The sequence below is a fragment of the Drosophila willistoni genome, unplaced genomic scaffold (genome assembly GCF_018902025.1).
Source record: "Drosophila willistoni isolate 14030-0811.24 unplaced genomic scaffold, UCI_dwil_1.1 Seg149, whole genome shotgun sequence".
Lineage (NCBI taxonomy): Eukaryota > Metazoa > Arthropoda > Insecta > Diptera > Drosophilidae > Drosophila > Drosophila willistoni.
The window spans coordinates 60601-132689 of NW_025814106.1; the positions used below are offsets into that span (position 1 = coordinate 60601).

The window sequence follows — 72089 nt, forward strand, 5'->3', positions numbered from 1 at the left end:
TGTTTACTATACAACAAAAAGTATGAAAAAAAGGAGTGCATATGTATTAACTGCCACGAAATCGATACGATATCAACATGGTAGCCAATTGGAAGGTATACTGTCTCTCTCATCACCTACTTCAACTTGATTCCTTTATTCGATGGATGTGCTCTACTGGAGGATGTGCTCAAATACATATTGTAGTTGTGGAAAGGGGCGGAGGGATTGCTCTGTGTGTGTGCCACAATGCGATACAATTTAGATTTAGATGCTTTGTCTGATTTATTTGTATTGAACGTGTGGGCGTGTTGCCGACGTCTAAGTCGTAATTGTCAACGTGTCTTAATCTGAGTCCTAATGCTGTCTGCCAAAAGGTGCTTCAAAATTCGATAATCTCTTTGGCAGCAGCAGCGTCTTTAAGTTGTCGTTGCCTTTAATAGGCATTAGTTTCCATCAAATAAACTCAAATTATATATACATATATGTGAGTTGAGTGGTCTTACTCAACTAAGTTTATTTATTAATTTAATTTAATGTAGTTTTGAAAAGTTACAAATATTTAAGTCTTAATCGGCTGCTTCGGTTCGCTTGCTTTTTTCTCTCACTGCTGTCTGCTGGACCCGGCAACTTCAACTGTCTCTCTCTCGTGTTCTTCTCTTCTGCTGTTTGCTGTATTCTCTGTTGCTCTCCTGCTAAACTCTGCTGTTAAAGATCATCTGTCCGCTTGCTGCTGTTAAGCCTCTGTAACTCTCCATCGTACCTTACATTCGGCCATTCCTGATCATTCATCTGTCCCAGATGATAAATCGCAACTGGTAGAAGTATTTGTCACATCCGCTGCTTTCCTTACGTCGTATCTACCATTCCTCTTTACCTGCGTCACCTCATAAGGACCTAAATATTCGCTGGACAGTTTTTTTCCTGCGACAAACTGCGTCCTGCGTATGGCGACTAAGTCTCCAACCTGATATCCGGCCTCTGGCTTTCTTTTACTGTCAAAGTGCTTCTTATAAGACTTCTGCGCTTGTATAATTTCAGCTTTCGCGTTCTGCCTCATTAGTTGGCGTTCTTCATCAAAGCGTTGGTACATCTCTTCTTCAAGTAGCTGTATTAAACGATCTGCTGGTTTGTTGTTCATCTTCACACAAAACATGAGCTCGAACGGCGATTTTTTTGTCGTTGTATGCGTCTGAGAATTTACCGCTCTCTGTACTTCTGGAACTGCCTTAAACCACTTGGTTGGATCGCTTTCGGAAATCTTTGCAATAACCGACAAAATTGTTCGATTTACTCTCTCCACCTGTCCATTTCCACGAGGAACATGCTCCATGGTCCATACATGCTCTATGACATTCGTTTTCATATGCTCCACAAACAAGTTGGCCGTAAATGCTGAGCCTCTGTCGGAAACTATACGCACAGGATTTCCGAAGATTTGTGACCATATATATATTTTTTTTAGCGCTTCCTCGCAGCTTGTAGTTTTGGTCGGAAACAGCCAAATAAACTTTGTAAAAGCATCAACCATCGCCAAGATGTATTTATACTGCTTCGTAGTGGCGTCCATGGGGCCTAAGTGGTCAATATGCAACGTATGAAGTGGTTGGTCTCCTTTATCAACATAATTTAGGAAACCCTCTTTCTTGCCCAGTTTTTTGTTAAAAATTATACATTTCACACAGTTATTTACAATCTGCTGAACCTTTTGTTCGAGATGGGGAATCCAATAAGATTGATACACAGCATGAAGGGTTTTTTGCACGGCGAAGTGACCAACATTAAGAGCGTCCATAATCACCTCCTTTTCCATCTGCTTCGGAACAACAAGGAGATCGTTACCGTTTTCTTCCCTGTAAAGAAGTCCACCTTTCATCTTGTATCCCTCAAATGGACGGCTGCCTAAAATCTCCACAAAGGCTTTAATAGTATCATCTTTAGCTTCTGCTGCTTTTATACGTGCTGTAATCTCCAGAGAAGCCACCATTATACAAGGATTGCGACTTAGGCAGTCAACATGCTTTAGCCTTTCCCCTGGTCGATGTTCTACTTCGTAGTCAAAGTCTTGAAGATATATTATACACTGTGTTACTGATCTCGGTACATCCACCTTCTTCAGCGTTTGTTTGAATGCAGAGCAATCCGTTACCAACTTAAATGGCAAGCCCAGAAGGGCTTGCCTGAATTTCTTTACTGCTAAATATATGGCCTTCGCTTCAAGAATATAACTGTGTTGCCGTGACTCTGATTCAGACGATTTTTGGCTCCAGAAGTGAACTGGATGCAGTTTGCCTTCTGACCATTGCAAGAGTGCCGCTCCGTATCCATCCTTTGATGCATCCGTATGTAACTCAGTCTTAGCTCCTCTGACGTATAGCTTCAGCACAGGCTCTGTAGTCAATGCATTCTTGAGTAATTGAAATGCTTTCATCTGAGAATCGCCCATTTTGAAGCTAACATTCTTCCGCAAAAGGTCGGTTAATGGGCGTGCGATTTGGGAATAATTTAAGATAAATTTCCTGAAAAATCCAGTTAATCCCAAAAATCCTTTCACTGCCCTGACGTTTTTTGGCATCGAAAACCTGCTGACGGCCGCCGTTTTTTCTTGTCCAGGCCACACAATTCCATTTTCTATGTTGTGACCCAAGAAGTATATCTTAGTCTGCATAAAGTGACATTTCCGCCATTTAATCTTCAATCCAAATGATCCAGCCTTCTCCAAAACGCGTGACATTTTGTCAAAGCACTTTTTTGGAGTCTCAGCGTGAATAATTATGTCGTCCATATATAAATCGAGAACATCATTGTTTACCAATTCTTGAAATATATGATTTACATAGCGAATAAAAACGGCTGGCGAATTGCGGAATCCGAACGGGGCTCTGTTGAATTCGTACAGACCCGTTTTCGTGATAAGAGCAGTGTATTTTTTACTCTCCTCTTCAATGGGGACATGGAAGAAGCCGTTCTCCAAATCCATCACCGTAAACAACTTGGCGTTCTGCAATTTATCCAGCACATCATCGATCACCAGAACAGGAAAACAGTCCTTTAAGACCATTAGGTTCAGCTTACGAAAATCAACGCAGATACGCCGCGTACCATCCTTCTTGTTTACTAGTACCAGGCGACTAGCGTAGTTCGATGAAGACGGACGTATGATTCCGGCTGCTAACCATTCATCGATCTGCTTCTCTACATCGATTTCTTCAGCAATTGCCAATCGGCTTGGAGACTGGCGAAAAGGAGTTATTTCTCCATCGAGAAATAACCAGGGATACATCGGCTCCCGTATCCACCAAGCATTCCACATCGACTCCATTGACAGCTATCCTCTTCACACGTGTAGCATCACGAACAACATGAATGTTTGCAGCTGAACCAGGACAATTTTTCGCCATATGTCCCTCTTTATTGCACCGAAAGCATTTCGTTGCAGCATCGCAATCTTTACGAAAATGCTCAACGGATCCACAATTAAAGCAGTGCTTCTGCTTATTTGGGACATGAGGCAATCTCTTCTTATTCGTCTCGTTGGCCAAAAAACGTCTCGCCGATCTTTCGGCAACGCGCTCATACACAGCATACTGCTCCTGCAGCTCTTGAAAGGATTTGCAACCATATAGAGTATACATAAAGTCGCTTTTCAACTGCAAGCCGTCGACAATGTAGCGGATTACGGACTGCACATCAACGTCACCGATCGCTGCCAGCTTTCTCATCTGAAGAAGATACTCGTGAAATGACTCCTGATTGTGCTTTTTCCGATCCCGTAGCTCTGCGTGAATCTCGGCGCTGCATTTGCAGCTCGTTGACCAAATTCATTCTCCAGCGTCATCCGTAGCTCCGAATATTGGCACACCTGTATGGCCTCCAAAAACAGCTTTGCCGTTTTGGTCATTTTGGCACGTGCTTGTACTTACATCTGCTTTATATTTAGGCCATATGCCTCAGCATTTAATTCGAAATTCCGAAACCAATGTTTTACCGGAATCGTTTCGCCATCAAAATCAGGGATGATTTTTTCAAAGCTTTCCGCTGCGATGGTACCACTGTTTCTATTCTGCTCGTCTGCTCCCACTTTCAAAGCGAGCAACTGCACCAGTTCCTGCAGAATTTTGGTGTTATCAGCCATGGCCTGAATTCCAGTAGCACTAACTTCGCCTCCAGATGCAACTTCATCCAGCTTCAACACGCCACCAGCTTCGTCTGCCATTCTCTGAACTGCCTCCTTTGCTTTCGATCTGGTGTAGTATGGTTGCCTCACTGTCACTATTGGTATTCTAGAACGCTTTGTTTGTACTTCCGTCCCTCTCATCAGCGTCACTCAGCAAATTCGCGGCAAAACTTTATTGGTAGTTCTTGTCTCCCTCTCTCCAGAGCGCTGTGTTTGTAGTGCCGTCCCTCTCAACAGCGTCATTCAGCAAATTCGCGGCAAAATTTTTGAGACTCCTCTGGCCAAATTTGAGTCACCTCCGGACAACTCCAAATAACTTGCACTTTCCAAATTAGGCCGAGCCCCCAAATGTGAGTTGAGTGGGCTTACTCAACTAAGTTTATTTATTAATTTAATTTAATGTAGTTTTGAAAAGTTACAAATATTTAAGTCTTAATCGGCTGCTTCGGTTCGCTTTTTTTTTCTCTCACTGCTGTCTGCTGTATACTAATTTTTTTGTTTAAAATCTTAATTCTCATATAAATTGTCTTAAAATAAAAAGCCTTTACTAATTGGTCTACCAGCACATTTTGTGCAGCCAATATTAATTGTTGTTTAACATTTTGTGTTAAATAAAAATTATTTTTTTATAGAATTTAAAAATATTGCCTCAAGCTGTGTTATACTATTTTTAAACTCCACAGACGGTTTTATTAGATCGCCATGTGATACCTCATCCACGTAGGTGAATGTGCAACGATCTGTGCTACAATTAGACAGCCTTAATTTTTTTATTACATAGCCCGCAAGGGGCTATGTGTTCGAATGCATCTTCTGTTAACTCATACATCTCGGTATCTTCAGGTATGCTGTTGGGAATGACTACATCAAACTCGAAATGCGATAGCTGAAGTCAATGTTCAGCCAATCATCATCATTCTCATTATCAACGTTTCCGTTATTAGAATTCTGTGTTCTTTGCTGAAGAAAATAAAATCTTATTAAAATATACATAATAACAAATGAAGAAACAGACATAGCACAAAAGCCATTCACGGACAAAACGTTTCTGAAATAAAAAGCTAAACATTTAATTAGTTTTTAATTTTGTCATACCTGTTAAGTACTTTCTTAATCTATACTTAAATTGAAGCGGAGTTGGATGGTCATATTGTCCACCCCGCGACCGCATGGCGCCAAAAAAATTCTCCAAAATGTCTTGATTCGGACGACTTGTTATGATATATTCCATTTTATACTTTTGCTTTAAGTATATATATAATGCATCAAGGAACGCATTACTAACTAAAAAGCCTTTCTGAAAGGGAAGTGTGTGTAATTTTCCAACAATATCACTGCTCATCAGGTTTGAAACTTCCAGTAAAACTTTCCTTTGAGTCTCAATTTGCTTTCCATAAGGCTGTGTTGTCTCAATGGAATTAGCCGTGCAAAGTTTTGTATTGAAAATGTCGAACCAATCGTTAATAAGTTTAAAGAAATCGGCAGTTTCACAAGCATTCTCTACTTCATACCCTAGAGCATAGCATCGTCTGATGGAGCTGGCAGTTGTATTGGAAAACAACTGAGTTTCCAATTTAACTTTTTATTTAGCGAGCGAACGCACATTAATGTGGTTATCAGTAATTTTGAACATTATTGACACATCAGACTTAGAACAGTGAGTCAATGCTTGCTGAATTGTAGTCTTATTCAATTGCTTTCCGTTTATTTTTAATCCAGTTTCCAAGTAGTGGTTACGGACTTACTTTATAAGATGAGGGGCATCCGAAAAAACAAAAATCTTCAGTTTATCATCCTCTGGATGGCTAAACCAGGTTTTTTCTAAAAACATACGAAAAACAATTAAAACTTATCTCTGATTATAATTCTTGTAATACACTTACTTTCTGAAATACCAAGCTCTGTCCATAGTCGTTGGTTTCCGGCGCCCAAATCGGACACAATTGCTACTACTGGATATCCTCTACGGTGCAGCTTCCTTAAAATGGTGTTAAGTGTGTTCATGTCCATTCGGGTGTTGTAATCAAAATAAACTGGCTGCTTCCATGATTTTCGTAAACCGCGCACAATTGCCAGTTGCACTAAGTTGCTTGCCTTGTACACGACGTCCGCTGAGCTGTCATATTCGTAAGCAGCTGTAACCTTCATCTCGTCGAAGGCCAATACGCAAAGCTTATCGACATCCAGGGTACCAGTCTTTATATCGACTTCTGATAACCATCTGTATAAGGTGACACGACTCGGTAAAGGGAATCCCTTTTTATACCCTTGCAAAAAGGGTATATTAATTTTGGTCAAAAGTGTGCAACGCATAGAAGGAAGCATCTCCGACCATATAAAGTATATATATTCTTGATCAGCACGAAGAGACGAGTTCAAATCGCCATGTCCGTCCGTCCGTCCTTCCGTCCGTCTGGATCAACGCAAACTCCTCCTAGACCGTAAGAGCTAAAGAGCTGAAATTTTGCATGTAGGCTTGTATATACTGCAGGTGTTGTATATCTCGGATTCAGCCGGATCGGATCACTATATCATATAGCTCCCATACAAATGGCGAAGTCACGAACAGTGACTTTTCTTAATAACTTCGTTATTTTCTAAGCTATTGTCATGAAATTTAATATTGTTGAGTTTATTATACATATAAACGACTATGCCAAATTTTATCAAGATCGGGTAACTATATCATATAGCTCTCAGGAACGATAGGTCGAAAACAGTGACTTTTTTCAATAACTTCGTTACTTTTGACGCGATTGCTTTCAAATTAAAGTTAGTTTAGTATATCTGTTAATGACTGTGCCAAATTTGATAAGGATCGGGTAACTATATCATATAGCTTCTATAAGAACGATCGGTGGAAAACAGTGACTTTGATCAATATCGTCGTTATTTGCTATGCTAAGATTGTAGGCCGTTGTTTCGGAAACAGCTTTTTTAGATAAACCGTTTTTCCACCTTGATGGCTATAGGTAAGGAAAAATTTACCAAAAAAGTTGCAAGGGTATACAAACTTTGACGCGGTCGAAGTTAGCCCCGGCCCTCTGGTTATATAGATGATTGTACGCCCGAGGGCCTGCGGTATGGAGGCAAATAACAGCAAACATATCATCTGGATTGAATAAAGTTCGTTTGCCACCATTTTTCAATATTTTTATCTGGGTTTCTGTAAATATTTTGCCCAGAGACTCTTCCAGTTGTTTGTGTGCTCGAATTAATATAGCCTTCTTTAATAATGTTTGATTGAGCCTCTTCTCGTTTGGGAACGGCATCTTCATTAAGGCGCCTCCTTTTATAAATTTGGCCGTTTTTAGATGCAAGCGTGAATTGAGAAGCATCAAAATGTGTGTCGCAAATTCTGGAGTTTTCACCAAGGCTGCACCCAAGGCTTTCCTCCCACAACTTCCTCTTAACAATACATTTTGGTGCGTGAATGGTTTTCACACCCGGCACACTTTTGCGACAAAAATAGCAATAACTCATTGTTCTTTTTTTTTGGTCACACAAGGGTTAACAACTTTTAATAAATTCGCCCGCAGACAACCTTTTCATATGACAAGCACGAACGCACTGAAGCTAAGACATATAAACGACGAGCCTCTGCTGACGACGAGACTATCTTATGTTATTGTATCATGAGCCGTACTCAGTGAGTTTGAAAGAATCATCGCATTTTTGGGTTGCCGCACATTAATCTTATCTTCCACACACATATGTCTCGTCTCTGCTTGTCTCACTCTCTCGCCTTCTCTCTCTCTCTTTCACTGCTCTCAGTTCTCGCCCTCATCGTTTGTCGGTGCCTGCTGTCAACACCAGAGACATTGGAGGCCATGTTCCCCTCTCTTTGTCCCTCCAATATTGTCTTTGCTGAGATTTCTCCACCAAAACCACTCAACAGTTAACAATCGCCTCGGTTCGCTCGTTTAAATCTCATATAAAAATTAATTTGTTTGTCGCTCCGGCTCCTCTCCGCATCGCAGTTTGGATCTCTTTTTTTCGGTTCTGCTCTTATGGCCTTTTGTTTAGCGTTTTTCGATTGACTTCTGTGGTCTGTTTATGTTCCATTTCCACTTCCACTTCTCCCCACCTCTGCCTCTGCAGTGGGAGCTCCAAGTCATCACTGTTTAAGTGGAAATCGTTGTTTTGTTGTCGCATCACAAAAAGTTTTTCCCCAAACGAATTTTCCCCTCATTTATATTTTCACATGTGTCTGTGTGTGTGTTTGTGTGTGGGTGGGTTAATTAATCTACATATAACAAATGTAGAAGAGTTTGAAACTTCCGTCTTGTGTTTTGTTTTTTTTTTTTTTTTTGTTAATAGTTTAATGGCTTTTTATCGCTTAATACTTGTTTCGTGTGTTAATTGTTTTATTATATTTTCCTTTTGTTTGCGGTCGACAGTTTTCCAAAATGCAGGCATAATTTATTAACCTGTGAAATTAACTTTTTGAAATAAATATTTCCAAATGGTTTTTATTTGTTACTGTTTTTTTTACAATTTTCATTCACAGGATCTCTGATTATTTATGCGGGTAGATTAATGCATATTCAATTTTCGTGTCTTTTTTTTGTGATTTCTAAAGGTTTTAAAATTTTAAAAAATTACTATTATTATTATTAAGAGATTTACGCAAAATTGTAAATTTCACATAATTTGAGAAATTAAGCTATAACAATTAAATTAAATTAACCAAGTATTAATGTTATTTACATTTAATATTTAATATTTACATTTGTATTGACTATATGGCTAAATTAGAAATTTAGAAAAGAAACTCCAAAATGGCTAACAATTCTAATCAATGAATTAAGCCACTTAATTATTAAGATATTTTCTTTTTTTCTTGTCAATTTCTTCATCGTTCATAGTTTTAAGCATTGCGAAACTAAACACATATTAGAGTTAAATAAATACAGAGTACCAAATATTTAGTGAGGAAACTAATTTAACTTTAATTTATTCACAATTTTCATAAATTTCATCATTTATTGACCAATTTCAATATGTTTTTTTTGGTTAAAAAGCGTTTTAGTAAGTAAACATACATATATATATAGATTTAAGGCTTAAAAAGAGTTGTTCGATAAATTATTTGAATATCTTTTCTTAACTTTTATTTACAATGCATTTTCTAATCTTAAAATGATGTCTTCCGTAAAATATTTTAAATATCTTTGCTTAGCGATTGTATAATATGCATTTTCTAATCTTTTGAAGTTATCCATCTTACCTCCTAATCACTAAGTTTTACTTGGGTGATTTAGTTGATTTTTTTTAAGTCCCAGAACATATCTTACAGATTTAAATGGAATTTATAATTCCAATTCTAAGTTGCAGTGTTACCTAATAATCCTTGGTGGTAGTGTTCAAGAAGGCTTTATAGTTTAATTCCTGGGTAAAGCAAGTATTTGGTAGAAAATTCAAATCTGTGTAAATATGCCTGGATAAGCCGGGTAATGCGGCTCAGAGCATGTAAAAACAATAAATATCTCTGATGGATTTATCCAGCTAAATCGTGATAATCTACTATACATACTTTCATAGTTTGGATATTATGTGCACAAAACTGCCAATGGTGACATTGAAATTTTATGGTAAAAAAGGATCCTTGCAATGCTTTTATATGTATGTCCTTTTTTTGCGCAATGCCACCCTGGCACAGGACTTTACATTTACTATTTTTTGTCATTTTTTGGGTAGATTAATAGAAGAAATTAATCGCTGCATTGTTGCTGACAATAGAGAAAACGTCCGTATCGTACGTTTAAACCGTATAAATGATAAATTAGGGATATATGAAGTTTTTTATTGAGATTTTGGTATTGGGTATTAATTGTCTAATATTAAGGTAGACGGCTGGAATGAGAGGAGGAACTTTTTAATGGACATTAGGGTCTCAATGTCACTAGAGGGTGGCAAAAATTTCGAGAACTTCGCCGTAAAAAAAACATAATGAAATATTTCGAGAAGAGAGGAATTATTCCTAAGTAATTCTTTTATGAGGAAGATTGAAGAGTAAATTTGTGAATGTAATTGACTTTATTCAGATAAAAGATAATGTCCAGAAAGGAGCCTTAAAAAATATATAAAATACACAGAATGACCATCTGCTTAAATTTCTTGCTTCAAATTGATTGATTAAATTAATAAACTGATTAAATTAATAAATGGTTTACATTAGACAAGATATAATCCATCAGATACAGCTAGATTTTGTTATTGTAAAAATATTTCCATTGATTTACGCACAGTAAAAAGTAAATGAAATAATCATCAAGCGTCAGGACTAGAGGGAAACTGCGGTCAATCAAGGACATCGTTAAGCGTCCTTTACCTTTGATTTATGGCCCACAATTCATTGTCAGCAGCAGCCACCAAAGTTGATGCTTCTGAGACGAGTCACTCCTCTCGCTATCTGCTGCCGTGACCCACCCCTGGTCAAGTCCCGAGGAGTCAGTCCCTTCTCCTAGTCCTTTTGACACTTTGACAAATAATTTTATTGACGCTCACAGTACTTGGATCGCTGTTTGGTTTTTAATTGTCATCGGCTCAGCTGCTCTGCACGTGATAATTGCTCATTTTATGAGGCATTTATCAAAGTGTCTCGAGGTCCTTGCGGCATTGTTGTTGTTGTTGGCTGTCCTTCGCTGTTGCCCCGTGTGAGTTGAATGCCGCCTGCTGTGTGTCTGTCAGGGGCGGTTTGGCGAAAATTTCTATTCTACTTCATGCGGATTTTATGGATTGACTGACTGACAGTCACGCGTCATTTATTTGACCGTGACAGTTGGTCGCAAAGAAAGAGCATTTTCAGTTTTGATTCTCAACTCTGATTCGAAGCAAAAGATGGAGTGGAAGAACTTTCACATTCGCTTCTCAGACACGTGATGGATTTAAGCGGCATATCAATAAATTAACACAAACGGAAATTTGTTAAGGACTTTAGTGCTCTCGCTTGTAAAGCGAACATGCCATGCATAGCTGATGAATCTCCCAAGACAAAAGAAAATAAAAGACAACAAAACAAAACAAAAAAAAACCGTGTAATAAAAACTAAATTATATCCTTTTCACGTTCAAGTGTCTGCGGCACCGACGGCGGCATCACACAATATGAAGCAACATGTTGCTCAGTCAGTCCGACAAAACAGAGAGAAAAAACATACATATAAAAACAGACGGAGGGACATACCGAGATAGGAGCAAGAACAGAGGCCAGAATGCCGACGACAAAGCCGTCGACCACTTTGTATTCCAGCTCATTTGGTTTTTCTCGTTTCTTTTGGGTTTCAATTTTTTTACTGTTTCTCAAGGATTTTGTTTATGGTCTTGTATTTTTTGTGTGTCTTCCTTGTTGTTTGTTTTTGGTTCATGCCATTAATGCGTATTAAGTAATTAGTACTGACTAACGATAACGTTTTGATTATCCTTCTAAAAAAAAAACACAGACACACACACAGAGGGTAAAGGCACTTTGTATTCCAGCTCATTTGGTTTTTCTCGTTTCTTTTGGGTTTCAATTTTTTTACTGTTTCTCAAGGATTTTGTTTATGGTCTTGTATTTTTTGTGTGTCTTCCTTGTTGTTTGTTTTTGGTTCATGCCATTAATGCGTATTAAGTAATTAGTACTGACTAACGATAACGTTTTGATTATCCTTCTAAAAAAAAAACACAGACACACACACAGAGGGTAAAGAGGAATGTTAACATTGATTCCCGAAGTTTAAAGTCATTCGCACTAAAAACTATTCGATAGGAAATTAAGTTGATGTGATTAAGCATTAAAGTCTATATATTATAACATTATATAATAAATAAATATTGTAAATACAAAACCGCAAATTTTTGGTAATTTTCTCTCATTATTTGATCAATTTTTAATTTGACGTGAGATTTTTAAGTTTGTCTCTCCCCTTGGTTGGTAGAATTGACTTTTTTTCTCCTTCGTATTGTGAGATTATCGTAATTAAAGGGTTTTTTAAGATTTAAAATATTTCAGGAGATATGACGTTTTTTGTGAGACAAAGTTCTCCTCATGTGATACAAACTTAAAACTCAATTTTTTTAAAACTGGCAGTTCTTAACAAAGAACGGAGAATGACGACAAATCTGGTACCGTCTTCATGCAGAATTTTAGAGTTTTGTATTCCCTTGCATATCTCGGATTCAGACGGATCGGACCACTATATCGTATAGCTCCCATACAAACGACAAAGTCACGAGGGACTTTTCTCAATAACTTTTTTGTTTTTTAAGCTATAACAATTAATACTTGTTAGTTTTATATATTTTATATATATTAATGACTTTACAAAATTTAATCAAGATCAGGTAACTATATCACCTGTATATCGTATAGGAACGATCGGTCAAAAACAGTGACATTTATGAATAACTTCGTTACTTTTGGAGCGATTGCTTTATTCACTTGTCAGTTTTTATAGATCTGTTAATGACTGTGCCAAATTTGATCAAGATCGGGAGACTATATCATATACCTCCAATAGGAAACAGTGACTTTGATCAATAATATCTTTATTTGCTATGCTAAAATTGTAGCCCTTTCTTTGTGCAAATATAAGACTTTTTAGATAAAAAGTTTTTAAAAAATTTCAGTTTGAAAAATATAAAAATATATTTCTTTATTATTTATTAAATACTATTTCGCAAATTCTTATTAAATAGTAGTCTTTGAGAAATACAAAATAAAACAAAACAAATCGTAGTAGTCATTTAAATTTTTAAACTCAAAGTAAGCCTTTGGATTTCTAAAAAAGAAAAATTCAAATCGTAGTAAGCCATATTTTTCATCACCTAAGGTTTGAGCTCAACAGAAATCAGTATATTTTCTGACTCTCAACTAGTAACGCACATCAAATACAATAATTTTGTAACACAAATATCTAGATATAATTTATAGTAAATTCTTTTTTTTTTCTGTTTTTTGGTAAACATGGCAAACATTTTTGACACTATTATAGAAGGACTCCTTTGCCCGGATAATAATCGTATAAAAGATGCTACAGTTCAGTTATATGAGGCCTTCAAGCAACCGGACGTTCTATGGAATCTGTGCAAAGTCCTGACATCCACTCGTGCTGTGGAGGTGCGTCAAATGACAGCTGTTCTACTGGATAAGCGTCTATCGGATGCTGGGGTCTGGAACGGGTTATCCTTTGATCAGCAGATGGGCGTCAAGAAATATTTATTGGAGGCTTTGGTAGCCAAAAAGGTGCGAGCAGTGAAGAGTGCCATCGGCCGAGTTGTTGGCACAGTGAGTCGATATCATAACGAGAAAAAGGATCAATGGATTTCCGACGTTCTGAAGTATACTTTCGAACGATGTGTTCTGGATCCTAATGAGAGCGAACCGGATTCTTATACTTTTTCTGCCGTAGCCGAATCGGCTACAACACACTTAGCGGATGAGATGCCCACTGTATGCAAGATGTTTGAGACCATCATGGTTAATTCCGATGCCCAGAACACTTCAGCCTCACGCACTGTGGCCAATATGTTTAACGGAATGGGATATCTGATTCCATTTCTAGGGGAATACCCAGCAGGTGCTGAGTTGATAGTCAAGTTGATGCCTCTGATATTGAAGACTACAATTAAATGCTCTTAATGGCGATGGCGCGGAATTTACCTTAGTCTTTGCTATATTCGATGCCCTTGCAGAGTATGTTCCGAGGGCATTTCACGATACCGAAGCCGTGGCGAAATTACTTCTGGATGCGTCGGCGTGTGAGCAAATCGAGAAGACAATTCGACTTCAACGTATGTCATTCATTTCTGAGTTTATGCGTGAGTAAGACAGAAATACTCAGACAGATTATGCTGCTGCCCATCGTAAGAGTTCTATTTGAATTGATATGCAAGCAACCGGCCGATAGCGAGGATGACGAATTGGATGGCAATAGTTATGCGGAGGGGGCCAGTCATGCCCTCGATGAGATAGCCATGATTGTGTCAGGTGACCAACTTTTCCCACTCTTGTTTCAGTTAATGGAGCCGGCTATCCAAAGTACGAACAATCTTACTCGTCGGCCAGCCTATTATGCATGAGCACTATCTCTGAGGGTTGCATGGAGATCATATGCAAGCAATACTTGGAAGTAATGTTGAATGTCATCAAAACGGGCACACAGGATCCCGATTTGAGTGTGCGCGGTGCTGCTTTCTTTGCCCTGGGTCAGTTCTCGGAGAATTTTCAGCCTGATATCAACAAATATTCTCCAGAAATATTGTCAATGTTTTTGGAATATCTTCGCCAGTTGATAGGGGATAAGAAACGAGGAACGGTACCAATAACCAAACATGTGGATCTATTGTTTTATGCCTTGGAAAAGTGTTGCGAATCAATGGACGAGATGATTGACCATCACTTACCCGGGGTAATGGATTGCCTCTTTAAAGCCTTGAATTCACCACACACGCTTACATTGAGGTCCTATTGCTTGTCGGCTCTTGCTCTTGCGGAGATAAAAAAGACGTTGATGGCGACGATTTGATGATATGGTGGAAAATGATTACGTCACTGAAATGGAGGAGGCGATGTTTGCCCTCAAAGAATTTTCAGAAACTACGGGCGCTGCTTTTGCCCCTTATCTGCAGGCGGTGTTTGAGAATGTATATAAAGTTATTGAACATCCGTTACCATCAGTACGAAAGGCGTGTGTTGAGAGTCTCTCCTAATTACTGACGGCTTTCCATCGCCTGGGCAATGAAACGGCCTTTACCGAATACTCTAAGATTATAGTACGCAAATTCTATGAGATGATTGTTAAAGATGATAACCGGACTGTGGTTGTTAATATTCTGGATGATTTAATTGACCTCATCAGGGATTTTGAGGCAGCCGCTATACAATCTCAAGAGGTTGTGAAATTGCTCTTCAAGGCCACCCGTAGGTTATTGACCCAATCAACTAGATGTCAAAACTTTGAAGCACGTCAGGACAATCTAGACGCAGCGGAAGGCAGTAGACTAGATGAGATGCTTATTGGTTATGCTGCTGGCTTATTTGTGGAGTTGGGATATGCTACCGAACCGGCACAATATGCCGTATATTTTGACAAAGGTATATGCATACTGTCTAAAATGCTAAGAATGGCCATAGATAATAATTGTGCTGCACGGAGGACTCTGATATACGAAACCATCGCTGATAGTATCAAGCACCTGAACATGCAAGTTGTCGACTATTTTAATTCCCTATTTAATGTTTTCTTTAATGGGACAAATGACGCAGAAGCCAAGTGTCGCCAGCATTGCTATTATGGCCTAGGAGAGCTACTATTTTATGGAGATACCAAATCTCCAGGAGCTTGGCCTGAGGTTGTCAAATGCATAGCCAATGCCAGCTGTAAGAGATCGCATTTGCAGTGCCCTATCACGTCTTTTGATGACAAATCAAACGGACTTTCAATTTGAAGAGATTCTATCAGCCCTGTTAGATCTCTTGCCCTTGCGTGAAGAATTTTCGGACTATGATGCAATTCTACAGGCTTTTCAATATGCTTATACAGAGCCACGTGGCCGTCAGCTCAACTTTGTACATCGGATATTGGAACTAACACTGCGGATTTTGTTTAGCAAGAACTTGCCCGATTCAGCAGAATGCACTGCAATAGAATTATTTCAGAAAATTGCTGAAGAAAACCGACAAATTGTTACATCGATATGTGCTGCTAATCCCGAATTTCACGATTTTGTAATGTCTTTATAAGCTAAGAAATCCGCCTGATTTCTTGGCCCCTAAATTTTGTTATGTGCCTTTCATTTTTGCCATTTAGCCTAACGATTGTTTAATCAGTGTTCGAAATCAAAAGTAAATTAAAGTAATTGTTTCTCCGAAAAGTAGGTTCTTGTGTGACGTTTTGGCCATTAACCCTTTTTTGGCATAACCCTTAGCTGTGCTTAACCTCTTCATCTAGGTCGTCGCATACTTCAGATACACAAAGTCAACCAACTGAGTTGAGTCATGGGGCAAACAGAGTGAAAGCATCTCGTTTTCATTACATTTAAAATGCTGTCAGCACCTAACCTGCCATGACTTTGCCGTCGCCTTCCATCAACCACCACCACCATCAGTACGTCCAAAGGATCAGACATAAATGCGGGCTCTCAAAATGTCTTCATGTCCTGGCCTTCTATACCATTTTCTTTTTTTTTTAAATTTTGTGGCACTTTCAACGCATCATTGAGTAAGCCGCGAAGCGTACTCATCATGAGAAGGACAAGAACATATATAGAAGGCATTCGGGCTGAAAATGAAGATGCTTAGAAATGGAGTGTGCGGTTATAATAAAATTAGAAACGATGCGTAAGATCAAAGGCCCAACGATGCGCAGTAGGCGCGACATAATACCCGAAATGTTCAAAACACCAGAGAAGAGCGGTACCCTGGAAAATGGGACTGGGACATCATCAAGAGGGGCGCCCTGACAACTTCAAGTGGAAAGTGACTGAGCGCTGAGTGCGGAATGGAGCTGCAAAACCTGAAGAAGACGTATCATTAATGCCAAACAAGGAGTCGAACAAGAGGTACGCGTAAAATGAAAAGGTGTATTATGCACTCAACTTGAAAACCAGAAATTTCTCTCTCTCTCTCTCTCTACCTCTTTCTCTTAATGTCTCTCATCCTGTCAATTCCTACTCAAGTATGCTTGAGTATGTTTTTTTCTTCTTCGTTTACTCATTCGTAGTAGGTTTGGGCCTCGGTTCTGTTCAAGTGTTTTGTCCGGCACATTGCACACACTTCCTCGAAAGTTGGGCATTAAAAGAAAACGACAAGAAAAAGACAAAAGTAAAATAAGGAGATTCAGAATGATGTTCAATGTTAAAGACTGATGACGACAGGTTAAACGTTTTCATTATGAGCATACCTCCAGTTTGCCTTTAGAGCTCCAGTGGTTTTTCCATAATTGGAGCTGCATTCAAGTGTCTTGAGAGTCTTGGAGTTTTATTTTTTTTCTTGTTTCGTTGTTCTGTTTGGAGACTTAATGAAAAGTATATTGAGTTCTCGGTAGTTGGTTTTAGGCTGCTTAGTTGTGTATTTTAAGTGAGACATGCTCAATTAGTTCTTCGAAAAATGTAAAGAAATAAAAAAGATGAAATGATTTTCCATAACTTCCGCCGCCGCTACTTGAAGTGAGAATTAATTGTGTGCACTTGAGCCAATTGACGAAAGACAATTTGGAAAATGAAAATTCAACAATTTCTCTACTCGTTGAAAATTTAAAGAAAAATGTACATTTAGTATAAAATTGATTTAAATTTAGTTGATCAATATTTTGTTTTTTTTAACAACAACAAAGAAACTCGGCTAAGTTTCAATTGCTTCCTGGAATTCGGACTAAATAAATCTCACTTTCTTCGACCGGAAATGCATTTTTATTTTTATGGTGACATTGTACTTGACCGAAAAGCCATTAATAAGAAACCTGAACTCCCTTTTTTGGCCAGAGAAAACCACTTATCTTTAACAAAAATTTTAGTGACATGTTTATTACCAACAAACGAAGAAGGAAATAGGGAAATATATCTACACACATGTTATAGAATATACATTTGCTTATGTCTAACATTTGTAATATAATTTATGGCCACCTTAGTTAAAGTCGTCGAACCTGTGGCAAGTAAAAAGGGTTAACTAGTTCAGTTCATTGGCAACCCTTTTGCCAACTGTGCGTTAAACAAACTTCCTGTTTAATCCCCCCCGCCCAGGCCAATGTACGCATAAACTCATGAATCTTGCCAACCCAAAACCAACCATACCCGAACCCAATTCAAACCCAACCCAACCCTCGTTTCTGTTTCCCATTCCTTGCCTTTGTTTGCCTGAAATTGACTGATTACCCACAAAATTACCGAATTTATTTGTACGTAATTTGAGACATTAAAATTAGTGTTTCCTTTAAAATTAATGTTTCTGCCAATATCTTCGACACTATATGTCGAGAAGATTTTTGGCCTAAACATATAATTGTTAAGGAATATACTGTAAAAAAGACAAATCGGCAACCGATTCGCTTGCCTACAACAACAACTAATACTATTCCTGCCACATCTGCTGGTGGTGGCGTTCTGATAGCTGTTGATGCTGCTTATCATCTGAAATGATTCAATTTTCTAGTACCCAGGAGATTGAGTTTGTCGGTGTTAAAGTAAATTTTAAATTTTTTAATGCTTTCATTACTTGTTCCTATATTCCACCATTGTCAGACATGGTGGTATATCTAAATCATTTAGAGGCAATTCAGTTTGTCTCTTTAGTTTCGAGTCAAGACATGCTCATAGTTGTAGGTGATTTTAATTTACCCGCTTTAGCATGGTCACTAACAGATGAATCTACCACGTTGCTGCCCTCTTTGTCACATGACTTTATTGATGGCCTTCTAGGCTTATCTTTATCCCAAGTCAATTCTGTCTTAAATTCTAATGGAAAATCGTTAGATCTTATTTTTGTATTGGATTCTTCTTATTGTGAGGTTTCTAGGATCGAACCATTTGTTCTTCCAGAAGACAAATTTCATCCTACATTAAATTTAAAAATTGATTTGCCCTTGTTTCATCATTACTTGGTTCAAATGAGTTACCACTAACTAGGTGCTTTCGTAAGACTGACTTTGCCAGCCTTAATGAAAACATTGCTACTACCGATTGGTCTTATCTGTACAATTGTAGTGATATGAACTCGGCTGTTCGTTTTTTCTATGATACTCTGAATTCACTCTTTGATATTTGTGTGCCTCTTGGTAGGCTGGAGCGGCTTAACAAACCTCCTTGGTTCTCTCGCGAGCTATCCAATTTGAAAAATGTGAAGACACGATATTATAAGAAGTTTCAAAAAACACGTCGTTCATCAGATTGTGCTCTGTATACAGTCGCTCGTTCAAAATTCATGATGCTTAATACACAATGCTATAAGAATTATCTTCAGCGGTGTAAGCTTCAGTTTTCTTCTGACCCTAAACAATTTTATAATTTTGTTAATTCTAAACGTAAGACCTCTGTGCACTCATCTTTTTTGTCTTTTCAAAATAAACCAGAGGGCCGGGGCTAACTTCGACCGCGTCAAAGTTTGTATACCCTTGCAATTTTTTTGGTAACTCTTTCCTTACCTATAGCCATTAAAGTGGAAAAACGTTTTATCTAAAAAAGCTGTTTCCGAAAGAACGGCCTACAATCTTAGCATAGCAAATAACGACGATATTGATCAAAGTCACTGTTTTGCACCGATCGTTCCTATGGGAGCTATATGATATAGTTACCCGATCTTTATCAAATTCGGCACAGACATTAATAGATATATAAAACTAACAAATATTTAATTTGAAAGCAATCACTTTAAAAATAACGAAGTTATTGACAAAAGTCACTGTTTTCGACCGATCGTTCCTATGGGAGCTATATGATATAGTCACCCGATCTTGATCAAATTTGGCATAGTCGTTTATATGTGTAATTAACTCACCAATATTAAAATAACGAAGATATCGAGAAAAGTCACTGTTCGTGACTTTGCCATTTGTATGGGAGCTATATGATATAGTGGTCCGATCCGGCTGAATCCGAGATATACAACGCCTGCAGTATATACAGCTATATATCTGTAGCTCTAACGGTCTAGGAGGAGTTTGCGTTGATCCAGACGGACGGACAGACGGACAGACGGACGGACGGACGGACGGACGGACATGGCTATATGAACTCGTCTCGTCATGCTGATCAAGAATATATATACTTTATATGGTCGGAGATGCTTCCTTCTATGCGTTGCACACTTCTGACCAAAATTAATATACCCTTTTTGCAAGGGTATAAAAAGCGAGCACTGATCAGGCAATTGCCGATATGTTTGCGAGTTTTTTCAAAACAACTTATTCCTTAACGGAATATCGAGCAAGTCCGTATCCTTATCATTTAAAAAAGGCTAATTGCATTTTCAATCCAGTGATTGATGAAAGTTCTATTCTTAGCGAACTTAAATTAGTTAAACCTGTTTATTCTCCGGGGCCAGACGGTATTCCTGGATGTGTACTCAGGTTCTGTGCAAACGCATTATGTAAACCCATTTTAAAATTGTTTCTATTGTCTGTAGAATCTTCCTCTTTTCCATCTATTTGGAAGGAGTCGTATATTATTCCTCTGCATAAAAATGGCAAAATGTCCGAAGCCTCTAACTATAGGGGTATCTCAAAATTGTCCGCTATTCCGAAAGCTTTGAAGAAAATTATAACTTCTCAATTGCAACATTTTTGCAGCTCTATTATTTCGCCATCCCAACATGGGTTTGTGAAACGTAGATCTACAACCACTAACCTTTTAGAATTTACATCAATAATTATCAAGGGGTTCAAAAATGGTAAACAAACTGATGTCATATACACTGACTTCAGCAAAGCCTTTGATTCCGTTAATCATACCCTATTACTTTCTAAACTGAGCGACATTGGGTTTCCACCCCTTTTCCTTTCTTGGGTTCGAGAATATTTAACAAATAGAAAACAGAAGGTACTTTTTAAGTCTTCTTTTTCCGTTTCCATTTCTGTGACTTCTGGTGTACCTCAAGGTAGTCATCTTGGCCCTCTGCTCTTCACACTATTTATTAAGGATCTTCCATCAGTCATTGTTCATTCGCGTGTGCTTATGTATGCTGACGATGTCAAGATTTGTCTTACTTGTAAAGATACAGATTCATTTAGTCGGCTACAAGCTGATCTTAAAAACTTTCAATCCTCGTGCCAGTTTAATCTACTAAATCTTAACACTACCAAATGTAAGGTAATGTCTTTTTTTCGTAACTCTCCTCAACTGGTCACTTATTTTCTAAACAACAGCCCTTTAGAACGTCTAAATAATATGAATGATTTGGGCGTACTTATGGACCATAAGTTAAATTTTAACACCCATATTTCCACCACGGTCGCAAAGGCCATGAGTGTCCTCGGTTTCATTAAAAGATGGTCAAAAGAATTTGATGACCCCTATACAACTAAACTTCTTTTTACTTCGCTTGTCCGTCCTATTTTAGAGTATGGATCTTGCATTTGGTCACCTCAATCTGAGTCGCACCAGATTAGACTAGAATCCGTTCAAAAGCATTTCTTGCTATTTGCTCTTCGTGGCTTAAGCTTCTCTTGATTAACCTTCCGTCCTTAACTAACCGTAGAACTATGCTTAGTGTCATTTTTATGCACAAGCTCCTAATTGGTGATATCGACTCGCCTGAGTTATTAGCTCAGGGGAATCTGTCGGTACCATGTAGACGGTGTAGACATCCTTTAATACCTTTATCCCTTAGTCGTTGTTCTTCTAACTATGCTATGCATGAACCTTTTAGGGTCCTCTGCTCTGATTACAATCTTCTATCCCCTGTGATCGGCTCAGAGTTTTCTATTAATATGCTTAAAACATCTATCCTATCCCATTTAGTTAATAGATAGCTATAGTTTATGTGTTTGTCTGTCTTTTCTATTGTGTATTTTGTCCACGCGATTCGTGCCGTGCGTTATACGGCTGCACCCCTCTGTCGGTCGTGTGGGAGGTGGGCAGTTATCTGCTTGGGCTCGCGCGTAACAGGCTTTGTCCTGGTGTCGTAGGGGCCACTTGAACGTACTGCGCATAGTATCGTCAACGTCCGCTAAAATAAAAATAAAAAAAAAACAACTTTTTCCTCAGGCCATGTTTGTTTTATTTGGTCTTGTATACAGTACATATATATACATACGTATGTAAGTATATATAGTTCACCAGTTGACAGAAAATAATCCCCTTATCCATTCATTCGGGCAACCAATATATGTGACAGTTGGTTATGTAATATTTCAAAATTTCAAACATTTGTTACCATACCATTTTCCAGCAGCTAATTAGCTGAGACAGTTTTTATGTGAGTTTTTGCTGTTTGAGAGACTCGGATTACCAATTTTTCTAAATTTTCATTACTTGTAACAAAGAATGGGAAATGTGAAGCATGAGAGCCTAGGAATTGCTGGAAAATGGGGCTCTTTTATTTTATAGAAGTGTAGTTATTCTCTATAAATATTTTGTGTATATTAATCAGAAGATAAAATGCAGGAGATAGGAGAAAATTATTTTGTTATTTGAGTAAGTCATTAAATTGTGGGATTTCTGCGAAAATTTTAATCTAGTTGATATTTGAGTCTCAATTTTGTATAGATATATTTGGTAATTTGCTGTATCTTAAGCGATTAGAAAACTATTTATATTGAATATACCTAAATATACAAATATAAGAAACAGATTCTTAAGATTTAATGAAAATAAAAACCGCATTCTCCTATTTTACATCTTTAACCATCTTTAAGGTAACTAGAAAAAACTAGAAAAAAAAATGTATAGGATACATATTTTAAAATGAGAAGGAAATTTCCAAATATTTCCTTTTATTCGGAAAATCATCAGAAATCTGAAATATTCTGTTTATTTATACAGAAAGTTAAGTTACAACAAGTAATGTTTTATTTGGTGTGCTTAAATAGTTCTGAAACGTTTTTGAATAATTTTCTAGTTACTTTAAAGATGGTTAAAGGTGTAAAATTGGAAAATACGGTTTTAATTTTATTCAATTTTAAAACCTCAAACCTAAGAAAACGCAACAATTTTAAATAGTGAAATTCGTGTAGAGAAGTATTGAAACTGCTGATAACTTAAGACGGACCTTAAAGTGATAAGCAAAAAGTATTAATCCCGTTGACTAGAAATGTGCTAAGACTATTACAAAATGTACATACATCTCGAATAATAGCTTTATCTTGGAAAGAATATGATATTACATAAAAATATGTAATACTAAACGATAATATAGGAGTGGAGGAGGATGAAAACTACAATAATTTGTTTAAAACTATAAAAATAAAGATTGTGTAAAATAACAAAGAAGTAAAAAGAACATTTTAAGCATTACGAAACTGACTTGCCAGTTATATTTCTCCGTGATCATAGTGATATTTCTGATCAAACGTTTTATTTGTGGGGTTCCTTATCAAGTAATTTTCAATGTGAAACATCAAAAGTTCAAACGTATTATTTCCAATGGTCGAATTGGGTTTTGTATTTAAACCAAGTCTGCGTTGTGCACTTTTGGTTCAGTTCATTGCTGCAGCTTCCATTTGGAGTTCAGTTACAGTCAGTCTCATAAATTTCACTCTTAATAGCATCCGCCTGTCATTGCAATCTAAATAAATTGTTAAATTTATTTACGACAAAATGTCCACAGAAACATTTTTTTTTCTATATTTTTATGTGTGTGTGTGGTAAAGTGCTGCTGCCTTTTGGATAGAATGAGAGCTTGTGGGTGAATGGCAGTGTGTGTGTGGCTAGAAAATATGAAAATTAACTGCCGACTAAAGCCAAATTTTCCTGTGCTGCTTCTACAGCTTTTGCGTGTGTGTGTAATTTTCACTTCATGTTTGGCCACAAAAACGCAGAAACTGCCATAAAATGCACACACACACACACACACACATACACACACAAAGAGCAATTCATACAAACATAGACGAGGTCCTGACTAGGTCCTGGTCCTGCAATAAGGTGAAAGAGGGGCACTAAATGCCACTAAATGAATTTATTTGCCAACAAGAGTGGGCAAATGGCAGTGCCACAAAGAGAGGAGAAGCTACTAGAACCCAAAAAGAGCAGGGGTAAAAGAGAGGGGGACGCACCGACGTCGACATTTTGAGAGTAAATAAAGCCCAAAATGAGATTTATGCAACATGACCGAGAACAACGACAGAAACAACAACCAAAGCTGCTCCACGCTGCTCAGGGGGGCGGGTTTAAGGGTTTTAGTTTTAGTGGCCACCCACTTTGTGGGCATTATGGCAATGGCAATAGCCAAACCAAATGCCGTTCAGAGAATAGAGTGAGAGACTCTGTCTCTCTCAGTCATTGCATTTAAAGTCTGGATGTGTGTGTGTGTGTGTATGCCTTTTAAACCAACTAATTTTTGTCTAAAAGGAAAACACCGAAAAGGAACCAATATAAAAACAAAGTTTGGAATAAACTATATCCTTTGAGGGTCCAAAATTTTAAGCAAACTGTATAAGCTCTCTAAATCATAAAGAAATTAAAAGCTGATCCAGACTTATCCATGAAATTATAAGCTATTCTATTCTATATTATAAGCAATCCTTGGAATTGAAAGAGACACTGTTAAATCTGAATGGGATATTGAATCGAATCTTTTCTAATCTTAAGCTAAATATATTTATTATGATTTAATTTGAGACTGACATGGTTTAATATCTGGAATTTTTTATTATTAACTCAAAAAGTTCTCCTTAATTAAACTAATTTTATTTGTTGACTATGTCACACCTGCAAACCGTTTACTTATGAAGCACATAGCTAATCTACCCTGCTTAGGTTAGCTATAGTCATCATATGAGGGACATTTAGTACTCGCTCCTGGGTGCCCTCTTTGTGCGTCTGTGTGAGTGTGTGTGTATGGGTATAGAACCATTTATTCTGCACAAAATTGTCACATAAATTTTACAGCGTCCAAGGCATGTCAAGCGTACTTCATTTTGTATTTTATGATATTTTTTCCTAGCCCTCCCCACCACTCACCACTATATAACATATATAGATCCACCTTCCTCTCACCGAGTTGGTTAAAAGGAAATTTATAGCAACAGAGAATTGGGATCTACGTGGTAGGTAAGGGAACTAAGTTGACTTGATATAGATTGAACTAGATTGGAAATGGCAATCACAAGAATACCAAAAAAAAATATGAAAAAAGAAAACTACTATAGTAAAAGTTCTGCCACGAAAGAGATAAAGACAGAGAGAGAGAGAGAGAAAGAGAATGAGAAAAAAATGGAAAACAATGTGCACATTAATGAAAAATCTAGATGGCAGCTTTTTGAAAGGAGCAAAAAATGTGACAAAAACCTCAGAAACAGACAAGAGCAGCCAAAGAAAACGTTATATATATATATATATATATATATAGGTATATGATATATATAGGTATATGATATATATATATATAGAGGAGAGAGAAAGCAAATAAAACAGAAATAAAGAATAAAAGCAAACAAACAGCAGCAGTTGACAACTGTCAGTGTCAGAGAGCTGCCAGTGCCACTGTCACTGTTGCTTCGTTAACTAAGGTGGCCATAAATTATATTACAAATGTTATACATAAGCAAATATATATTCTGTAGGATGTGTGTAGATATATTTCCCTATTTAAAGATAAGTGGTTTTCTCTGGCCAAAAAAGGGAGTTCAGGTTTCTTATTAATGGCTTTTCGGTCAAGTACAATGTCACCATAAAAATAAAAATGCATTTACGGTCGAAGAAAGTGAGATTTATTTAGTCCGAATTCCAGGAAGCAATTGAAACTTAGCCGAGTTTCTTTGTTGTTGTTGAAAAAACAAATGGAAATGGAAAATCCTTTCATCTTTTTTATTTCTTTACATTTTTCGAAGAACTAATTGAGCATGTCTCACTTAAAATACACAACTAAGCAGCCTAAAACCAACTACCGAGAACTCAATTTACTTTTCATTAAGTCTCCAAACAGAACAACGAAACAAGAAAGAAAAAAAATAAAACTCCAAGACTCTCAAGACACTTGAATGCAGCTCCAATTATGGAAAAACCACTGGAGCTCTAAAGGCAAACTGGAGGCATGCTCATAATGAAAACGTTTTAACCTGTCGTCATCAGTCTTTAACATTGAAAATCATTCTGACTCTCCTTATTTTACTTTTGTCTTTTTCTTGTCGTTTTTTTTTAATGCCCAACTTTCGAGGAAGTGTGTGCAATGTGCCCGATAAAACACTTGAACAGAACCGAGGCCCAAACCTACTACGAATGAATAAACGAAGAAAAAAACATACTCAAGCATACTTGAGTAGGAATTGACAGGATGAGAGACATTAAGAGAAAGAGGTAGAGAGAGAGAGAGAGAAATTTCTGGTTTTCAAGTTGAGTGCATAATACACCTTTTCATTTTACGCGTACCTCTTGTTCGACTCCTTGTTTGGCATTAATGATACGTCTTCTTCAGGTTTTGCAGCTCCATTCCGCACTCAGCGCTCAGTCACTTTCCACTTGAAGTTGTCAGGGCGCCCCTCTTGATGATGTCCCAGTCCCATTTTCCAGGGTACCGCTCTTCTCTGGTGTGTTTTGAACATTTCGGGTATTATGTCGCGCCTACTGCGCATCGTTGGCCTTTGATCTTACGCATCGTTTCTAATTTGATTATAACCGCACACTCCATTTCTAAGCATCTTCATTTTCAGCCCGAATGCCTTCTATATATGTTCTTGTCCTTCTCATGATGAGTACGCTTCGCGGCTTACTCAATGATGCGTTGAAAGTGCCACAAAATTTAAAAAGAAAAGAAAATGGAATAGAAGGCCAGGACATGAAGACATTTGAGAGCCCGCATTTATGTCTGATCCTTTGGACGTACTGATGGTGGTGGTGGTGGATGGAAGGCGAAGGCAAAGTCATGTCAGGTTAGGTGCTGACAGCATTTTAAATGTAATGAAAACGAGATGCTTTCACTCTGTTTGCCCCATGACTCAACTCAGTTGGTTGACTTTGTGTATCTGAAGTATGCGACGACCTAGATGAAGAGGTTAAGCACAGCTAAGGGTTATGCCAAAAAAGGGTTAATGGCCAAAACGTCACACAAGAACCTACTTTTCGGAGAAACAATTACTTTAATTTACTTTTGATTTCGAACACTGATTAAACAATCGTTAGGCTAAATGGCAAAAATGAAAGGCACATAACAAAATTTAGGGGCCAAGAAATCAGGCGGATTTCTTAGCTTATAAAGACATTACAAAATCGTGAAATTCGGGATTAGCAGCACATATCGATGTAACAATTTGTCGGTTTTCTTCAGCAATTTTCTGAAATAATTCTATTGCAGTGCATTCTGCTGAATCGGGCAAGTTCTTGCTAAACAAAATCCGCAGTGTTAGTTCCAATATCCGATGTACAAAGTTGAGCTGACGGCCACGTGGCTCTGTATAAGCATATTGAAAAGCCTGTAGAATTGCATCATAGTCCGAAAATTCTTCACGCAAGGGCAAGAGATCTAACAGGGCTGATAGAATCTCTTCAAATTGAAAGTCCGTTTGATTTGTCATCAAAAGACGTGATAGGGCACTGCAAATGCGATCTCTTACAGCTGGTTCCGTCTCCTTTGTCATGGCATTGGCTATGCATTTGACAACCTCAGGCCAAGCTCCTGGAGATTTGGTATCTCCATAAAATAGTAGCTCTCCTAGGCCATAGTAGCAATGCTGGCGACACTTGGCTTCTGCGTCATTTGTCCCATTAAAGAAAACATTAAATAGGGAATTAAAATAGTCGACAACTTGCATGTTCAGGTGCTTGATACTATCAGCGATGGTTTCGTATATCAGAGTCCTCCGTGCAGCACAATTATTATCTATGGCCATTCTTAGCATTTTAGACAGTATGCATATAACTTTGTCAAAATATACGGCATATTGTGCCGGTTCGGTAGCATATCCCAACTCCACAAATAAGCCAGCAGCATAACCAATAAGCATCTCATCTAGTCTACTGCCTTCCGCTGCGTCTAGATTGTCCTGACGTCCTTCAAAGTTTTGACATCTAGTTGATTGGGTCAATAACCTACGGGTGGCCTTGAAGAGCAATTTCACAACCTCTTGAGATTGTATAGCGGCTGCCTCAAAATCCCTGATGAGGTCAATTAAATCATCCAGAATATTAACAACCACAGTCCGGTTATCATCTTTAACAATCATCTCATAGAATTTGCGTACTATAATCTTAGAGTATTCGGTAAAGGCCGTTTCATTGCCCAGGCGATGGAAAGCCGTCAGTAATTAGGAGAGACTCTCAACACACGCCTTTCGTACTGATGGTAACGGATGTTCAATCACTTTATATACATTCTCAAACACCGCCTGCAGATAAGGGGCAAAAGCAGCGCCCGTAGTTTCTGAAAATTCTTTGAGGGCAAACATCGCCTCCTCCATTTCAGTGACGTAATCATTTTCCACCATATCATCAAAATCGTCGCCATCAACGTCTTTTTTATCTCCGCAATCCTTGCCTCCGGCCAGAATACCGCATGGTGATACAACAGATAGAAGGATGCGATCCATTATCTTGGGTAGATATCCAGCCATATTCTCCCGATAAACATTGGAAAGGGCTCCGAGAAGATGGTAAACGGCAAATCGAACCTCTGGATCATCCGGACCTTTTGATAACATCAGTAGGCAAAAGCCCATCGATTCGTTGCAATAAGGCGCCATAAATTCATCGCCCACGATTCGAACATAAACTGACCATGTATTGATAGCTATAATACGTAGCCGACCGATCTCCTCATCACAGTCCTTGACCAAATAATTCTGCATCACTGCGACAATTTGAGAAAAATACGGCAATATAAGCTTGCCCGAACCAGAAACAGAAGCAAGAGCCGACAAGCAATAGGACCTCAATGTAAGCGTGTGTGGTGAATTCAAGGCTTTAAAGAGGCAATCCATTACCCCGGGTAAGTGATGGTCAATCATCTCGTCCATTGATTCGCAACACTTTTCCAAGGCATAAAACAATAGATCCACATGTTTGGTTATTGGTACCGTTCCTCGTTTCTTATCCCCTATCAACTGGCGAAGATATTCCAAAAACATTGACAATATTTCTGGAGAATATTTGTTGATATCAGGCTGAAAATTCTCCGAGAACTGACCCAGGGCAAAGAAAGCAGCACCGCGCACACTCAAATCGGGATCCTGTGTGCCCGTTTTGATGACATTCAACATTACTTCCAAGTATTGCTTGCATATGATCTCCATGCAACCCTCAGAGATAGTGCTCATGCATAATAGGCTGCCCGACGAGTAAGATTGTTCGTACTTTGGATAGCCGGCTCCATTAACTGAAACAAGAGTGGGAAAAGTTGGTCACCTGACACAATCATGGCTATCTCATCGAGGGCATGACTGGCCCCCTCCGCATAACTATTGCCATCCAATTCGTCATCCTCGCTATCGGCCGGTTGCTTGCATATCAATTCAAATAGAACTCTTACGATGGGCAGCAGCATAATCTGTCTGAGTATTTCTGTCTTACTCACGCATAAACTCAGAAATGAATGACATACGTTGAAGTCGAATTGTCTTCTCGATTTGCTCACACGCCGACGCATCCAGAAGTAATTTCGCCACTTCGGTATCGTGAAATGCCCCTTATCCGGGCAAAGGAGTCCTTCTATAATAGTGTCAAAAATGTGTGCCATGTTTACCAAAAAACAGAAAAAAAAAGAATTTACTATAAATTATGTCTAGATATTTGTGTTACAAAATTATTGTATTTGATGTGCGTGTTACTAGTTGAGAGTCAGAAAATATACTGATTTCTGTTGAGCTACAATTTTAGCCCTTTCTTTGTGCAAATATTAGACTTTTTAGATAAAATGTTTTTGAAAAATTTCACGTTTGAAAAATATAAAAATATATTTCTTTATTATTTATTAAATACTACATATTTAAATATTTCCCAAATTCTTATTAAATAGTAGTCTTTGAGAAATACAAAATAAAACAAAACAAATCGTAGTAGTCATTTAAATTTTTAAAATCAAAGTAGGCCTTTGGATTTCTAAAAAAGAAAAATTCAAATCGTAGTAAGCCATATTTTTCATCACCTAAGGTTTGAGCTCAACAAAAATTTTTAGTGCGAATGACTTTAAACTTCGGGAATCAATGTTAACATTCCTCTTTACCCTCTGTGTGTGTGTGTTTTTTTTTTTTAGAAGGATAATCAAAACGTTATCGTTAGTCAGTACTAATTTCTTAATACGCATTCATGGCATGAACCAAAAACAAACAACAAGGAAGACACACAAAAAATACAAGACCATAAACAAAATCCTTGAGAAACAGTAAAAAAATTGAAACCCAAAAGAAACGAGAAAAACCAAATGAGCTGAAATACAAAGTGGTCGACGGCTTTGTCGTCGGCATTCTGGCCTCTGTTCTTGCTCCTATCTCGGTATGTCCCTCCGTCTGTATGTATGTCCGACTCGTCAGACTGTGTCTCACTGGTTTGACAGCAAAATTCACACTTCATTTAAAATTATTAATGTTGCGCATAATAATTTTGTACTAAATTAAATAGTGCGTGGGTCGGTCTCTGTGTGACGGATTGAGGGTTTTTATATGTATGTTTTTTCTCTCTGTTTTGTCGGACTGACTGAGCAACATGTTGCTTCATTTTGTGTGATGCCGCCGTCGGTGCCGCAGACGCTTGAACGTGAAAAGCATATAATTTAGTTTTTATTACGCGGTTTTTTTTTGTTTTGTTTTGTTGTCTTTTATTTTCTTTTGTCTTGGGAGATTCATCAGCTATGCATGGCATGTTCGCTTTACAAGCGAGAGCACTAAAGTCCTTAACAAATTTCCGTTTGTGTTAATTTATTGATATGCCGCTTAAATCCATCACGTGTCTGAGAAGCGAATGTGAAAGTTCTTCCACTCCATCTTTTGCTTCGAATCAGAGTTGAGAATCAAAACTGAAAATGCTCTTTCTTTGCGACCAACTGTCACGGTCAAATAAATGACGCGTGACTGTCAGTCAGTCAATCCATAAAATCCGCATGAAGTAGAATAGAAATTTTCGCCAAACCGCCCCTGACAGACACACAGCAGGCGGCATTCAACTCACACGGGGCAACAGCGAAGGACAGCCAACAACAACAACAATGCCGCAAGGACCTCGAGACACTTTGATAAATGCCTCATAAAATGAGCAATTATCACGTGCAGAGCAGCTGAGCCGAGGACAATTAAAAACCAAACAGCGATCCAAGTACTGTGAGCGTCAATAAAATTATTTGTCAAAGTGTCAAAAGGACTAGGAGAAGGGACTGACTCCTCGGGACTTGACCAGGGGTGGGTCACGGCAGCAGATAGCGAGAGGAGTGACTCGTCTCAGAAGCATCAACTTTGGTGGCTGCTGCTGACAATGAATTGTGGGCCATAAATCAAAGGTAAAGGACGCTTAACGATGTCCTTGATTGACCGCAGTTTCCCTCTAGTCCTGACGCTTGATGATTATTTCATTTACTTTTTACTGTGCGTAAATCAATGGAAATATTTTTACAATAACAAAATCTAGCTGTATCTGATGGATTATATCTTGTCTAATGTAAACCATTTATTAATTTAATCAATCAATTAGAAGCAAGAAATTTAAGCAGATGGTCATTCTGTATATTTTATATATATTTTAAGGCTCCTTTCTGGACATTATCTTTTATCTGAATAAAGTCAATTACATTCACAAATCTTCCTCATAAAAGAATTACTTAAGCATTAGGAATAATTCCTCTCTTCTCGAAATATTTCATTATGTTTTTTTTACGGCGAAGTTCTCGAAATTTTTGCCACCCTCTAGTGACATTGAGACCCTAATGTCCATTAAAAAGTTCCTCCTCTCATTCCAGCCGTCTACCTTAATATTAGACAATTAATACCCAATACCAAAATGTCAATAAAAATGAAGTAAGTAAGTCGTCTCGCCGACTTTGGTATACCTTATGTTTGATCTGCCCAGTTGCAGATGGTACAAAACTCCAATGCTCAATAGCATGTGGAGTGGAGTAAGGAAAATTAAGTCTTCTCCTCTTCGAATTCCAGAAAGAAGTCATTTTTATATTTCGTTTTCATGAGTTAAAAGCTCTTCATGAGCCATGTAACAGAAGCTTTTAGAACATGTTAATGTAAATACAGTGGTAGAAATTCCGATAATCTTAAACAAATAATATACGAAATTTTAATATATACAAATCTAAGTTAACAATGACGTCTCCTCCAACATACTCCGCCATTGAAGGATGAAGTATGACTCCTTCAATTTACATCAACGTCATCTCTTAAAGGCAATGGAGCAAGTTTGCAGATTGGGCGACGAATAATTCCTTTCTTGGTGCGAACATCGGCTACTCTGACCCTTCCATCTGCACCAAGTATGGCTTCGACCACACGACCAGTAATCCAGCATTGCGGTGGAAGATTGTCTTCATGGATGAGAACTAATTGATCCTTTGCTATGTTGTTCTCGGGATGCAACCACTTAGAGCGTTCTTGTAATTGATGTACATAGTCGCGCTTCCAGAGTTCCCAGAAGCGTTGCTTGAGATAGGTCACCCTTTGCCAACGAGATAGATAAGATAGTTTTGAGTCATTTATTACCGCTTCAGGGATCGCTTGCAGTGAACATCCGATCAATAAGTGTGCTGGCGTCAGAGCCTCCCCGTCATTGGGATCATCGCTGTGAATGGATATTGGACGGGAATTCAATATCGCCTCCACTTCAATTGCAATCGATTGAAGCTCTTCATACGTCAAATGAGAAGAGGTCAAATTTTTGATGAGCAGAGTCTTCATTGACTTTACTGCGGCTTCCCATAAGCCTCCAAAATGGGGAGCACTCGGTGGAATGAAATTGAATTCAAAGCCGGCATTTCGGCTAAATTCCTCCAGATTTTTTGCATTGAGTTCTGAACAGAATTGCCGTTTGAAGCCTTCAAGTTGCGAACTTGCTCCGACAAAGTTGGTGGCATTGTCACAATAAATCCTTTTGGGTATGCCACGTCGTCCGATGAATCGCTTCAAACAGAGAATAAAATTATTAGCAGATAGGTCAGAGATTAGTTCTGTATGAATAGCTTTTGAAGAAAAGCAAACGAATATGGCCAAATATGTTTTGTAAGGAACTTTGCTTCGAATGCGGTACGACGTAAGAAATGGTCCACATAGATCTACTCCGCATATTAGAAACGGGCGTTCGGCCAGGAGACGGTCAGCTGGGAGGTTACCCATGATTTGTCGCATTAATACAGGTTTGTAATGATAGCAATGTGTGCAACTTCTAACAACCTTTCGGACCAGTTCGCGAGCATTTACAATCCTTACTGTTAGGCGCAGAATCGCTATCAAAACTTTAGCTCCCGCGTGAAGGTTTCGCAAGTGAAGATCTTCAATATATTATAAGTGAAATTATGAGTCTTTGGAAGCAATAACGGCATTTTAGCGTCCAATGGTATGTCAGCCATTGCAAGACGGCCTCCAACACGGATAAGTCGAATATTTTGAGAACCTATCTGTTCATTTGAGATGAATGGATTTAACTTTTGAAGCTCCGGCTTCAGACTTCGTCCTGCTTGTAAGTCCTTTAGTTCTTTCGCAAACACATCACTCTGAATGGAAGAGATTATATGATTAAAAGCCAATTTAAATTCTTCTACTGAAATGCTTCTTGTAGCATTTATCGTATTATTGCGGTTAATAGGAACTCGGTTGAAAACTCGTAAAACATATGCTAAGACTCTCACAATCATACGAAACGATGATAGTCTACTAATGATCTGCTCAACTATGCTCTTTTCTTTATAACTAGTGCTACATTTCAATACAAGGGTGTTTCGCAATTCTAATTCTTTGGGCTCGAAATCTGTCTTTCTTTCAGATTTCGGCCAATGTAATGCATTAAGTGTTAAGAACCTTGGTCCATGAAACCAAATTGTCTGCATCAAATCGCGCGCTGCACAGCCACGTGAAACAATGTCGGCTGGATTATCCTTTCCAGGCACGTGACTCCAAATGATATCCTGCGATTGAGTTTGTATGGTTGATACGCGATTGGCAATAAAGCATTTTAGAGTTGATGGGTGCATTTTAATCCAATGGAGAACGACAGTTGAATCTGTCCAAAAATATGTTTTGCTGACAAGACAGTTTAATTTGTGTTTGATTTTAGTCCATGTTTGGCAGAGTAAAACGGAAGCACAAAGCTCTAAACGAGGTATGCTTTGCGATTGAGTGGGCGCAACTCTCGATCTCGAAATGATCAATGAAGTTACATATTTTCCGTTGTCCAAAACCCTTGCGTATATGCAACATCCATACGCTCGATTTGAGGCATCCGAAAATCCATGGATTTCACACTTATTTTTTGGTGATGTATTAACAAATCGATTTACTCGAACCATGTCAAGATTAGATAAATCAGCTTCAAGTTGTTGCCATCTAGTCCGTAAGATCTCTGGCAACGGGTCGTCCCAGTCCAAGCGCTCGATCCACAAGTCTTGGATCAAGATTTTGTAGCGTACTACGACTGGCGCTAATAATCCTAGCAGATCATAGAGCCTGGCCATGATCGATACTATTTTTCGTTTTGTTGGTATTGCAGTTAATGGAAGATCAAATCGAAATAATATAAGATCTTCAGTTGGCAGCCACGACATGCCAAGAGCCTTGGTGACATCACTATTGTCAATATTGAGATTATATTCATAATCTGTTGGTGCCCCACTAAAATTCCACTTTGTCAATTCTAAGCCTGCCTTTGAGAGCAATTTGGTAACTTCATTCGTCTTAGCATTGAGTTCTTCGATTGAGTCAGCTCCATAAATTAGATCGTCGACGTACATATCCTCAGCTAATACAGCAGCTCCAATTGGAAACAACTCCTTATACGTCTCTGATAAAAACTTTAAGGACCTGATTGCGAGAAATGGAGCGCACGACATCCCATAGGTAACAGTATTCAATTGAAATAATTGAATAGGTTCTTGCGGTGACTTTCTCCACAAGATTTGTTGGAAACTTCTATCCTCAGGTGCGACGAGAAATTGTCTGTACATTTTTGTTATGTCAGCTGTAATAGCATGGCGATACAAACGAAACGAGAGTAATGTTAGGATTAGATCTTGTTGAATAGTAGGACCAACCATGAGAATATCATTTAATGATATATTTGATGATGATTTAGACGAAGCGTCAAATACTACGCGAAGTTTAGTTGATGAGCTCTGCGGTCTAAGGACACAATGGTGAGGAATAATGTAATGATTTCCCGATTGCAAATTATCTAACGAAGCTACCTCCATGTGATTCAACTTAAGATATTCATCTAAAAAATCGATGTACATTTCCTTTAATTGGTGTTGAGATGCAAGCCGTCTTTCGAGTTGAAGAAAACGTCTTTTTGCACAGGACAACGAGTCTCCAAGTTGTTCAGGAGATTCCTTGAAAGGCAACCGAACCTGTATGCGCCCTGAATCCAGGAATTGTGTGTGCACCTGAAAGTGAGTTTCACATGCTTGTTCTTCTGAGGTTAACGAAATATCTTTATTTTGAATTCCATGTATTTCATCCATTTTCCAAAACCTTTCTAATAATATGTTAAGGTCCTGCCGTTGCGTTAAATTACAAGTGTATTGTTGAGTTGATTGAGGTTCAGCAATCTTACCCCCGACGATCCATCCTAATGCAGTTTCCACTAGATGAGGAAGACCAATTCCTAAACTAATTTTACCAGTTTTAAGTAGATCAAAAAACTCCTTTACGCTAAGCAATAGATCTACTTTTCCGGGCGTATAAAAGAATGGGTCGGCTAACTCAATTTCTTTGGGAATGGCCCAATTTGACACATCTAGTCTCTTTTCAGGCTGAGGTAGAGATATAGATTTAGTCACGATAAACTGCATATTCCATTCATCTGGAGATATTCTTGAACCAATTTTGGTAGATACGGAATGTTTCATATGTGTACGTAATTCACCGATTCCAGCAATCTCATAATGATCGTAACGAAACGGAAGCTGAAGCCTTTTCGCTAATTCTTCAGTTATAAAGGTAAGCTCAGAGCACGAATCAAGTAATGCTCTTGCGAGCTGAAACTCACCAAGTTTGTCTTGAATAAGAACTATTGCTGTTGGAAGTAATCCCCGCCGAGCGTGGCGAGTCAACATTGATGTTGCAAATGTTTTACTTTCGTCATGTGTATTATGAATGATTTGTTGCGATTGATGATGAATAGAAGGTCCATCTAGTTGATAATTTCCCTGGACGTTTGAATCCTTATGCATGTTTGTGTGATGTAAACCTCCACAATGACGACATCTATTCAATGAAGGACACTTTGAGGCTGGATGACCCTTATTGAGGCAATTTAAACAAAGTGACGCTGTTTTAACAATCTTAAATCGCTCAATAAAAGGTAGCGAATTAAAAACTGGACAGAATGCTAACCTATGCTCAGTTGACTGACATTGAATGCATCTACTTTGGGCAGCAACAAATACTTTTGAAGTACTATGAAGTTTGTCTCTGACGGGTCTTTCCTCTTGTCGGTTTCGCAGATACCCTTCCAAATATTGACAGTGTCGACTGAGAATTTGATAACAGTCGGCCCAGTCTGGCAATTTATCATATTCTTGAACCCGATCGTATGCTTGTTTGGATTCAAGATCAATTTTTGCCATAACAATGTGAATAAGTACTGCGTTTAATACATCAGCTTCAGACCCAAGAGACAACAATGATCCGCGTAGAGCTGAAACCGTATCCAAAATTGTACGTAGGGTAACAGCGTCTGCCTTTTTCATGCTAGCAATGTTAAATAAACTTGAAATATGTTCTACGAAAATAAGAACTTTCTTGTCATATCGCTCGTTGAGGCGCTCTAGGGCCTTGGGATAATTTTCGTCTGATATTTGAAATGGCGAGACTACGCTTAGAGCTTGGCCAGATAGACAACTTATTAGATAGTTAAATTTGTCAACATTGGACAATGAGTTGTCTTCATGTACCATATTTGTAAATGAAGTAATAAATTTTTGGAATTCCCCATATTTGCCGTCGAATTTAGGTAATTTGAGGGATGGAAGCCGATTATGATGTCCCCCATGATATGTCGATGAATTAAAGAAACTAAGTTCTTCTGGTTTTTCCTTTTTACTTGCGCCAATGCGCCGTAATATGATTGCCTTTGTTTCGATAAAAAGATTTTCTATCTCTGCCCGATTCGCGTCTGCTGGATCTAGCTTCTCAATATTGGTTAGAACTTGTAATGCTTGTTTAAAATACGACTCAATAATTTGAGACTGACAATCTAATATAATAGGGTCATTTTCAAGATCGATTCTAGCTCTTAAACTTTGAATATTAGATTGCAGTTGATTCCGTTGTTGTCTGAGAGGTAGAAGCTGCGTTTCATTTGGTGGAGACATTTTGGGCCCTTAACGAAAGAAATGTAGCAAGTTAGAAATGAATTAAACGTGAATTAAATTAAACTCAAATGCATTAAGTTTCACTCAAGAGCTTAATAAGTGAGCTTTAATATGTAGATCGTTTCTCTATATAGTCATATATCCGACTCCAATACCCAATAACATATAAATATTTCGGCCCATAAAATTCATAACGTTAAAGTAAACATCCGTTTTTATAAACAATTGTCCCCCTCAAAACCAAAGCGTATGAACGCTAATCCATAAAAATTAACATAAACAATCGAACACTTGAAGTAATAATTGTCCCCCTCAAAACCAAAGCGTATGAACGCTAATCCATAAAAACTAACATAAACAATTGAACACTTGAAATAATAATTGTCCCCCTAACAACCAAAGGCGTGAGAACGCTAACTCAGCACTTAAAATCGGACCAATCAAATCGTCGAAGTATCAACCACGCCACCAAAGGGCTCCCAAATTTAGCTATAAATATAACCATAAGACATTTTTGTAATCAGTTCTAAGTTTTCTTTCAAATAATAAAGTACATTGCTTAACTCACGAAAAATATCTTTTTTTTCCTTATCGAGAAAATCGAATATTTAATTGGCGCAGTCGGTAGGATTGGAAAAAAAAAGTTATTCTATCCGTGTTACATATAGAATTGTTATCCGTGTGTTACATAGAATTGGTGAATAACTATTGTAGTGAACTGTTATTCTATCCGTGCGACGCGTAGAACTGTTATCTGTGCGTTACATAGAATTAGTGAATAATCACTACAAAATAAATTTCCGATCCGACATCAAGAATTTACGGGTAGTGCTCGAAAGTCTACAACAGTGAAAAATATTTTCTGCCAACTGTGCGCGGAAGTATCAACTGTGCGTTGCAACCAAAGAAAAAATATTTACGCCAACTGTGCGCGAAAATATTAACTGTGTGTTACAACTATTAAATCCAATTGAGGAACAAAAACCGCCAACTTGTGTGCGAACAAAAACCCAAAATCCAAAATAAAACATAACCAAAACCCAGAAAATTAACAAAACAAAACACCACAAAAAACCCAGAAGATCAACAAAACAACACATCACTAAAACCCAGAAAAAAAAAAAACCAAAACAAACCATCACTAAAACACAGAAAAAAAAAAACCCAAAACAAACCATCACTAAAATCCAGAAAAATCAAAAAATTTAAAAGATATAAAATGGCTGTAGAACTCACCGAAGCCCACCTCAACCAGGCACTGTCTTCATTAAGACAGGTGGCAAATTACGATGGAGCTCCAGAAAATCTGACGTCGTTTATAAGGAGAATAGATTTTATTATGCACCTATATCCAACCAATGATATAAGGCAGCATAACATACTGTTCAGTGCAATCGAGATGCAGCTTACCGGAGAAGCACAACGACTCTCACAAATTGGACAATCTAACACCTGGCCGGAACTAAGGACACTCCTTATCAACGAATTAAAAACGCAGACCCCCTGTGAGGAACTTCTGCGACGCCTCTACAACACCAGCTACGCAGGAAATCTTCGTAAGTTTGTCACCGAATTAGAAGATAAGTCTTACATTATAACAAACAAATTAAGTCTAGAAAACGATGCGAATAACACCGCGCTCTATACAAACGCGTTAAATAACACCATCAAAGACGTAATAAATAAAAAATTACCCGATAGATTATTCATGACATTAGCTAGATACGATATAACCACAGTCAGTAAATTGAAGCAAGTAGCTCAAAGAGAAGGGTTATACGAAAATAGTATAACAGAAATAAGAAAGTCAAATCAAAGCCAAAATCAGAATCAAAAAGGTGGAAAAACTTTTGTACCCAATAGTACAATTCCGTCTCAAACAAAGCAATCAGATACAATACCAAACCAAAAACTATTCCAAGAATTTCAACAAAAATTAAATATTGACAGGGCTCAAAATCCAATGAATAATCAACAGCAAAACAACTATTCAAAGAATAATGTAGCAAACCAGCCTACAAAAAGGCAAAGAGAAAGTAATAGTGGAATTAGCAAAATGGATACATCCGAAAATTTTCATCAGAATGCCTCGGATCAATCGGAAGAAGAGATAGAGACAAGTCCTTCATCAGAATAATAATGAACAATAAACCTTTGAGATGTGTAGTCGATTCAGGCTCTTCAATCAATATAATGTCCGAAAACTTTTTTAATTTCAAAACCTATTTAGGAGATTCCAAAATTCACATGATTGAAGGAGCAGTAGAACTAAAAGAAATTATTTTCCTTGCACCCAGCTAACTTTGTCCGACAGAACAAAAATTTTATATCCATAAATTTTCAAATAAATACGACATGTTGATAGGCAGAACTTTCCTAAAAGCCTGCAAAGCACAAATAAATTATGAAGAAGAATACGCAAAATTAGGAAACTATACATTTTACTTTAGAGATGTTGAAGAAATAGAAGAAGAACAAAACATAGAAGTTTTGGACCCACCCACAGAAAGGGACCCGGAAACAAATTTTGCGATTGAAAACGAAATAATAGAAAGTAATGAGTATAGACTCGACCATTTAAACAACGAAGAAACTCAAAAATTAAAAAAGGTCTTGTACGAATTCAGTGACATTCGGTATCGCGAAGGTGAAAATTTGACTTTCACGAGTACAATAAAGCACTCTATTCATACAAAACATGAGGACCCAATCTATAAACGACCATACAAATATCCCCAAACATTTGATATGGAAGTCAACAAACAAATAAATGAAATGATTGAACAGGGTATCATTCGTAAATCGAATTCCCCTACTGTTCACCCATTTGGATCGTCCCAAAAAAGGAGATGCTTCCAAGAAACAAAAATTCAGATTAGTCATTGACTACCGAAATCTAAATGAAGTCACAATAGACGACAAATTTCCAATCCCAGTTATGGACGAAATTCTCGACAAACTAGGAAAATGCCAATACTTTACCACCATTGATTTAGCTAAGGGATTTCATCAAATTCAAATGGATCCTGAATCTATTGCAAAAACAGCTTTCTCAACTAAACATGGCCATTACGAATACACACGTATGCCATTTGGTCTTAAAAATGCCCCGGCAACATTCCAGAGATGCATGAATAATCTTTTGGAAGACCTTATTTATAAGGATTGCCTTGTTTATCTGGATGACATCATTGTGTACTCCACTTCATTGGAGGAACACATACTATCACTCAGAAAGGTATTTAACAAACTAAGAGAAGCTAATCTTAAACTCCAACTTGACAAATGCGAATTTATGAAAAGGGAAACTGCATTCCTTGGTCATATAATAACAACAGAAGGTATAAAACCTAACCCAGATAAAGTCAAAGCAATTCAAAATTTTCCGATACCCAAAACTCCAAAAGAAATTAAATCATTCTTAGGATTATGCGGATTCTTCAGGAAATTTATACCCAACTTTGCACATATTGCAAAACCTTTAACTCTAGGATTAAAGAAAGGAGCTAAAATAAATATAAACGACCCAAATTACATTTCATCCTTTGAAAAATTAAAATATCTCCTTATGAATGATCCTATACTTGCATATCCCGATTTCAAAAAACCATTTTTCCTAACCACAGATGCCAGCAACATAGCTTTAGGTGCGTTCCTTTCACAGGACCATAGACCTATTTCTTATGGTAGTAGAACACTTAACGAACACGAACTTAATTATTCAGCCATAGAAAAGGAATTACTATCTATTGTATGGGCAACTAAATATTTTAGGCCATACCTTTTCGGTAGAAAGTTCGAGATTCTAAGCGACCATAAGCCTTTAGTATGGCTCAACAATATAAAAGAACCAAATATGAAACTTCAAAGATGGAAAATAAGACTAAATGAGTTTGATTACAAAATTAAATATTTACCTGGCAAAGAAAATCATGTAGCAGATGCCCTTTCCAGAGTTAAAATAGATGAAAACTTTTTAGGATCAACAGAAAGCACAGCAGCTACAATACATAGTGCTCACGAGGATAATGAAAACTACATTCCAATAGTAGAAAGACCCATTAATTATTACAACAGACAAATAGAATTCATTAGAGGTTCAGAAGACAAAGCAGAAACAACAACTTACTTTTACAAAACAAACATAAAAATAACATACAAAGAAATGACCAATGCTTACGCAAGGGATATAATCATAAGATATCTTTGCAGTAAAAACACTGTACTATATTTTCATAATGAACAAGATTTCCCATATTCCAACAAGCTTTTATCGAAATAATACAACCAAACGCAAATACAAAAACCTCGAAATCTAGCATTAAGTTAGAGGACCTTCAAACGTTTGCACAATTTAAAGAAATAATCCTAAAACAACATAAAGAACTATTACATCCAGGAATTGAAAAAACGATTAATTTGTTTAAAGAAAAATATTATTTTCCCGATTTTCAAAACCTAATTCAAAACATTATTAATGAATGCTCAGTATGCAATATCGCAAAGACAGAAAATAGAAATACAAAACTAACTTTTGAAATAACACCAGAACTTTTTAATATCAGAGAAAAATACGTCATGGACTTTTACATGATCGACAATTTACAATTCCTCTCATGCATTGACATTTACTCGAAATTTGCAACACTTGTAGAAGTAAAGTCTAGAGATTGGTTAGAAGCCAAGAGAGCAATTATGAAAGTATTCACTGAAATGGGCAAACCGATAGAAATAAAATCAGACAAAGATTCAGCATTTCTGTGTATAGCACTAAAAAATTGGCTACAAGAAGAAAATGTAAAGTTAGAAATCACATCAAGTAAAAACGGCATCTCAGATGTAGAAAGATTCCATAAAACAGTAAATGAAAAACTCAGAATTATAAATAGTGAAAATGACATCGACGATAAATTACTTAAATTTGAAAAAATTCTCTACGTATACAACCATAAGACGAGACATAAAACAACTAACCGAACACCAGCGGACATTTTTATCTATGCAGGATCCCCCGACTATAATACCCAAACAAGAAAAATACATCAAATAAACAATTTAAATGAAGATAGACACGACTTCGAAATCGACACTAGATTTAAACAAGCACCATTAGTAAAGTCAAAAACGACAAATCCATTCAAAAGACCGGAGAAATAAATCAGTTAGACGAGAAACATTTTGAAGAAAGAAATAGAGGACAAAAAGTTACACACTACAAATCAAAATTCAAGAAGAAAAAGAAAGTTAATAAAAGCAAATACGACAATTAATTAATTACAGGTCAACAACTCAAGATGACTTTTTTATGCATCATGCTATTCTTAACATTAAAATCAACATGCAGTCAATCCATTGACATAAACCCAGTAAAAGCACCAAACGGTTACTTAATATTTAAAACAGGAACCATGGACTTACCGACAAACTTTGAATATCATTATTTAAAAGTGAATTTAACTCTAATAGACATTACATATAATAATTTAATGCAACAAGCACAAGAATTTAAAAACCTAATCCATATTCAATACTTAACAGAAAAACTAAGTAGGGAAATTAATGGAATACACATTGTAAAACGTAACAAACGAGGACTAATTAACGGAATTGGTTCAATATACAAATATCTTTTTGGTACTCTTGATCAGGAAGATAAAGATGAATTAGAAGAAAAAATAAATAATCTGAAAGCAATAGCGTACAAGCAAACGAACTAAATTACGTAATAGACACTGTTAATAAAGGTTTAGAAGTAATAAACAGCCTCAGGGAAGAAAAAGAAAAAGAAGTAAGATTAGAAGTTCTAATCTTTAATTTTGAGCATTTCACAGAATACATTGAAGACATAGAAATGGGCATGCAGCTCACTAGATTAGGAATTTTCAACCCAAAACTTTTAAAACATAATCACTTAAGTCATGTTAATTCGGAAAAACTATTGAATACAAAAACTTCCACCTGGCTTAAACCAAGTTCAAACGAGATATTTATCATTTCAAACATTCCTCAAGAAGTAATAAAAACCCCTATCTTTGAGATACTTCCTTATCCAGACGAGAATAAAAATATTTTGACAGAAAATTCATACGATAAATACTATTTTAATAACAACACTTTGTTCAATAAAAACACAAAACAAATAGAAACTAACGAATGTATAATAGGCATTTTAAATCAAATCCCAACCACTTGTAAATACACTAAGACATATAAGAATTTTCAAACTAATTACATTGAACCAAACATAATTGTAACATGGAATCTACCAAAAACTAAACTTAATCAAAATTGCGTAAACAACGAATTAATAATAGAAGGCAATAACATAATAAAAATTTACGATTGTGCCTTACAACTAAACGAAATATCAATAATAAATTCATTACTTGACTATAGCCAAAGCATTTATGTAACAAACAATATCACCAGGCTAGAACCTATTTCCTTTATCCAAACAAAAGAGATAATTAACGAACATACGAAATATTATACTGCATTTCAAACTATTACATTAACCACTTTTATACTTACTATAATAAGTTTGATTACATACTTAATCTATAAGTTTAAGGCAATGCCACAAAAATTAATTATTAAGCATTTCCGATCAAATAACAATCGTGGTCCCACAGACATAATCGAAACCCCAATTGTTGAAAAAATCGAGTCCCAAATTATAAACAAAATTGATACTCCAATATTTACAGCTGAGAAAAACCCCTCGCGGACAGGCTATTTTCTTTAGAATGGGGGAGTCATATATCCGACTCCAATACCCAATAACATATAAATATTTCGGCCCCTAAAATTCATAACGTTAAAGTAAACATCCGTTTTTATAAACAATTGTCCCCCTCAAAACCAAAGCGTATGAACGCTAATCCATAAAAATTAACATAAACAATCGAACACTTGAAGTAATAATTGTCCCCCTCAAAACCAAAGCGTATGAACGCTAATCCATAAAAACTAACATAAACAATTGAACACTTGAAATAATAATTGTCCCCCTAACAACCAAAGGCGTGAGAACGCTAACTCAGCACTTAAAATCGGACCAATCAAATCGTCGAAGTATCAACCACGCCACCAAAGGGCTCCCAAATTTAGCTATAAATATAACCATAAGACATTTTTGTAATCAGTTCTAAGTTTTCTTTCAAATAATAAAGTACATTGCTTAACTCACGAAAAATATCTTTTTTTTCCTTATCGAGAAAATCGAATATTTAATTATATGACAGTTTGAGTACTTACTCCGCTGTGCTTAATACTTAGCACGTGTTAAAGCTTACGAGTGTTTTACATGTGAGTGTAAAGCATGTGAAAGCTTTACGATCGCTAATGAGTGGTAATTGAGTCAAAATTTGAGTGGAAATAGATACTGTAAATTTACACACTCAAGTTGACTTAGGTTATGATAGGGCTCCACGTAAATGTCCACGATGATGTCTTGCAAATGCCAATGATGAAGAAGTCCGATGACGACTATCCAAGATGATTATGTAACGATGAAGAAGTCCAATGATGAATGTGATGATGATGTACGCTGAAAAGTCCAATGATGACTGTCCAAGATGATGTAACGATGAATGCAATATAATGAACGAATAAACGACTTTATATAGTTTTTAAGTTTTTATGTTGGGACTTGCGTAGTGCAAGGTCCTGTCACGGTCGCCAATGTTTGATCTGCCCAGTTGCAGATGGTACAAAACTCCAATGCTCAATAGCATGTGGAGTGGAGTAAGGAAAATTAAGTCTTCTCCTCTTCGAATTCCAGAAAGAAGTCATTTTTATATTTCGTTTTCATGAGTTAAAAGCTCTTCATGAGCCATGTAACAGAAGCTTTTAGAACATGTTAATGTAAATACAGTGGTAGAAATTCCGATAATCTTAAACAAATAATATAAGAAATTTTAATATATACAAATCTAAGTTAACAATGACGTCTCCTCCAACACCTTACACCAGTAAAGCAAATATTTCAAGCATTTTCACATGCTTCTTACAAGCATATCTTAGTATCTCGCTTACTCAATCATACGGGCACCCTAGCGCCCCACCAGCCAACGGCCAACTCCGGCCTTATGGAAAAACGTTTATATGCATAACTCGACTGTTTTTTGTCCGATTTTGATCAAATTTTCTATTTTGCTAGATATTAGATATTAAATTTAAGTGTGCCAAATTTGATTGCATAAGGTAAAAAAATACGGGAGATAATCAAGTTTTTCAAATTACGGGGGCGGAAAAGGGCGTGGCAAAATTTTTATACATACAAAATGTGTGCATTTACTAAACGAATATACATACCAAATATGGTGTCTCTAGCTAGAATAGTTTTTGAGATAAACGTTTTTTTAAATTGCGGGGGCGGAAAGGGGCGTGGCAAAAATTTGAAATTAACTTGATCACTCTACATACTACACGAGTCTACATACCAAATTTGGTGTCTCTAGCTCTTACAGTCTCCGAGATCTAGGTGTTCATACGGACAGACGGACAGACGGACAGACGGACGGACGGACGAACAGACGGACATGGCTAGATCGACTCGGTTGTTGATCCTGATCAAGAATATATATACTTTGTGGGGTCGGAGATGCTTCCTTCTGCCTGTTACATACATTTTGGCGACTTTAATATACCATTTCACCCTATGGGTGTATGGTATAAAAACTTCATATATCCCTAATTTATCATTTACAAAAACTGCACGTGTCACAGACGATACGGACGTTTTCTCTATTGTCAGCAACAATGCAGCGATTAATTTCTTCTATTAATCTACCCAAAAAATGACAAAAAATAGTAAATGTAAAGTCCTGTGCCAGGGTGGCATTGCGCAAAAAAAGGACATACATATAAAAGCATTGCAAGGATCCTTTTTTACCATAAAATTTCAATGTCACCATTGGCAGTTTTGTGTGTTGCCATTTCTCTTGCTGATCCCCTCGTAACTATTACGAGATAAATTGTTGTCGATAAATTATGTATTGTGTGCTTAGGTTTCGTTTTTTTTTCCTGAATTTATTGCAGTTTGTTTTTCAATTTTTTAAATGGCATTCGAATGCTCAAAAGTGAATTATTGTTCGTGTTTGATATGGCGGGGAGGATATAAGACAGATAAAACGGAAGGATATATTCCAGCCTTTATATAAAATGAGCAAATGATCTAATCAGGATATCACAGTAGCTGAAAGATTTGAGAACGTATTGAAGAGTTTTTGAATAATTTTTCTCTGCATAACATTTATTAGGAATATTTTTGTTTATCAGCTTCTGCTTCTGTGCTGCGGCGGCAGTTGCTTCCTTTTTATATTCTTCATATAAATGTTTTCGCGGCTACAAATTATACTCTCTCTATTTCGCAAACAGGAAAGCAGGGTATAATGGGCAAAACAATCAAGATTGATCAAACGACCAACTTCTCAACTGAAGCAGAAAGATATTCATTCAAACTGTGGGAAATATACCATCTTACCATCATTTTGTCACTTCAATTGTGAAGTGAAATGTCTTTCAATTGGCAGTGCATAAAAAGTAAATAAATAAGAACCAAGAACTAAGATCCCAAGGAAATTAAGTTTCTATCCTGAGAGATCAATAGTTTCCCGAATGTAGAAAGAGAATTAGCATTGAGGAACTTACGACAATTTAGATAACGAATTAAATTTGATAAATGAGGCATTTATATAAAATTGTTATGCCAGAACATTAGCATACTTTTGGGAGGTATCACAATGTTCTTCACCTAAATTACTTGGCTTCTCTCACTTTTGCTACTTACATTCCTGCGTGTAATTTATAATGTTTTTTTATTATTTATATGCCCCCTTCCCCTTGCTTACTCACTCTCTCTCTCTGTCTTATTTGCTGGCTACCTCTCTTTCGCACTCTCTCACTTTTTGCTAGTAAATAATTCACATACAACGGAGGCAAAATTTATGATGCTGACAAAGTAGCCGTAAAAAATATAACAACAACGACAAACAGAAGGGAAGGAGTGAACGAATTTTTTGAAAATTTTTTATGAGTTCAGCGACTTTTAAGATACTCTTCTGTAAAAATGAGGTATATGGCCTAAATCTCTCTATTAACTAAGTATAATTTGGGCTAATTTTGTCTGATTATTTGGTTTACTAGTTTTTATTTTGAATTCCCTGTCTCTTTATCCCATATCGATATATGGAAATCTAAATGATGACATAGTTCTTAAGTATATCTTATTACATACGATATTTTCCCTATTACTTAAAGGATATACCCTACTTACGCCTGGCAAGAGACAATGCATATTTATTTTGGTATTTAACGCAAATGAGCAACATGCAAAATTCCGCACATAATATCCAAGCTATGAAAGTATGTATAGTAGATTATCACGATTTAGCTAGATAAATCCATCAGAGATATTTATTGTTTTTACCTGCTCTGAGCCGCATTACCCGGCTTATCCAGGCATATTTACACAGATTTTAATTTACTACCAAATACTTGCTTTACCCAGGAATTAAACTATAAAGCCTTCTTAAACACTACCACCAAGGATTATTAGGTAACACTGCAACTTAGAATTGGAATTATAAATTCCATTTAAATCTGTAAAATATGTTCTGGGACTTAAAAAAATCAACTAAATCACCCAAGTAAAACTTAGTGATTAGGGGGTAAGATGGATCACTTCAAAAGATTAGAAAATGCATATTATACAATCGCTAAGCAAGGATATTTAAAATATTTTACGGAAGACATCATTTTAAGATTAGAAAATGCATTGTAAATAAAAGTTAAGAAAAGATATTCAAAATAATTTATCGAACAACTCTTTTTAAGCCTTAAATCTATATATATGTATGCTTACTTACTAAAACGCTTTTTAACCAAAAAAAAAATATTGAAATTGGTCAATAAATGATGAAATTTATGAAAATTGTGAATAAATTAAAGTTAAAATAGTTTCCTCACTAAATATTTGGTACTCTGTATTTATTTAACTCTAATATGTGTTTAGTTTCGCAATGCTTAAAACTATGAACGATGAAGAAATTGACAAAAAAAAAAAGAAAATATCTTAATAATTAAGTGGCTTAATTCATTGATTAGAATTGTTAGCCATTTTGGAGTTTCTTTTCTAAATTTATAATTTAGCCATATAGTCAATACAAATGTAAATATTAAATATTAAATGTAAATAACATTATTACTTGGTTAATTTAATTTAATTCTTATAGCTTAATTTCTCAAATTATGTGAAATTTACAATTTTGCGTAAACCTCTTAATAATAATAATAGTAATTTTTTTAAATTTTAAAACCTTTAGAAATCACAAAAAAAAGACACGAAAATTGAATATGCATTAATCTACCCGCATAAATAATCAGAGATCCTGTGAATGAAAATTGTAAAAAAAAGTAACAAATCAAAAAACCATTTCACAGGTTAATAAATTATGCCTGCATTTTGGAAAACTGTCGACTGCAAACAAAAGGAAAATATAATAAAACAATTAACACACGAAACAAGTATTAAGCGATAAAAAGTCATTAAACTATTAACAAAAAAAGCAATGAGGTGTCACGGGACACCCAGGTAGAGCGAAGCTCTCTACGAATTCGTCACATTTAGGGGGTCACTGAAGTGTAGCTGAATTTTGTTAATACATTTCGATTTGAAGTCTCACTAAATTGATCGCTATATTGGGGGAGTGAAGGTAACACCCCATGCCAGTACTAGACGACGCCCTTGTGTACACATACTTTTTTAAGGGTAACTCTTATACATACATACATACATATGTATGTATGGTAACTATTATACATATATACATACATATGTATGTATGGTAACTATTATACATACATACATACATATGGCAAACGCTGCAACGAGTAGAACCCGTGAAAAAAAAGCCGATTATTATATTGACTGTAACTTGTGTTATATTTATCCGATCACATTCAAATTTTGGGATCTGGGGTTTTATATCCAATATTATCACATATGTAAATTTCATAGCATACTCCAATTTTTATAAAAATGTTTCTTCTAGTTCTTCTATAGCTATATGATATAGTGGTCCGATCCTGATGGTTTTCATACTTTATTTTTCCCAGGTAATAAAAAACCCCGAAAAAAATAAAATTTCAGCTCTATAGCTCTTAAGACGGCTGAGTAAAACGCATTCGCACAGACGGACGGACGGACGGACAGACGAACATGGCTATATCAACTCAGCTTCTCATGCTGATCAAGAATATATATACTTTTTGGGGTCGGAAACGTCTCCTTCTGTGCGTTACAAACATCTGACAAATTTTATAATACCCTCTTCAAGGGTATAAAAATGTACGTTACATACATACATAGGGACATATAATAAAGTTATACATATACATAAAGTTTCACGTTCACATATGTACATACATACATACATATATTCTAAAAAATTTCTTAACATAATTATTATACAAAATATACATATATAAGTACAGATGATATATTTATGTACAATGTATATATGCATGTAATTTAAAAAAAAAAAAAAATATTCGACGACCTCTACATCATTTGAACCACGGGCCTGGTGCAGGGGAGGCCAACACACACCTTCAGAACTGCAATGGCATGTAGGAGTTAATGGATAAATTATCGTTTTATTGCGCTACAAGAAAAAAATCTGACTCGCTGCAGATCTGACGTCTGACGATTTTTAAAAAAAATTTCCTACCGCGACATACCTAAGAGAGCTTCGCTCTAAAAAAAAAAAAACACACCCACACACAAACACACAAACAGACACATGTGAAAATATAAATGAGGGGAAAATTCGTTTGGGGAAAAACTTTTTGTGATGCAACAACAAAACAACGATGACTTGGAGCTGCCACTGCAGAGGCAGAGGTGGGGAGAAGTGGAAGTGAAAATGGAACATAAACAGACCACAGAAGTTTATCGAAAAACGCTAAACAAAAGGCCACAAGAGCAGAACCGAAAAAAAGAGATCCAAACTGCGATGCGGAGAGAAGCCGGAGCGACAAACAAATTAATTTTTACATGACATTTAAACGAGCGAACCGAGGCGATTGTTAAGTGTTGAGTGGTTTTGGTGGAGAAATCTCAGCAAAGACAATATTGGAGGGACAAAGAGAGGGGAGCATGGCCTCCAATGTCTCTGGTGTTGACAGCAGGCACCGACAAACGATGAGGGCGAGAACTGAGAGCAGTGAAAGAGAGAGAGAGAAGGCGAGAGAGTGAGACAAGCAGAGACGAGACATATGTGTGTGGAAGATAAGATTAATGTGCGGCAACCCAAAAATGCGATGATTCTTTCAAACTCACTGAGTACGGCTCATGATACAATAACATAAGATAGTCTCGTCGTCAGCAGAGGCTCGTCGTTTATATGTCTTAGCTTCAGTGCGTTCGTGCTTGTCATATGAAAAGGTTGTCTGCGGGCGAATTTATTAAAAGTTGTTAACCCTTGTGTGACCAAAAAAAAAGAACAATGATTTATTGCTATTTTTGTCGCAAAAGTGTGCCGGGTGTGAAAACCATTCACGCACCAAAATGTATTGTTAAGAGGAAGTTGTGGGAGGAAAGCCTTGGGTGCAGCCTTGGTGAAAACTCCAGAATTTGCGACACACATTTTGATGATTCTCAATTCACGCTTGCATCTAAAAACGGCCAAATTTATAAAAGGAGGCGCCTTAATGAAGATGCCGTGCCCAAACGAGAAGAGGCTCAATCAAACATTATTAAAGAAGGCTATATTAATTCGAGCACACAAACAACTGGAAGAGTCTCTGGGCAAAATATTTACAGAAACCCAGATAAAAATATTGAAAAATGGTGGCAAACGAACTTTATTCAATCCAGATGATATGTTTGCTGCTATTTGCCTCCATACCGCAGGCCCTCGGGCGTACAATCATCTATATAAAAAGGGATTCCCTTTACCGAGTCGTGCCACCTTATACAGATGGTTATCAGAAGTCGATATAAAGACTGGTACCCTGGATGTCGTCATTGACCTAATGGCAAATGAGGAAGTGGACGAAACTGATAAGCTTTGCGTATTGGCCTTCGACGAGATGAAGGTTACAGCTGCTTACGAATATGACAGCTCAGCGGACGTCGTGTACAAGGCAAGCAACTTAGTGCAACTGGCAATTGTGCGCGGGTTACGAAAATCATGGAAGCAGCCAGTTTATTTTGATTACAACACCCGAATGGACATGAACACACTTAACACCATTTTAAGGAAGCTGCACCGTAGAGGATATCCAGTAGTAGCAATTGTGTCCGATTTGGGCGCCGGAAACCAACGACTATGGACAGAGCTTGGTATTTCAGAAAGTAAGTGTATTACAAGAATTATAATCAGCGAGAAGTTTTAATTGTTTTTCGTATGTTTTTAGAAAAAACCTGGTTTAGCCATCCAGAGTATGATAAACTGAAGATTTTTGTTTTTTCGGATGCCCCTCATCTTATAAAGTTAGTCCGTAACCACTACTTGGAAACTGGATTAAAAATAAACGGAAAGCAATTGAATAAGACTACAATTCAGCAAGCATTGACTCACTGTTCTAAGTCTGATGTGTCAATAATGTTCAAAATTACTGATAACCACATTAATGTGCGTTCGCTTGCTAAATAAAAAGTTAAATTGGCAACTCAGTTGTTTTCCAATACAACTGCCAGCTCCATCAGACGATGCTATGCTCTAGGGTATGAAGTAGAGAATGCTTGTGAAACTGCCGATTTCTTTAAACTTATTAACGATTGGTTCGACATTTTCAATACAAAACTTTGCACGGCTAATTCCATTGAGACAACACAGCCTTATGGAAAGCAAATTGAGACTCAAAGGAAAGTTTTACTGGAAGTTTCAAACCTGATGAGCAGTGATATTGTTGGAAAATCACACACACTTCCCTTTCAGAAAGGCTTTTTAGTTAGTAATGCGTCCCTTGATGCATTATATATATACTTAAAGCAAAAGTATAAAATGGAATATATCATAACAAGTCGTCTGAATCAAGACATTTTGGAAAATTTTTTTGGCGCCATGCGGTTGCGGGGTGGACAATATGACCATCCAACTCCGCTTCAATTTAAGTATAGATTAAGAAAGTACATAACAGGTATGACAAAATTAAAATAATCTATGAGCAAATAATTCATTTCAATAACATAAACTAATTAAATGTTTAGCTTTTTATTTCAGAAACGTTTTGTCCGTGAATGTCTTTTGTGCTATGTCTGTTTCTTCATTTGTTATTATGTATATTTTAATAAGATTTTATTTTCTTATGCTGTAGCGGACGTTGACGATACTATGCGCAGTACGTTCATGTGGCCCCTACGACACCAGGACAAAGCCTGTTACGCGCGAGCCCAAGCAGATAACTGCCCACCTCCCACACGACCGACAGAGGGGTGCAGCCGTATAACGCACGGCACGAATCGCGTGGACAAAATACACAATAGAAAAGACAGACAAACAAATAATACTATAGCTATCTATTAACTAAATGGGATAGGATAGATGTTTAAGCATATTAATAGAAAACTCTGAGCCGATTACAGGGAATAGAAGGTTGTAATCAGAGCAGAGGACCCTAAAAGGTTCATGCATAGCATAGTTAGAAGAACGACTAAGGGATAAAGGTATTAAAGGATGTCTACACCGTCTACATGGTACCGACAGATTCACCTGAGCTAATAACTCAGGCGAGTCGATATCACCAATTAGGAGCTTGTGCATAAAAATGACACCAAGCATAGTTCTACGGTTAGTTAGGGACGGAAGGTTAATCAAGAGAAGTCTACTAGAATACGAAGGCAAATTGACATTGCGATCCCAGCTTAAGCCACGAAGAGCAAATAGCAAGAACTGCTTTTGAACGGATTCTAGTCAAATGCAAGATCCATACTCTAAAATAGGACGGACAAGCGAAGTAAAACTTAACTTATGGTCCATAAGTACGCCCAAATCATTCATATTATTTAGACGTTCTAAAGGGCTGTTGTTTAGAAAATAAGTGACCAGTTGAGGAGAGTTACGAAAAAAAAACATTACCTTACATTTGGTAGTGTTAAGATTTAGTAGATTAAACTGGCACCAGGATTGAAAGTTTTTAAGATCAGCTTGTAGCCGACTAAATGAACCTGTATCTTTATAAGTAGGACAAAGCTTGACATCGTCAGCATACATAAGCACACGAGTTAACATCTTGGCCAAGACGTGTTCGAGGAAAAAGAGTAACTTTTCACTGTGTTTATTTACTTTTTAGTATTTTTTTATTATAAAATTAAAACCTCCGTCTTGTTTGACGTTCAACACACAATTATGATTTTTATTCGGCGACAATGCCGTTCTCTCCTTCAGTTAATTATGTATATATGTATGAATGTATATATGTATGTAAGTGTCTATATATGTATGTATGGATATATGTATGTGTGTAAATATGTATGTACGTATATATGTAAGTGTCTATATATGGATATAAGTATGTGTGTAAATATGTATGTACGTATATATGTACATATGTGTTATTTGTTGCCCTTTTTGATGTGTTGTCCATGGTTTGTGTAGTTGAAGGTGAATTCGTTGGTGTGGTGACTGGGTAGGTAACTCCTCCCCACTGGATTGAAGTGAGGGCCATAGCGGTGGTCTAAACGAAATTAGTGGCGACTGGTGGTGGTTTGAGAACAATTGATCCTCTTCAAAGGATTAAAATATAGTTGCGCTTTGATTGCTTCCAGGTGAGGTTGTCTATGCTAGGTTTTAAGTCTGTTTAACACCAACAAAACAAACTCCCTTTCTGGTTCCAGAATTTCCGGTTGTTCTGTCCATTTATGATTTCTTGTAGATAATTTGTATCCCACGTTGGGGCAAAAAAAAAAAAAAATAATAATTTTATCTTTAAGAGGCTTAATACTATATCTATTATAAATAACATGTTTAAGCATTTTTAGATATTTAGTCTTGTCATTGGCAATGGTATAATGAATGAATTTATAATCTTTAATTCTGAACATTGGAATTTTTATGTAAAATATTACATTAGTTTTGTTTACAAATGTATCTATTTCAAGTAATCTATATAAATGTTCTTGCGATGAGATTGTGACATTTCGTTTTTCTAAAATTTCTGTGATCTTGTCTTCTTTAGTTGAAAAAAAAAAATAAAGTATTATTTAAATGCTAAGGCCAATTCTATTTAAATATTGACGAACATTGATTTCGTTGTGTTCAGTGCCTAATTCCTTATAGATCTTATTTTTATACTTTTTTTTTTTTTTTTTTTTTTTTTTTTTTAAATTACTTATAATATTCTGTTTGTTATTATCGGTTGATCGGTAATGTGTGAAAATTTTATAATTATTTTATTATTAACGTTTCATTGATGATTGACATTGTTTATTCATTTGTTCATGCTCCCTTTAATTACCCTAAATTCCTTTCTTTTTTTTTATTCTTTTTGTGTAATAAGTATGTTGTTGTTTACAATAATTAGGTATATATGAAAAATCGTATTTAATAATTTTTTGTTTGCTTGTGTTTTTGTATTTTATATTATATATATGTATACCTGGTTTTTTGCTAAGGCTTTCTTGTCAATCGTTTTATTTTTGACTTGTGAATTTTTTGCTTTTTCTTTGTAATAAATGTGACCCCCTTATCTTTAGTGACAATATGTTTTGAAAAGCGAGGAGTCAACTTATTTCTTCTATTTTCTTTTCTGAATACTGTCTCGTCAGTTTCCACTTCTGGTGGATCCTTCCTTTCTTCGTTTAGTTTTAAAGTTCGTTTTTTATTTTGATCAGATATTTGTTGAGCAATCTTGGGGTATATTTTTTTTTGATAAAGGTCTAAGTCTTGTAAATAATCGTGTTCGTTAGTAAATTTTAATGCTTTTTGAAACAGGTGGGTTCGACCCGAGAATAATTCAAAGGGTGTGAAATTAGTTGCAGAGTGTATAGCATTGTTGTAAGTGATCAATGCTTCAGCGAGGATATCGTCATGTATTGTGGGAGTTTTTTCAGTTTTCCTCTTTTCCATTATTAGTCTGTAAATTTCTGTTAAAGACGAATGAAATCGTTCAACAGGGGCGTTACTTGAAGACTGTTGAAAAGATGTGACATGTCTGGTGATATTGTATTGAGTGCAAAAATCAATGAAAAGATTTCCTGCGAACTCTGCACCCTGGTCACAAACAATCTTTTTAGGTATGCCATGAGTGCACATAAAATGTCTGATTGATTTTACTATATTTAGGCTATCTCTTGCTGGTATAGTGTACCCAGCAGCAAATTTTGAAAACTTGTCTATTATTGTTAAAACATTTTGATGGTTAATGGTGTACAAATCGATATGAATTATGTCTAATGGGAGTTTTGGAACCTCTGTTTCCTGATAGGGAACTTTTTGCGGATGTCTATCGTATTTCAGGGTTTGGCATAAGTCACAATTGTTTATTGTTTTTGTAATTTTTTGCTTCATATGTGGAAAATATATTGTTCTTTTTAAATGGGCTAGAGTTTCATCAATTCCCCTGTGATTATTATAATAGTGATAGTCTCTAATTTCTTTTTCTTGTTCATCCTGTGTGGTACGTTCTTCCAAAAACTCTGTGCATCTAACAAGTTTATAGAGTGTACTGTTTGAAAAAAACTGTGAAAAAACCTCTTGTACTATTTTGAATATTGTGTCAGTGGTAAAAATTGCACAAGTTTTATTTGGTTTTAAAATAGTTCTCAAAATTCTAATCACGACTTTTTTTATTAAAAATGGGTTCTGATATAATGCGGCGAAGTTTGTTTTTAAACGGGCTTTCGATTTTGATGTTAGAAACTGGATCTTTGTTAAGGATAATTTGGATATTAAAATCGTTTAAACATTTTTCCGAAATTGCTATAAGTTGTGAAATGTTCTCCAGGCCTGAATGTACGGTTTCCTCACATGTCGCCTCGACTGATTCTTGGTCATTTAAGTTGATATCAAGTGTTGTTCTGCTCAAGGCGTCAGCAATCACGTTTTGAGACCCCTTTTTGTATATAACTTCGTAATCGTACTCTAACAGTCTGAGCTTCCATCTCACCAATTTGGAATTTGGTTCCTTGAAACTCATAAGCCATGTCAGGGGCTTATGGTCAGTGACAATTTTAAATTTTTGACCAAAAAGATACGGTCTAAAATACTTAATTGCCCAAATTATGGCAAGCATCTCTTTTTCGACGGTAGAGTAGTTCGCCTCGGTGTCCGTTAGTGTTCTGCTATCGAATGAAACTGGCTTGTCCGATCCCAAGTTTCCTTGAGATAAAACAGCCCCTAAAGCGACATTACTTGCATCTGTAGTAAGTATAAACGGTTTATCGAAATCAGGGTATATTAGGATCGGGTCATTACATAACAAGGTTTTACAATATTCGAAAGTTTTGATAAAGTCCTCGTCAACAGTATCCTTTGATTTTCCCTTCAGTTGTTTAGTTAGTGGTTTTGTTATTTTAGCAAAATCTTTAATAAACTTTCTATAATAACCCATGACACCTAAGAATGATTTAATTTGTTTCTGTGTAGTAGGCAAAGGGAATTTCTTTATTGTCTCAATCTTTGTCGGGTTTGGCTTTACCCCTTCGGGGGTAACAATGTGACCCAGATATTCGATTTCCTTTTTCAGGAATTCAGACTTATCCGGTTGTAATTTTAAATTTGCATTTCTAATTTTCTTGAAGACTTTTTTTAAATGTTGGATATGTTCCTGTAAGGATGGCGAGAAAACAATGATGTCATCCATATATGCAAGGCAACAGGTTCCAAATAAGTCACCAAATAAGGAATCTATTACCCTTTGAAAAGTTGCAGGTGCATTAGTCAGGCCAAAGGGCATTCTGATAAACTCGTAATGTCCTCCCTCCGCCGAAAATGCTGTTTTCTGGATGTCGTCCTTGTGCATCTCTATCTGGTGGTAACCACTGGCTAAATCCAGTATTGAAAAATATTTAGATTTCCCAATTCTATCCAAGACATCGTTTATTATTGGCATAGGGTACTTGTCTTTTATGGTTTTCTCATTTAGCTTTCTAAAATCTACAACTAGACGCCACTTTCTTTTTCCTGAGGCATCGGCTTTTTTTGGCACAAGCCAAACCGGTGCACTCCAAGGAGAGTGACTATGTCTTATTATTTTATTATCGAGTAATTTTTTTAATTGTTCCTTTACCTCAATTCTTTCATGGAACCCATACCTATAGGGTCTTGTATAAATCGGGATATCATCTTTAGTCAAAATCTTATGTTTGACTTCGTTTGTAAATGATAGTTGCTTACTGTCGTCATAAAAGATGTCAGAAAATTCAACACAAATGTCTTTTAATAATTGGATTTCTTCTGAGTTGATATGGGCAGTTCTAATCACTTTGTTAAAATCAAATGAGCTTAAATCTGTTTCATTATCATTTTGGAAAGCGATGTTTACTTCTATATGCTGACCTTTGGAATATGAATTTACTTGAAGGGGTTGGTCAAAACATATACTTTTATGTGAATCGGAGTAATTTGTTATTTCGACCCAACTGAAGTTATTTTCTGCTGAATATAATCCGTTTGAAATAAAAAGGTCATTATCTAGTTGTATTTCTTGACAAAGAAAAGTGCCTTCTTTAAGGTTAACAGGGATCTTGATTAGTTTTCTGGTTGAATGCTCAATCTCTAGCTTTTCTCCTGCTAAATTTTCTTTTGTGAGTATTGGGAGTTTAGCATTTTGTGTGATCAACACGAAATTTTCTAAGTCTACTTTTGCTTTCAATGTTTTTAGTAAATCGACTCCTATAAGGCCATCGAAAAATGAATGGAATTTAAATAATAAAAATTTTAGTGTACCATTTTGGTTAAATTCATTAAACATGTCTAGTAAACATGCTGAATATAGTGCATGTGTATTTATAATTGTTTTTATAATTCTTGGCTCGGTTAGTTTAATATGTTGTTCACTTGGAACAAATTGAGGGTCAAGAAAAGAAGTAGTAGACCCTGTTGGATCAAAAGGTTTAATTTTTTACCAAATGGGAATTGAATTTGAACATATGGTAAAATCGAGCCATGTGTGTGCTTGGTTATGTAGCCTGCTTGGATGTTGAGGCTACATACTGAAAATTTTGGTCATCATTAATGTTGTGCAACTCATCTCTTTTTTTATTTGATTACTGTTGTTTGTGTTGGATTTTGCAGACTGGTTAGAGAAGTTGGAATTTCTAGTTTGGGTACTATAGTTTCCCCAATTTTTCTGTCTCTGTCGGTCACTTTGTTGCTCATTGTCGTACTTTTTTTGTTTAAATGGTCTTTGATTGTTGTTACTGTAATTATTTGTTTTTCCCTCTTGAGACCAATTTCTCTCCCTTTTTTGTTGGTTTCGGGGCCCAAACGATTCCGAATTTCGACCATTATACGTTGTTCTTTCAAAGCTCTGATTTATTCGCCTAGCTTCTCTTTGACTAGTATAAACTTCCTTTTCCGCAATTGCTATTTCATATGCTGTAACGATATCCGTGGGGTTTCTGCCTCGAACTATTGAACCTAAAGGTCCACGAAGTCCCTTCAGAAAAGTGGTTAGACATTGGTTAAGAAACAATTCTTTCTTTGTTTGTATGATAGTTGGATTGGTATCCTTTTGGTCAATGATGTTTAGTAGAGCTCTTTGAATATTTGTGATTTTTTCGTATAATATCTCTACCGGATGGCTTTGCAGTGTTAATATTCCAAGTTCTGCTATTAGATTATACTCGGTTCTTTTATCGACAAAGTGTTTAATTAAGGTATCTTTAATTTCATTCCAATTAAGTCGCACATTTGATTGATACAAGACTTCATGAGCTTTACCCTGAATTTTGTTCCTGATTGCTCTCAAAATCATGACCCCTGCAGGTGTCTGATCTGCTCCTTTAATAAGCATTAAAAACTCCTCAACATTGGTAATGAATTCTTTTAGTCCCTCTTTATTTCCCTCATATACAGGCATAGACTGAATCAATTGTAATAAATCGGATATCTTAAACCCACCTAATGGCTCCTGTGTTTGTGGGCCAGTGGGTTGGGCTGGAGGAATCTCCTGATCTAAAGGCATTGATAATTCGAAACTCATTGGTAATCCGAAAAATTATTTTTTTTGAATTTGTTTTGTTAGTATCTAGTCTCTTAGATCGTGTTTCTTACTTTTTAACTTAATCGTAGCTTAATATATCTTTCTTACTTATGTTTTATTGTAATTAGTGTTATGTGTAAGCAAGGTGTCCTTCCTTTTTTTTTTTTTTTTTTTTTTTTTTTTTTTTTTAATCTGTTGACTCACGAATTGTTGTCCCTCCGTGTGGCAAGCGATGAAATGATGGTTTTAAATAGTTGTTGTTTTATTTTGCGGTTGTGCTGAAGCTAACTGAGATTGTTGCTCGTTGCAGTAGTCCCAACTCCTTTTTTTTTTTTTTGAATCTGTTGACTCACGAATTGTTGTCCCTCCGTGTGGCAAGCGATGAAATGATGGTTTTAAATAGTTGTTGTTTTATTTTGCGGTTGTGCTGAAGCTAAGAATTGTTTTCCCTCCGTGTGGCAAGCGATGAAATGATGGGTTTAAATATTTGTAGTTTTATTTCGCGGTTGTGCTGAAGCTAGCTGAGATTGTTGCTCGATGCAGTAGTCCCAACTAAGGGCGGACAGTCGTCAGCCGTGAATTTCACCAGATTAAGCCTTGTTAATAAAAAAAAATTATTATTATTTTTGAATAGACAAGCTTTTATGTGTATTCAACATCTTTATTGTTGTTTTAAAATTGATATATATGTATATTTTTTGTTTTTTTTTATTTTTTTTATTATATATTTTTTTTATTTATTTTTTTTTTTTTTAATTTTTTGTGTTTTGTGGGTTTTTTTTGTTTTTTTTTTTTATTAGCTCTGTCCAATACAGCAGGTTCCGGTTACACATACACACAAACTTGTGGGCACATATAACCGTCTAGCGCAATAAGAACACGAAAAAAAAAAATTTGTACAACAACTTATGTGTTGGTTTAAACAGCTTATGTATCGTTTAGCTATTTGTTCTCCTCCTTTTTTTTTTTTTTGAGTATGAAAACCAGAGGCTGGTTTGCCCCCTTTTACTTTGGAGGGTCCCTTGGGAATCACAAAGTTGGGGAAAGTTATACTATTTTTATAGTAGTGTTTTTTGTTTATAGTTTTAAATATTTTATTTTCTTTTTTTTTTTTTTTTTTTTTTTTTTTGAGTATGAAAACCAGAGGTTGGTTTGCCCCCTTTTACTTTGGAGGGTCCCTTGGGAATCACAAAGTTGGGGAAAGTTATACTATTTTTATAGTAGTGTTTTTGTTTATAGTTTTAAATATTTTATTTGAATCAATTTTGTTGTTGGTTTCTTTTTTTTTTTTTTTTTTTATCTATATATATATATATATATGTACCTTACCCCTTTCACTTTCGGCTAATATTGTTGGGCCTTTGCTCGCTCAAACTTGAAGCATTCGAATTTAATTGTTTAATTTGCACACACTTTGACTTCTGTCTACTTTTCTTTTATACATATATATTATTATTATTTATTTTTTTTTTTTTTTTGAAGATCGATGTTGCTTCCAAGGCGGTTGAAAATTAAATGACTCGCTGCCCAAAGGTTAGGAAACTACAAAACGCACTCCAAAATTTGCGACGCCACTCGTCAAACAATTCTGACTGTCGCGACATCGCTGTCGTTCTGTTCTAACGGAACACGTAAAGCCACCAAAATGTGCGACTCGCGACGCGGTCAGACGAAAAAGATGATAAAATAGAGACGCTTGTCGCGAAGCTACTTTGTACCGTTGCGGCATGTCCGTCACTCTGACGAGACATGCAAGGCTGCAAAATGTAGCAAACGACAATGTCGCCTGTTACGCAGCTTGTACCGCGACGCGGTCAGACCAAAAAGATGATGAAGTAGAGACGCTTGTCGCGAAGCAACTTTGTACCGTTGCGGCATCTCCGTCACTCTGACGAGACACGCAAGTCTGCAAAATGTAGCAAACGACAATGTCGCCTGTTACGCAGCTTGTACCCATATACATGTGTGTATGTGCTTAACGGGAATTGCTGAATTCGGGGGAACGAATACACCCGATTAAATATTTTAAATTCGAGTGAAACTGAAATGCAACACCAACATCAATATCATGGAGTACACATTGACGATTTATACATACATATGTATGTATGTATATGTATGTACATATGTACATGTTTTGTTGTCTTTATCGCTCTGTCCGATACAGTTGGTTCAATCGCAAAATGCACTGGTTTAGCACACTTAACAATCTCTAGCACGATTAGGCAACAATTTATGCATTATTATAAAATTTTTTTTTTTTTTTATTACCAATGCAATATTTGTGAATCATTATTTAAATACTTTTCGTTTTTTTTTTTTGTTTTTTTTTTATTAATGAAATATTTGTGAATCTTTATTTAAAACCTTTTTTTTTTTTTTGATACTTAGATACTTATGCATGAACGTAGGTTCCTTCGGGGCACTTTTTCCCGTCCCTGAAGTCGTTAAGCTGCGCCAGTTAACATCTTGGCCAAGACGTGTTCGAGGAAAAAGAGTAACTTTTCACTGTGTTTATTTACTTTTTAGTATTTTTTTATTATAAAATTAAAACCTCCGTCTTGTTTGACGTTCAACACACAATTATGATTTTTATTCGGCGACAATGCCGTTCTCTCCTTCAGTTAATTATGTATATATGTATGAATGTATATATGTATGTAAGTGTCTATATATGTATGTATGGATATATGTATGTGTGTAAATATGTATGTACGTATATATGTAAGTGTCTATATATGGATATAAGTATGTGTGTAAATATGTATGTACGTATATATGTACATATGTGTTATTTGTTGCCCTTTTTGATGTGTTGTCCATGGTTTGTGTAGTTGAAGGTGAATTCGTTGGTGTGGTGACTGGGTAGGTAACTCACGCGAATGAACAATGACTGATGGAAGATCGTTAATAAATAGTGTGAAGAGCAGAGGGCCAAGATGACTACCTTGAGGTACACCAGAAGTCACAGAAATGGAAACGGAAAAAGAAGACTTGAAAAGTACCTTCTGTTTTCTATTTGTTAAATATTCTCGAACCCAAGAAAGGAAAAGGGGTGGAAACCCAATGTTGCTCAGTTTAGAAAGTAATAGGGTATGATTAACGGAATCAAAGGCTTTGCTGAAGTCAGTGTATATGACATCAGTTTGTTTACCATTTTTGAACCCCTTGATAATTATTGATGTAAATTCTAAAAGGTTAGTGGTTGTAGATCTACGTTTCACAAACCCATGTTGGGATGGCGAAATAATAGAGCTGCAAAAATTTTGCAATTGAGAAGTTATAATTTTCTCAAAAGCTTTCGGAATAGCGGACAATTTAGAGATACCCCTATAGTTAGAGGCTTCGGACTTTTTGCCATTTTTATGCAGAGGAATAATATACGACTCCTTCCAAATAGATGGAAAAGAGGAAGATTCTACAGACAATAGAAACAATTTTAAAATGGGTTTACATAATGCGTTTGCACAGAACCTGAGTACACATCCAGGAAGACCGTCTGGCCCCGGAGAATAAACAGGTTTAACTACTTTAAGTTCGCTAAGAATAGAACTTTCATCAATCACTGGATTGAAAATGCAATTAGCCTTTTTTAAATGATAAGAATACGGACTTGCTCGATATTCCTTTGAGGAATAAGTTGTTTTGAAAAAACTCGCAAACATATCGGCAATTGCCTGATCAGCGCTCGCTTTTTTATTTTGAAAAGACAAAAAAGATGGGTGCACAGAGGCCTTACGTTTACAATTAACAAAATTATAAAATTGTTTAGGGTCAGAAGAAAACTGAAGCTTACACCGCTGAAGATAATTGTTATAGCATTGTGTATTAAGCATCATGAATTTTGAACGAGCGACTGTATACAGAGCATAATCTGATGAACGACGTGTTTTTTGAAACTTCTTATAATATCGTGTCTTCACATTTTTCAAATTGGATAGCTCACGAGAGAACCATGGAGGTTTGTTAAGTCGCTCCAGCCTACCAAGAGGCACACAAATATCAAAGAGTGAATTCAGAGTATCATAGAAAAAACGAACAGCCGAGTTCATATCACTACAATTGTACAGATAAGACCAATCGGTAGGAGCAATGTTTTCATTAAGGCTGGCAAAGTCAGTCTTACGAAAGCACCTAGTTAGAGGTAACTCATTTGAACCAAGTAATGGTGAAAGCAAGGGCAAATCAATTTTTAAATTTAATGTAGGATGAAATTTGTCTTCTGGAAGAACAAATGGTTCAATCCTAGAAACTTCACAATAAGAAGAATCCAATACAAAAATAAGATCTAACGATTTTCCATTAGAATTTAAGACAGGATTGACTTGGGATAAAGATAAGCCTAGAAGGCCATCAATAAAGTCATGTGACAAAGAGGGCAGCAACGTGGTAGATTCATCTGTTAGTGACCATGCTAAAGCGGGTAAATTAAAATCACCTACAACTATGAGCATGTCTTGACTCGAAACTAAAGAGGAGACAAACTGAATTGCCTCTAAATGATTTAAATATACCACCATGTCTGACAATGGTGGAATATAGGAACAAGTAATGAAAGCATTAAAAGATTTGAAATTTACTTTAACACCGACAAACTCAATCTCCTGGGTACTAGAAAATTGAATCATTTCAGATGATAAAGCAGCATCAACAGCTATCAGAACGCCACCACCTATGCGAATAGAAAAGTTTGTGGAAAAAACCGATGCATCAGCAATATCAGGTTTTAGCCACGTCTCTGTGAAAGCTAGAATGTTATGCTCAACAGAAAGACTATCTACATAGAGATTAGGAAGTTTAGATTTCAGTCCTCTAACGTACTGGTAACCCAGGTTAAGGGACGAAGCTAGTTTTTTGACACACCAGCAGATGCTGATGTGGCAGGAATAGTATTAGTTGTTGTTGTAGGCAAGCGAATCGGTTGCCGATTTTTCTTTTTTACAGTATATTCCTTAACTATTATATGTTTAGGCCAAAAATCTTCTCGACATATAGTGTCGAAGATATTGGCAGAAACACTAATTTTAAAGGACGAAATGTCCGAGAATAAGAAAATTTAAACTTCTCCACCGCAATATTCGAGACGTTAACTTTCTTCCGAATATAGGCTATTACATCATCAGATGTGATAACAGGGTCTAGCCTAGAAACAAATATATGTTTCTTTGGTGGTATGCCAACGAGAGGCCGCGGTCCCGAAGCGTCAGCCGCAGTAGTAACGTTGGACAAGTCACCCACTGCAGCAGTCAACTTGTTTACGGGGCCCTCGATACTTTTAAAACTATCGGCAATTTCCATTGGAATGGGTAATTGCCCAGACACATCGGACACTACAATAGGCATCGTTTTTAAGAGATCATTCCCAGGTGATACCGGTAATTCATTACTAATAGCATTCACAACCGGGCTCTTAAACGATATCAATTGCTTTACATTAGGAGTGGACGGTGCATGAGACCGGTCGGTGACGATAAGAGACGCTGGCGGATCTACAGATACAGAAACACCCCAAGGACTGGTCCTTTTACGTTTCGGAGATTCATTCATAAGCGATAAACTTCTGAACTGAGTCTCCACCGCAGTAAACTCCGCTTGGAGTTTATTAAAACCTGCCCTTAAAGTGTCAAAACTATCTCTAGTCCGCCTCATGAAAGAGCGCATCTCATTCTCGACCTCCCGGCAAGCATCACATCCATATTTTAAGCCACCACCTTTAGCAATAGACTCCTTGATTCTGCCTGTGTAACCTGCACACTTAACGTGAACCGCATTGTCACACAACCAACAAAGAATATAATCATGGGAGTCAACCGCATTAGTGGCAACTATGCAATTATTTTTTGAGCAGACAACCATTTTATCGAAAAGTTTAATTTAATTCCTAAAGCAAATACAAAAAAATAAAAAATAAAAATTCTAAAGTTAAAAAATCTGTGTATAAGAATAGACTGACAGGTTCTGACACAAGGGTTAATGTGCAGAGTAAGCCTCCACAATTAAAGAATAAAAAGAAATGAAAACACAAAAACAAAAACACGTATCACAGAGTCGCGGGTAGGCAAAAGACGAGAGCGCAAATCAATCAAGAATAGGAAAGAGCGGGAGAGCGCGTCAAATTGAACACATGCAACAACAATTTGTACGCAAGAGCGCGAGAGTTAGTTAAACCGGTAAAGACACAAAAGCAAAAGAGATAAACAAGACAACAACACCGCTAATGCAAGTATTGTTGTAAGTTTTGATTTTATTTAAATTTAAACAAAAACGACAGCAAGAATTCGCGAAATGAAAATAAAATTCGGATGTTGAAATTATTATTAATTAAACCGATAATTTAAGAGTTATGTAAAAGTATTTAATCGCGAGAAAAAATAAAAGTTGATAAGCGCAAAAAAAACACGTCCGTCCTCTGCAACGAGTGAAAGTTTTTTTTTTCTTCAGCAAAGAACACAGTATTGTTGTCTAATAACGGAAACGTTGATAATGAGAATGATGATGATTGGCTGAATATTGACTTCAGCTATCGCATTTCGAATAAAAAGAACGAGCCTGAAGAGTTTGATGTAGTCATTCCCAACAGCATACCTGAAGATACCGAGATGTACAAACAAAAGATGCAATCGAATATCTTGCGGGCTATGTAATTAAAAAATTAAGGCTGTCTAATTGTAGCACAGATCGTTGCACATTTACCTACGTGGATGAGGTATCACATAGCGGTCTAATAAAACCGTCTGTGGAGTTTAAAAATAGTATAACACAGCTTGAGGCAATATTTTTAAATTCTATAAAAAAAATTTTTTATTTAACACAAAATGTTAAACAAAAATTAATATTGGCTGCGCAAAATGTGCTGGTAGACCAATTAGTAAAGGCTTTTTATTTTAAGACAATTTATATGAGAATTAAGATTTTAAACAAAAAAATTAGTATACAGCAACAAAAACAACGCTTAGTAGGCAATTCAAAATTATTAAAAATAAAACTATGAAAAAATTATTTCATCTATTTGTTTATTTTTATTTTTGGCCATTTCAAACCCCAAGGGCCAGCGGAGGGTTAATCAACACACTGTACAGCCATTTCATTCGCACTCACTATACAAAGTGCCTCTCACTCACACTTATTGCAAGCATAGCTAAGACAGTTCTGCTGCCGACGAGACTACCTTATGTTATTGTATCATGGCAGAGTTTAGCAGGAGAGCAACAGAGAGTACAGCAGACAGCAGAAGAGAAGAACACGAGAGAGAGACAGTTGAAGTTGCAATGTACAGCAGACAGCAGTGAGAGAAAAAAGCAAGCGAACCGAAGCAGCCGATTAAGACTTAAATATTTGTAACTTTTCAAAACTACATTAAATTAAATTAATAACTAAACTTAGTTGAGTAAGCCCACTCAACTCACATTTGGGGGCTCGGCCTAATTTGGAAAGTGCAAGTTATTTGGAGTTGTCCGGAGGTGTCTCAAATTTGGCCAGAGGAGTCTCAAAAATTTTGCCGCGAATTTGCTGAATGACGCTGTTGAGAGGGACGGCACTACAAACACAGCGCTCTGGAGAGAGGGAGACAAGAACTACCAATAAAGTTTTGCCGCGAATTTGCTGAGTGACGCTGATGAGAGGGACGGAAGTACAAACAAAGCGTTCTGGAATACCAATAGTGACAGTGAGGCAACCATACTACACCAGATCGAAAGCAAAGGAGGCAGTTCAGAGAATGGCAGACGAAGCTGGTGGCGTGTTGAAGCTGGATGAAGTTGCATCTGGAGGCGAAGTTAGTGCTACTGGAATTCAGGCCATGGCTGATAACACCAAAATTCTGCAGGAACTGGTGCAGTTGCTCGCTTTGAAAGTGGGAGCAGACGAGCAGAATAGAAACAGTGGTACAATCGCAGCGGAAAGCTTTGAAAAAATCATCCCTGATTTTGATGGCGAAACGATTCCGGTAAAACATTGGTTTAGGAATTTCGAATTAAATGCTGAGGCATATGGCCTAAATATAAAGCAGATGTATGTACAAGCACGTGCCAAAATGACCAAAACGGCAAAGCTGTTTTTGGAGGCCATACAGGTGTGCCAATATTCGGAGCTACGGATGACGCTGGAGAATGAATTTGGTCAACGAGCTGCAAATGCAGCGCCGAGATTCACGCAGAGCTACGGGATCGGACAAAGCACAATCAGGAGTCATTTCACGAGTATCTTCTTCAGATGAGAAAGCTGGCAGCGATCGGTGACGTTGATGTGCAGTCCGTAATCCGCTACATTGTCGTCGGCTTGCAGTTGAAAAGCGACTTTATGTATACTCTATATGGTTGCAAATCCTTTCAAGAGCTGCAGGAGCAGTATGCTGTGTATGAGCGCGTTGCCGAAAGATCGGCGAGACGTTTTTTGGCCAACGAGACGAATAAGAAGAGATTGCCTCATGTCCCAAATAAGCAGAAGCACTGCTTTAATTGTGGATCCGTTGAGCATTTTCGTAAAGATTGCGATGCTGCAACGAAATGCTTTCGGTGCAATAAAGAGGGACATATGGCGAAAAATTGTCCTGGTTCAGCTGCAGACATTCATGTTGTTCGTGATGCTACACGTGTGAAGACGATGGAGTCGAATATTGGTATTCAACAATATTCTAGGCGTCATGATAAAGAAAGGGACTTCGAGGCTGCGAGGTCTGGGAAACAATATGACACGCCCAGTTGGATGCTTTGAAGCAGAGGTTATCGTTGATCAAGAGACGACTTCGCACAAATTTGTTGTTATTGCGGATAGAGACATTCAATACGGCGCGTTGCTCGGATTTTATTTCATATCTAAATTCGAGCTTTCATCATTCCCGCAGGGGGAGAAAACTTGTGAGGAGACAAACCAGATAAGTATTTTCAACATTAGTAATGCAAATGATGAAATCGATGTTCCTCCACAGTATGCAAAAGATGTTAAACGGCTGATTCAGAACTACAAGTTGGCAGAAGCTGTAGCAGAAGTACCTGTCAAGCTAAGAATAGTTCCCGATGGAGAAATAACTCCTTTTCGCCAGTCTCCAAGCCGATTGGCAATTGCTGAAGAAATCGATGTAGAGAAGCAGTTCGATGAATGGTTAGCAGCCGGAATCATACGTCCGTCTTCATCGAACTACGCTAGTCGCCTGGTACTAGTAAACAAGAAGGATGGTACGCGGCGTATCTGCGTTGATTTTCGTAAGCTGAACCTAATGGTCTTAAAGGACTGTTTTCCTGTTCCGGTGATAGATGATGTGCTGGATAAATTGCAGAACGCCAAGTTGTTTACGGCGATGGATTTGGAGAACGGCTTCTTCCATGTCCCCATTGAAGAGGAGAGTAAAAAATACACTGCTTTTATCACGAAAACGGCTCTGTACGAATTCAACAGAGCCCCGTTCGGATTCCGCAATTCGCCAGCCGTTTTTATTCGCTATGTAAATCATATATTTCAAGAGTTGGTAAACAATGACGTTCTCGATTTATATATGGACGACATAATTATTCACGCTGAGACTCCAAAAGAATGCTTTGACAAAATGTCACGCGTTTTGGAGAAGGCTGGATCATTCGGATTGAAGATTAAATGGCGGAAATGTCACTTTATGCAGACTAAGATATACTTCTTGGGTCACAACATAGAAAATGGAATTGTGTGGCCTGGACAAGGCGGCCGTCAGCAGGTTTTCGATGCCAAAAAACGTCAGGGCAGTGCAAGGATTTTTGGGATTAACTGGATTTTTCAGGAAATTTATCTTAAATTATTCCCAAATCGCACGCCCATTAACCCATTTACAGCACGTATAAAAGCAGCAGAAGCTAAAGATGATACTATTAAAGCCTTTGTGGAGATTTTAGGCAGCCGTCCATTTGAGGGATACAAGATTCTTCTTTACAGGGAAGAAAACGGTAACGATCTCCTTGTTGTTCCGAAGCAGATGGAAAAGGAGGTGATTATGGACGCTCATAATGTTGGTCACTTCGCCGTGCAAAAAACCCTTCATGCTGTGTATCAATCTTATTGGATTCCCCATCTCGAACAAAAGGTTCAGCAGATTGTAAATAACTGTGTGAAATGTATAATTTTTAACAAAAAACTGGGCAAGAAAGAGGGTTTCCTAAATTATGTTGCATATTGACCACTTAGGCCCCATGGACGCCACTACGAAGCAGTATAAATACATCTTGGCGATGGTTGATGCTTTTACAAAGTTTATTTGGCTATTTCCGACCAAAACTATACTATAAAAATAGATAAATGGTCACAAATCTTCGGAAATCCTGTGCGTATAGTTTCCGACAGAGGCTCAGCATTTACGGCCAACTTGTTTGCGGAGCATATGAAAACAAATGGCATAGAGCATGTATGGACCATGGAGCATGTTCCTCGTGGAAATGGACAGGTGGAGAGAGTAAATCGAACAATTTTGTCGGTTATTGCAAAGATTTCCGAAAGCGATCCAACCAAGTGGTTTAAGGCAGTTCCAGAAGTACAGAGAGCGGTAAATTCTCAGACGCATACAACAACAAAAAAATTGCCGTTCAAGCTCATGTTTGGTGTGAAGTTGAACAACAAACCAGCAGACCGTTTAATACAGCTACTTGAAGAAGAGATGTACCAACGCTTTGATGAAGAACGCCAACTAATGAGGCAGAACGCGAAAGCTGAAATTATTCAAGCGCAGAAGTCTTATAAGAAGCACTTTGACAGTAAAAGAAAGCCAGAGGCCGGATATCAGGTTGGAGACTTAGTCGCCATACGCAGGACGCAGTTTGTCGCAGGAAAAAAACTGTCCAGCGAATATTTAGGTCCTTATGAGGTGACGCAGGTAAAGAGGAATGGTAGATACAACGTAAGAAAAGCAGCGGATGTCGAAGGGCCTGCAAATACTTCTACCAGTTGCGACTATATAAAAATGTGGCGCTATATTAAGGACAACGAAGACGATTTATCATCTGGGACAGATGAATGATCAGGAATGGCCGAATGTAAGGTACGATGGAGAGTTACAGAGGCTTAACAGCAGCAAGCGGACAGATGATCTTTAACAGCAGAGTTTAGCAGGAGAGCAACAGAGAATACAGCAAACAGCAGAAGAGAAGAACACGAGAGAGAGACAGTTGAAGTTGCAGGGTACAGCAGACAGCAGTAAGAGAAAAAAGCAAGCGAACCGAAGCAGCCGATTAAGACTTAAATATTTGTAACTTTTCAAAACTACATTAAATTAAATTAATAAATTGTAATTCGGCCAACCTGACATTTGATCGACCTCGATCATACAATTCAACAAACATACAACATACAATATACATATATACAATACATACAATATACATATAAATACTGCTTATCAGATACATATTACAAACAGAAACTCACAGTTTTATCACACGCATGCATCCACGGCTTGAGTCGGGCTGATTCTAAGATACCTTTGTAGGGCAATTGAGTAAGTTGACAATCGTCAATATCAGTGACTTCGTAACGGTCATTTGGAAGAACTCGATTTATTTTATAAGGACCACGGTATTTAGGAGCGAACTTTTTGCACGACCCGGGAGTGACATCTACATTGCGAATTTTTTTTTTTTTTTTTTTTTTTTTGTAAACGTTTAATATATATTTGTTGAATCTACTCTTAAATTAGAGCCTAACAACAAGTTTGAGATATTTTTCTTAGACTAGTACTTAAGATAAATCCTGGGGATATTGCAGGCGGCCCTAATCACTTGTTATTGGGTTGGTCTGTCATTTCTTTTAAGACGAGTTCTATTATTAGTTCGCGTAAGGGAATTGGCAAGAACATTTGGGTGTGCATCCAGTTTCGCAGAATACTTTAGTTGTTGAGTACCTATTTTAGATTTTACGCTAGGTATATTTAGATCATTTTGAATGTTGTCGTTTCGTATATACCACGGGCCCCCGTGATTGATCTTAAAATCTTCGACTGCGCTCTTTGTATAATATCGACATTGCTGGTACTTGCATTTCCCCGTAGTACGGCTCCGTAAGTCCAGATGGGTTTCAGTACGGAGTTGTATAGGAGGACTTTATACTCCAGACGTAGAGGGGACCGAGCATTGATGATCCCTTTAGGGGAATCCTCGATGGATTCCTCACTACCAACTTTGTCACAACTCCCAACTATTCCGGCGGTTTTGGATTCAATAATAGATGATTCCCTTGATTGGCGGCCGTACGCAGATGTGAACCTCTTTGGAAGAGAATTAAAGGGTCTCATGGACACTGGAGCGTCAATTAGTGTAGTGTAGTGTAGTTTAGTCTAGGTGGAAATTCGGGGAGAGGGCCAAGCAGCTACGAAAATAATTCAGACTACAGAACGACGAAGGCAGGCCTATGTCGCTTGTGATTTCGTTCTGTCTATGTATGTGTACACTCGTCGGTACATGCTCAGGCTTCGTAGTGTGTGTATGTGACGTGAAGTTGTACAACATCGCATTTCAATATCTCGCTCGACCAAAATTTTTAATTTTCGACAAAACAGCGACAATGTGAATAGGATGTGCCCCTGTGGAAAGAATATCAAGAAATATTGGCATCAGCTTTGTATGTATCCCGGTGGCTGTACCGATAGAGTGTTCGCTTGGCGATCGGAATGTCGCTGGTTCGATTCCCAACTCGAAATCGTCGGCTAAAACAAGGTTTTTTTCTATTTTATAATTTTTTTTTT

General features: G+C 36.9%; 2 protein-coding genes across 2 annotated transcripts; one reads left to right on the forward strand and one right to left on the reverse strand.

Moving 5' to 3' along the window:
* Positions 1–13105: 13105 nt before the first annotated feature.
* LOC124460871 lies at positions 13106–14666 on the forward strand. Its single transcript, XM_047012473.1, has 3 exons — positions 13106–13718; positions 13834–13932; positions 14158–14666. The coding sequence occupies exons 1-3, from the start codon at positions 13106–13108 to the stop codon at positions 14664–14666; spliced, it is 1221 nt and encodes a 406-aa protein (XP_046868429.1).
* Positions 14667–28034: 13368 nt separating this feature from the next.
* On the reverse strand, positions 28035–29269 carry LOC124460872 (importin-4-like). The gene is made up of 2 exons (XM_047012474.1): positions 29167–29269; positions 28035–29101 (listed from the first exon to the last, which is right to left on the reverse strand). Exons 1-2 carry the CDS (start codon positions 29267–29269, stop codon positions 28035–28037), a joined length of 1170 nt encoding a protein of 389 aa, XP_046868430.1.
* Between the last annotated feature and the right edge of the window lie 42820 nt (positions 29270–72089).

Coding starts and splice junctions, on each gene's coding strand:
- LOC124460871 (XM_047012473.1), top strand. CDS start 13,106: ATGGCAAACATTTTTGACACTATTATAGAAGGACTCCTTTGCCCGGAT. Junction 13,719..13,833: donor TCTAGGGGAATACCCAGCAG/GTGCTGAGTTGA, acceptor ATGCCCTTGCAG/AGTATGTTCCGAGGGCATTT. Junction 13,933..14,157: donor GAAGACAATTCGACTTCAAC/GTATGTCATTCA, acceptor CTCTTGTTTCAG/TTAATGGAGCCGGCTATCCA.
- LOC124460872 (XM_047012474.1), bottom strand. CDS start 29,269: ATGCTGCTGCCCATCGTAAGAGTTCTATTTGAATTGATATGCAAGCAA. Junction 29,102..29,166: donor TAGTTATGCGGAGGGGGCCA/GTCATGCCCTCG, acceptor CTCTTGTTTCAG/TTAATGGAGCCGGCTATCCA.